At 34.9% G+C, this 56588-nt stretch overlaps 7 protein-coding genes across 8 annotated transcripts; 2 read left to right on the top strand and 5 right to left on the bottom strand.

The window, feature by feature from the left end:
* Positions 1–613: 613 nt before the first annotated feature.
* Positions 614–3413, bottom strand: LOC132179302 (uncharacterized). Its single transcript, XM_059592007.1, has 3 exons — positions 3269–3413; positions 2726–2771; positions 614–2605 (listed from the first exon to the last, which is right to left on the bottom strand). Exon 3 carries the CDS (start codon positions 2010–2012, stop codon positions 1233–1235), a length of 780 nt encoding a protein of 259 aa, XP_059447990.1. The 5' UTR covers positions 2013–2605; positions 2726–2771; positions 3269–3413; the 3' UTR covers positions 614–1232.
* Positions 3414–9191: 5778 nt separating this feature from the next.
* LOC132179254 (pyruvate dehydrogenase E1 component subunit beta-1, mitochondrial) lies at positions 9192–14018 on the top strand. Of its 2 annotated transcripts, none has more exons than XM_059591936.1 (16): positions 9192–9308; positions 9528–9575; positions 9723–9797; positions 10332–10412; positions 10500–10526; positions 10639–10701; positions 10972–11058; positions 11526–11651; positions 11796–11929; positions 12022–12094; positions 12203–12268; positions 12941–12979; positions 13058–13182; positions 13270–13384; positions 13559–13664; positions 13805–14018. In XM_059591936.1, exons 2-15 carry the CDS (start codon positions 9552–9554, stop codon positions 13625–13627), a joined length of 1104 nt encoding a protein of 367 aa, XP_059447919.1. In that variant the 5' UTR covers positions 9192–9308; positions 9528–9551; the 3' UTR covers positions 13628–13664; positions 13805–14018. The 2 variants fall into 2 exon arrangements, with proteins under 2 accessions (XP_059447919.1, XP_059447918.1); XM_059591935.1 differs by having other exon boundaries at positions 9528–9599.
* A 2935-nt stretch (positions 14019–16953) lies between these two features.
* On the top strand, positions 16954–24755 carry LOC132177571 (uncharacterized protein At2g33490). Its single transcript, XM_059589945.1, has 11 exons — positions 16954–17253; positions 17669–17741; positions 18556–18630; positions 19447–19508; positions 19590–19658; positions 21399–21427; positions 21530–21737; positions 21827–22087; positions 22491–22544; positions 22839–23832; positions 24493–24755. The coding sequence occupies exons 1-11, from the start codon at positions 17140–17142 to the stop codon at positions 24501–24503; spliced, it is 1950 nt and encodes a 649-aa protein (XP_059445928.1). The 5' UTR covers positions 16954–17139; the 3' UTR covers positions 24504–24755.
* A 1098-nt stretch (positions 24756–25853) lies between these two features.
* Positions 25854–28578, bottom strand: LOC132178720 (leucine-rich repeat protein 1-like). Its single transcript, XM_059591237.1, has 7 exons — positions 28295–28578; positions 28046–28178; positions 27343–27414; positions 26740–26883; positions 26535–26606; positions 26368–26439; positions 25854–26247 (listed from the first exon to the last, which is right to left on the bottom strand). The coding sequence occupies exons 1-7, from the start codon at positions 28377–28379 to the stop codon at positions 26169–26171; spliced, it is 657 nt and encodes a 218-aa protein (XP_059447220.1). The 5' UTR covers positions 28380–28578; the 3' UTR covers positions 25854–26168.
* Positions 28579–33900: 5322 nt separating this feature from the next.
* LOC132178981 (leucine-rich repeat protein 1-like) lies at positions 33901–35368 on the bottom strand. Its single transcript, XM_059591580.1, has 7 exons — positions 35288–35368; positions 35004–35136; positions 34829–34900; positions 34593–34736; positions 34415–34495; positions 34153–34205; positions 33901–34013 (listed from the first exon to the last, which is right to left on the bottom strand). Exons 1-7 carry the CDS (start codon positions 35358–35360, stop codon positions 33997–33999), a joined length of 573 nt encoding a protein of 190 aa, XP_059447563.1. The 5' UTR covers positions 35361–35368; the 3' UTR covers positions 33901–33996.
* An 8941-nt stretch (positions 35369–44309) lies between these two features.
* On the bottom strand, positions 44310–45255 carry LOC132178982 (leucine-rich repeat protein 1-like). The gene is made up of 5 exons (XM_059591581.1): positions 45183–45255; positions 44883–45015; positions 44726–44797; positions 44494–44637; positions 44310–44391 (listed from the first exon to the last, which is right to left on the bottom strand). The coding sequence occupies exons 1-5, from the start codon at positions 45253–45255 to the stop codon at positions 44310–44312; spliced, it is 504 nt and encodes a 167-aa protein (XP_059447564.1).
* Positions 45256–49524: 4269 nt separating this feature from the next.
* On the bottom strand, positions 49525–52989 carry LOC132178979 (zinc finger protein CONSTANS-LIKE 15-like). The gene is given in 5 exon segments (XM_059591579.1): positions 49525–49752; positions 49841–50070; positions 51395–51595; positions 52025–52198; positions 52200–52989. Coding segments are annotated over 5 exon segments (1380 nt in total). The 5' UTR covers positions 52872–52989; the 3' UTR covers positions 49525–49649.
* Between the last annotated feature and the right edge of the window lie 3599 nt (positions 52990–56588).

Genomic DNA, 56588 nt, shown 5'->3' with positions numbered 1-56588 from the left:
TTTTAAAAATTGCGTTTTTAAAAATTACGTTTTTAAAATCGCTACTTTTTAAAATCACACAGGCGTTTGGTAAAACATACTAAAAAATACTTTTTTTTATCAATTGAGTATTTGAATAACATTAGCATATAATTGCGGTTTCATGACCAAATTACCAATAAGGATAAACAAGACAAAGAGGATGAAGAAAAAAAGAAAAGAGAAAAGAAGGGTTTTAATATATTTTAGGTGGATATTCTTGGTATTTTTTTCATTCCCGTTCTAAAAAAGGTAACTATTGCATCAAATATCTTTTTAATAGAAATCGTAATTTTGTTTTAAATTCGCACTTTTTCAAATAAGCACCCTCTAATCAGCTTATGGAAATCGCAGATTTTTTTGCCATTTTAAAATTTGCGTTTTTAAAATCGCAATTCCAAACACCCTAAAGTTGCGATTTGGTTTAAAATCGCAGATTATTTTTTTGAAAACGCACTCCCAAACGCACCCTAAAAGAAAATTATTTCGTTCAGTATTTGACATACTCCACATAGAATTGGCGCATGTAAAGAAATCTTCCGCCGTCAGAGGTTATACATGATGACTGAACCATGAAAATTTGCAGCTATAAACGGATATAATCGCACCTTTATGAATATAATTTAGATTAAAATTTATTAGAAAGAAAATAACACAACTTCCAAGAACCTAAAAATTAATCATGCACCACAAGTTTCAGGTAATCTTCACTGCATATCTTAGATTCCAACATAGCCATTACGCCGAAGGCCCCATCTCCCTCCAAGAAAATTTTGAAACTTGCTTCTGATTCTCCCCGAATACCCCACCACACAATGTCCGGCATCGCATATCCATTCCTTTCATACTTTTCACGCATTGCCTCGTGTTCCATTGCCGCATGTTCCTTTTCCCAACTGTAATAGTCATTACACCGTCCCCAAAAATCATACACAAAAATCCTTTCGATCATATTCTCCTTACTCAATTTCAAGTTTTTTGCAGCTTCCAACATTTTATCAAACAGCTGTACGCTCTTCGGGCATTCACACATAGGTAGAGATCTCAAAAAATTTATCTTCGATCCAAGATCATCTCCTTCAATGTTCACAAACTCAGGATTGATGCTATATGTCAAGACCTTTCTCTTCCATGGGCTTGCACAGAGTTCAGATGTCATCAATGCAAATGCGAGACAGAATCTTGCTTTACAATCATATGTAGAACGAAAGACGTTAACATCTACGACTAAAATGCAATTTAAAAATTTTCCCTTTTCGGAGAAGGTATTTATCATTTTTTTTCCATTGGAGCTCAACTTCATCGACACTAACATAACCAAAAAGGTTTAATATCTCATAAGGGAACAATTCTTTGGTAATGGTTTTTGACATTTTACGGCACTCCACATTTTGGAGGTACTGCAAAAACCCTTCACGATCATGTTTATAGAACAATCTCTTGTAAGTTTCCATGGCAGTAGGTGTGATTCGATCATATTGAAGCTTATCCCATTTATTGGCACGCATGTAAATTTCCGGTAACTCTAAAGCTCTGCGAAGTGGGACTAGATATTCTCTCCGTAAACGATCTCGAACTCTGTAAACATAGTGAGACTCATCGACCCCTCTATATTCTGGACACGAATCATACCGAAAGAGCCTTCTGGCAACACTCTCACAAATTAATGTTGAACGATCATAAGAAGAATCAAGAGAAGGGCACCACTTCGATGCCAAACTGATTTTTGTTATCTGCCCAGAAATCAAATACTCAAGATCGGCCTTAAGTAGCTCAGCAACGAGACTAGAAATCTGATCATGTAAGAAACGGTATTTTGAATCATAGTTGTACCTCTCAATGGCCTTCCTTGCCATCATAATTCTTTTCCTATTTCTCAAATGCATCACCTTCCTTTTCAGCATTACTTTATAACTCATTCTCTTCTCCATCCATCTCGTTTGTAGCTTTCTCCTCCTTTTCTGCATTAATTTTGATTTCATTCTCTTCTCCATCAAAGCATTGTGTTATTTTCTTCTAGACTTCGTTGTCTTCACCATCATTCTCTGTTGTCTTCGTCTCCTAACTCTCTTTCTCTCCCTAATTTGGATGTACCGAACTTTTGGGCCATTAACAATACGGTAGAGAATTTCCAACAAGTCTTTCAAACACCCAAATTCGGCAAATGCCTTGACATTGTATGCTAACGTTTTGGAGTGGTACCGGTGGAGCCATAGAGCTGCGCTATAGAGATGCTCCCGGGTTTGTTTTCTATAATGACTGGATCTCCTCAATGCACAAATGAGTCTGAGGGAGGGTGGTTTGTGGACAGTGATGCCAAGACATCTCCAAATGCCATTGCAGACACACTGGCGAGACGCTTCTATCTTCAAGGATGCAAGCCAACCGTCTGTGGACATCTTCTGTGATCGTGAGATCCCATGCAGGGATTTTATCTCGGATAGGGTCGTCAGTGTCATCTGGATATGAATTCAGAGTAAATGCAGAACGAAGGACTTCTGGAGGCCCAAGTAGCCGAAATGGAGTTGGAGAAGTAACACACCGCCTGATTGATGGCTCACTAGAAATATATCTTATACCAGTCCACCTACCATTACCAATGGTAGCTTCAGTCCTTTTAATGGACATGCGAAAGAGTTGAAAAGCACAGTGACGCATATTACTAGGTGATGTAAGTTTAAATGACAAAATTGGATATAAAACGTACCCTCTATGTCCAAATGGAAAGATTTCGAGAGAAAGATATGATTCACCTGCGCCAAAAGATACCACCAGAGATATCAGGGGTTATATAACTTATAACCAAACCAAAAGCTGACCGCAACAACGTCTATGTTCATAATCACTAGAATAGCCACACAAACAACACAACTACAAAGAGAATCTCTCAGACAGAATAATGAATCAAATCCCTTTCCGGCTAGCAAGCCTAGCATAACATGTGGGGATTCAAGTCAATTCGCTAAACAATAGAGGGACAAAGACAACCCTGCTTGCACAGCTTACGTAATTGGTTGAGGATCGACACATATTGCAACTACAAAATCAAATACCATCAAAGCAATTAATACCATATAACTGTTGACCAATTTCAAATTTTTTTACTCCCCTATGAAATTTTTATTTATTTTTTACTTTTGCAATAAACTTGTAGGAGTAGCACATCTCGAAAACAACAGCAAACTGACCAATGAAAAAAAAAATTAACGACAACACGAGGAGTTGTATGAAGACAAGAAGTTTGACATACCAATTAACACAAACGGACGCTGCAACCGTTGGAGTGAGGCTGTACAGTGGAAAGAAGAATAGGACAGTTCGGAGAGAAATCTCTGCGCGGCTGCTGAACAGAGGTTGAGGCTAGAAGGAGGAGGAGAGGCACGCGATTAGGCTAATAAAGCGATCCTTTTTTTTTTTTTTTTTTTTTAATATGTCAGACGCTTAAGCTTGTCTTGCTATCTGTCAGAGGCGTAGGTGCGGTAGTTAAAAAACTACAGGCTACAGCACGTCAGCACCTATGCTGTTATTTGGACTGGGCTTTAATGACCGTTAAAGTCCAGTCCAAATACTACTAAATGGTGGCCTGCGTTTGCTTCGAGAGAAACCCACTTTTCACTGGTTGGCGCTCATCCCTTCCTCGCCGCTTGAAGACGCAGACTTGAAGTTCGCAGGCACAAGCACAGGCAAAGGCAAAGACAAATTCATGTCTCTCTTATTTTGTGTGAGAAGGGTTTCCCTTTCCCAATCCTTCAACTCTCTGAAACGTCATCGTCACCTCTCCACCGAATCTTGCACCGGCCGAGTCCTGTTTTTTGCCAGGAGAATGGAGAATGGTGTATCGAAGGAGGAGCACCACTTTTACTCGGCGAAAATACAAAAGGGTGACACCGACACCTTATTAGGTCCTGCCATTAAGCTCCCCCCAATCCCTTTCAAAAGTTTGACCCATATGGACCTTTCCCAAGTCCGCAACCTCTGCCATCGCGGGGACTCTCAATTTTACATCTTTAGTGCCGACACCGGAGAGGTCTCCACTCTCCCTGAGGTTCCTACTCCCGAATTTCCCTGTGATCGTTATAGATTAGAGGATAGCCTCAAACACTACTTTGGGTTAGATCCTTTGTCCAACGATGTTTCAATACAAAAGTATGGGAGTCATACCGTTGCTTTGGATCTCGATGCCATGGACTTACAATTCACACCATAAAAATCATTAGGATAAGTGCTGAAGTATAGGCATCATTCAAAATATCTGCTATTATAAGTAGAGATAGATTTTCAAACCATTGTTCAACGAGTTCCTTTAAAAGATCAAAATGCTGCAGGTCTTTAATAAACCTGATAAACAATGCAAAAGATATGATTTAGATAATACAAAATTGCCAACAACAACAACAATATCAATTATGGAAATATATGGATTAAATTGACTTACATCTTAAAAACATCGGTCATCAGCTTTCTATTCAGATTATAAAGTACACGTATTGCATCATCCTAAGTTTGTTAGACTTGCAAAGAATTGATAAAATTTTCATAAAGAATGTAAATTAGTAACTTATTATTATTTCATCGTAGATTTCATTTGGCCCGCGACAATGTATAACTATAAACTTAATTAGTCGCTTCCAAAATTCTCGAGCCAAAACTAATGAAAAAATAATTTTAAAAAGTTGGATTAGTAATTTTATAACTAATGAAAAGTATCGGGATACAACCTCTTCGAATAACCACACAAATGCTAGCAAAGTTTGTGCTTTCATCAAAGGCAACATCAAAACTTACCGTGTGACCATCTTTAATTGGAGAGGACGATGTTTCAACCCAAATGAGTACTCTACCTATTTCATTTATAAGATAACAAAAATATAGTGAAAATTACACTCTATCCTCTAAAGTTTCAGGGCATTATAAATTTAACTTTCAATGTTTCAAAAATTGCAATACACCTCATTAAAGTTTCAAAAATTTTCAATGTAGCCAATTCATTAACTATTTCCTTCCAATTTGACTAAAAATTGGTCATATGCGAGATACGTGTATTTTTTTAAAAAAAAAAATTCAAAATTGCCCTCATGTATTTTAACGAATTTCAAAAATGCCCCAAAGTCAAACCAAAATCCGAAAAATAATTAATGGTTTTTTTCAGCACCAATTATAATTTTTTTTTTTGTTTTTTGTTTTTTTTTTTGTTTCTGATTTTGGTTTCTACACCCATATTCTCAAGTTTCTACACCCATTTTTGATACTAAGTTTTGGGAGCCATACCACAGCAGTAAGTAGTAACTTACTATTTATTATATATATATATATATATATAAAAGATAACTTACTATTTATTTCATCGTAGATTTTCCCATTGTTTTTTTTAATTTTTTTTTTAAATGAAAATTTTTTGTTAAAACGAAAAGTTTTTTTTGTTAAACAGGATTAAAAAAATAAAATAAAAATAAAAACGAAAATTTTCAATATATATATATATATATAAAGAAACCGAATTTTTTTAATTTTTTCTTATATATATATATTTTTTTTTTAATTTGGTGGCTCCTTTGATTTGATTTTATTATTTTTTTTTTCAGTTTTAGATAGTTGGGGGGACATTAACAATGTTTTGATAGTTTGTGGAACATTGTCAATTATGTGGTAATTTGAGAGGGATATGTGAACTTTTCCCTTAAGAAAAATATAAAATTGCAAACATTACAATCAAAGAGAAGGATCCTAATTTATTAATATGGACCGCCTAATTTAAATTAGAGTTATTAATAGGGAAAATATATTATAAGTCCCTAAGTCAACGCGCCAAAATTAAAAACTCCCTAGTTTTTTTTTTTTTTTTCAAAAATTTACTCCCTGTGTCAATCGAAACTACAATAAACTTCCTATCATCAAAATTTTTTAACAGTCGTTAGGGCCACTCAAAACTCTTCGTTTTAACTAATTAAAATATTTATTTTTTATTAATTTAATTTAAAAAATTAAATCTAAAACAAAAAAAAAAATTGAAGGGTGGAGATTTGGTGGAGGAAAAACCACGTATCACTCCAACCTTTTCGGTTGTAGCACGAGCACGACATATATACATACCGCCTCCAACTTCACCTAACCATTGTTTTCCTTGTTTGGTACGTATATTATCATGCAGTAGTAGAAGCTGGCTTTGACTTTTGAATATCTTGTTCAAAATTTGAGAAAAATATAATCTTATTAACAAAAGCATATTCAATTGTGTAGCGTCTGCCTTTTACTAGTTGAGGTTTGCTACAATGCATTCCCCAATCCATCTCCTCCCTATCTTTTCTCTTTAACATCTTGATTTAAAAAAAAAAAAAAAAAAATTAAGAGAGAGGAGATGGTGGGGAGAATCCACAATTCGAACTAATGGCCTCTACTTCATTAGGCGTGATCCTAGTCAATTGAGCTCCCTCTTGACCCCCCCAAACTCCTATGGGGTGTCCGCATAAACTAAATTAAAAAAACCTAGGGACTTATAATATATTGTTATAATAAACCCCTATGGAGTTTATTGTAGTTTCGATTGACTCATGAAATAATTTTTTTTTTTTTAAAAAAAACTAGTGAGTTTTTAATTTTGGCGCGTTGACTTAGGGACTTATAATATATTTTCCTTTATTAATATGGACAGCAAAATCAGAGTTATTAATATGGACAACCTCATTAGATTTAGTGATTTACAATCAAATATTAATTAGAGTTATTAATATGGACAACCTAATTATATATATATAAAATTGCTATTTTAAAAAATTGAAAACCCAAACAACCCTTAATTATGTTTTAAAATCAAAATACATGTGAACCAAAGGCATATATACAATAACATACTAGTGTCCTCAAGAGGTAGCTCAATTGATTGGGATCACACTTAATGAAGTAGAGGTCATTAGTTCGAATTGTGAATTCTCCTCCCTCCCCCCCCCCTCCTCTCTCTTAATTTTTTTTTTTTTTTTTTTTTTTAAATCAAGATGTTAAAGAAAAAATATAGGGAGGAGATGGATGGGGGAATGCATTGTAGCAAACCTCAACTAGTAAAAGGCAGACGCTACACAATTGAATATGCTTTTGTTAATAAGATTATATTTTTCTCAAATTTTGAACAAGATATTCAAAAGTCAAAGCCAGCTTCTACTACTGCATGATAATATACGTACCAAACAAGGAAAACAATGGTTAGGTGAAGTTGGAGGCAGTATGCATATATGTCGTGCTCGTGCTACAACCGAAAAAGTTGGAGTGATACGTGGTTTTTCCTCCACCAAATCTCTACTGGTGTGGTAGTTGGATACAAAGCAGCACGTTGCGTCGCTGCCCCGTGCTCGCCCACCATGTTTTTTATTCTCCGTCTCTCTTTAATTGAAAAAAAAAAAGAAAAAAGGATTAATTAGGGTTTAATATAAAAATATTTGTAATTTAAAGGCATGATTTAAACTAATTTGTAATATTCTATATATCATTTAAATTAATCCCAAAATTAAGAGTATTTTATCTTTTATTTGTGAAGCTCTTTACATTCTATCATTCTCTTTCACAATAGATAGAGGTGGCCATTTCCACCCTTGCTATAGGAATGATCGTCCAACCATATCCTGTATCTACCACATTTGCATAATATTATGTGTTTTCAAACCGATAGTAAATTAGTAACTTCAAAATATATGAGGATTTTTTCATTCAAAATAAGACTTCAGCTTGATTAAAGGGTAATTTGAAACATTTTGATAGTTTATAGATACGAGTTGCAGTGACGCATAATTTAAAAATGTAAGTGTAACTTAAAAGGGGAAAAAGAATGTAATTTGGTCATTCTTTAATTTTAGTTATAATTAGATGATAGGATAAATATTAATAAATCTCAAATTATAATACCAATCAAAATTGATAATCCTAAACACATATTGACATGGCACTAAAAATTACTATGGTATCAAAAACTCAATAGTGATTAATACAGAATTTAATAATAATTTTTATCAAAGAATATGCACTGAGAGTAGAAGGGTGTGTGATATTTTTCATCAAAATCTATAAGAACATTATAAATAACCTCGTGAAATAAAGGTCGATGATTTAGCGGTTAATCCTGAAGAATATTTTTTAATTAAATTTACTGGTTTATTTCGTCACTCGGGTGTTTGCTAGTTTGTTTTGTTTTGTAATTAATTTAAAAAAAGGTAGGTAAAGGTTGTTACTTCTCTTTTGCAAGTACATGATGATGAAACCCAATTGGCTTCTCCTTCTGAACGCTAGAAGTCTAGAACCATCACTTCAGACTTTCGTTTCCTCCGTTTGACCGCGAACCACAACCTCTCTGCCAATTATAACCCTAATGCTTCTACACAATGGCGGAGATGTCCCTATGCGCCATGCGGCGATGAAGTATTACTTTTCGCAATTTAGGGAAAAAACGAAAAAAAAATCCCCTATTGATAAATAAAAATAGCGACTCGGCAGACTGCATTCATGACTCAGCTCAACAAATATTTAATATATGACTCAATAATTTAGTTATTTATTTTTTATTTATCTATTTTTTCTATCTTCAAAAAAAAAAAAAATCCACTTTTTTTGTTATTCTTATTATTATTATTAAGAGTAAGTTGTTGAGCTATGGTGATGAAATTCTTAGAGTCTATTTGTTATTGTGTTTAAAAGGTTTAAAAAGTATTTTTAACACTCAAAAAATTTATTTAAAAAAAATACTAGTTTAATAAATAAATTTAAAAGTGATTTTAAAGGTCAAAAAACCTAAAAATAGCTAAAAATATTTTTGACAAAAACTTAAGAATAAAGCTTTTGTCCGAAAGTTTTTTTTTACTTAAAAGTTCTATTTCTCAAACGCAATCTCAAATAGACTCTTAGCCATTTTGATTAGCTGAATGTTAAGTATTTTTTTTTATTATATTTTGTTGAACTATATGTGGGTGCTCCTAAGTTTTCTTTACTTTTCTATCGAAACAAATATATATATATATATTTTTCTAAGCTACTTTTCTATTAAATATTTGACATGTAAAATTTAACAAAACCTCACCACAAGCTGACGGCTGGGCGTACGACTGACGCTGCCACAGCATAATATTCCCCACTCGCCGCAGTACTAATGGTTCCACTCCAAAAAATAATAGAAAAGAAATAAAATAGGAAGAGAAAAAAAAAAAAAATATAATATAGGACAGTGAAAATCGAAATCGGCTCATTTCACGTCCATTTTCTTTTTCTACATCTCCTTCGTCTCCGATTGGATACCACTACTATCCTATTCCGAGGTCCGTATTTCCCTAAATCTCCGTCATCTGATTTTATTCCCGAATCTTGAATCGCTCTTATACGATTTGCGACAAAGTTTAGGGTTTTTTTTTTTTTTAATTTTATTATTATTATTATTATTATTATTTATCGATCTCTTTAAGTCTTTCATCTATGTGTATCGATTTGATATGAATCGCTGATAATCTCATTGTATTTTCGATTTTTTGTTTGATTAGAGAGACTGAGTGGAAGAGAGAAAGATGTTGGGGACTTTGAGGCAAAAGGTCGGTGCTGGGTCTTCTCTTATGGTACATCCGACAAGATTATCTGTTGGTTTTGTATTTTGTAAATGTTAGGTTCACATTTTCGTTTTAATTTTAATGGTTTCTGATTAGGTTGATTAGCTTAGTTGTTAATTTCGGTTTGCGCAGATTTTGGGACAGTCCTTACAGAGGACTCGCTCTGCTGCGTCGGCGTTGAGGAGTTACTCATCAGCAGCAAAAGAGGTAATGGCAGTGGCTTTTTTATAAATTTCTGTGCTGCTCGTTGCATTTCAAATGGATTGGCGTTTTTTTTTTTTTTTTTTTCAAATGTTTTCTTCACGTGCTGAGCTTATATGTGAAGCGTAAATCTGTCTCAATTGTTCGATGCGTGCAAGTTATTTTCTTCACGGCGTTCAAGTTTGTCACTTTGTTTTTCTAAATATTTGAAAATCGACTATGAGGAAGCTGATTTTTTGTTGGGGTGAGGACATCGTAGAAAAAATTTATACTTTCTAAATAATTTTTGTAAGAATTCGATCTCACGAGTATGTATGTATGGAGATTTGGGCATCAGCTAAGGAACCCGAAAACCCCCTTTTTTTTTTCCTGCCTGAATTATAATTGTTTTCACCCCAGTGGTGAGGTGTGGAGGTTTAGTTGAAAGGGTTAGTCTTTTTCTATTGGATGTTATAATATGAGAAGTTGTCTCTTCTCCTTCATGTTGGTTCTTCTTCACAACACACTGAATTTTTCTTTTGAAATGATAATTATTGACAGATGATGGTGAGAGACGCTCTAAACTCTGCACTTGATGAGGAAATGTCTGCTGATCCTAAAGTATTTTTGATGGGTGAAGAGGTGAGGACAAGTAGAAAGAAATTAGTATTTCCTGGATTTTATCTTTTTCCTTTCTTTTTATGCTCCTGTTTTATCTCTCGAGTGCAGGTTGGGGAATATCAAGGTGCATACAAGGTTAGACTTCAATATTTGAAGATGAATTCGTAGCTTTGCATGTCCTGTGAAGACCAGATGTTGACTTTATATTTGTCTAATAATCAGCTCTTAAATCTCCAATTTTGTATAGATATCCAAAGGGCTTTTGGAAAAGTATGGTCCTGAGAGGGTTCTTGATACACCAATTACGGAGGTTATTTCTGTTTGACTTGTCCTCTATTTGTTGGTTCTTTGGTTGCTTCTATAGTTGGTCAAGTAGATTAGTGATGATACTGCAACCCTCCTTATATGCTAAGGTTATGTCATTATGTTATATTGATACTTCTTGCTGTTCCTAGCTTTCCCCCCTCCCCACCCCTTGCCTCCTATTTTTTCTCCAAAAGGGATATATACATGTATAATTCATTTTTGTATTACTTGGTAGCAGTTGTCCAATACCATTTTCTCTGAAAATATTTTGCAGGCTGGGTTTACTGGGATTGGAGTTGGTGCTGCTTACTATGGTCTTCGGCCTATTGTGGAGTTTATGACATTTAACTTCTCTATGCAGGTTAGAGATCCCCTCTCTTGTATTCAACTTTCTGAAACCTATATTAAGATTATTTTCAGACGTTTTATGGTGTTGACTCAACCACTCAAGTACCCTATAACACCCAAATATGACATAATTCGAACATCTAGTAGAGTTCAACATATTAAAATTAACTTCTTGTTTTTCCAAGAAGATGATATCAAGATACCGTGGTTTCTGTACTCTGTCTCTCTCTCTCTCTCTAATAACTAACATACATAGAAGTCTTGCTCTGAAGGATAATGGGTATTGCCTCCTGATAATTTTGAACTCGACTTTTGGTTCATTTACTTATAGTACATTTTTCTAATTAGTTTATAGCTATCTTGATGGTGTTCAGTTTTAAATTTTTCTTTGTATTACTTGTATGTTGTTTTGGTTTGGCTTTCTAATTTATTTCAAATCATTCATTTCCTCTTGGAATCTCATTCTATCTATCGCGGCAGGCAATTGACCACATCATTAATTCTGCTGCAAAATCAAACTATATGTCTTCTGGCCAGATATCTGTGCCTATAGTTTTTAGAGGGCCTAATGGTGCTGCTGCTGGAGTTGGTGCTCAGCACTCTCAAGTATGTTTTCGCCGGCTTTATTTGTGTACCGCTTGTCCTAATGTCCTTTATGACACTGCATGCTTGGGGTTCATTTTACAGTAAAGGGAGCCAAACATGTGTCGATGTTCAATATAATTGATTTTTTATTTTGGTTTAATGCAGTGTTATGCTGCATGGTATGCCGCCTGCCCTGGGTTGAAAGTGTTGTGCCCATACTCATCTGAAGATGCCCGTGGACTGCTAAAGGCTGCAATAAGGGATCCTGATCCTGTTGTTTTCCTTGAAAATGAGCTGTTGTGAGTATCTCAGTGCATTGTGATTGTGATGTATTAGGATTATGAATATCATGCTAAACATTGTTGCTACTGATGTAAATATTGTGCTTCAGATATGGCGAGTCATTCCCTGTTTCAGCTGAAGTTCTTGATTCCAGTTTTTGCCTTCCAATAGGAAAAGCTAAGGTGACGTTAAGAATTATCTCAAAGATGATTGTTCCTGTTACTGTTATTCTGCCGTGTTCTCATTATAATGTCATTCTTGTTCACTTTGTTATTGTCTACTGTTCACAGATTGAGAGAGAAGGAAAGGATGTGACTATTACAGCTTTTTCAAAAATGGTGGGATATGCTCTCAAGGTTTGTCTCCCATACCCCCTTCAGATGTTTATTTCTATGTTGTTTTCTGTCTTCTAAGAAATAAATTGACCTGGCTGGTTCTTGACGAGTGATAATATGTAATATGCAAGATGAGAAAATAAAAAGAAGATTGCGAAGTATGTAATATGTATTGAAGCATGTGTATTAATGTCCAAAGGATTAGCATTAGGTGTAATAGTTGTGACTGTTGCAACTGCAATAATTAGAAACTATATGCTTGAGTGCTCTGGCATCGTTCAGGTATATTATTTTCTTTCAGATATATTATTTGCTTTGTCATGAGCCCCAATTACTATCGAAGATATGGCATGGTTCAGATCCTCAGATGGAGTTGATTCACATGGTTGTAAAGCAATAATTCTTGTACTGTGATTCATATTGCTGATAAAGGGCTTGGTGCTCTTATCAGTGTGACATTGCATTGTGTGTTTCCTCTGCTTCACTCTTTCAGGGATTGTTCCTTGAATATGCGGTTTGTCAGCTTCTTTGTCCCAGGCTAATCATATTTACGAGAATTTAAGACTATTCTCAATTATAATGCTAACATCACTTCATCTAAGCTTTTATCTATATACTCCATGGGTTCTAGTCAAGATCTGTGTGTGTGTGTCCCCCTCCATCTAGGAATAATTGTACTGCTTTTGTGTTCAGGCGGCTGAGATTCTTGCAAAGGAAGGTATCAGTGCTGAGGTAAAGAGTGAACTTAAAATTCTCACGACTTCCTACTTTTAGTTGTGGACACATTAATAACTAGCCCTCTCAATTTAGGTTATAAATTTGCGCTCAATTCGGCCACTAGACAGATCGACAATTAATGCTTCTGTCAGGAAAACCAACAGACTGATAACAGTTGAAGAAGGATTTCCTCAGCATGGCGTTGGAGCCGAAATCTGGTTCATCTCTTTCCACTATATATTTATCCCTTGCTTATCAGTTTTCTGAATCCATTGAACTTATGTTGTGCTTCTTCCTACAAACAGCACATCTGTTATTGAGGAGAGCTTTGGTTATCTTGATGCACCAGTTGAGAGAATTGCTGGGGCTGATGTTCCAATGCCTTATGCGGCCAATCTTGAGAGGATGGCTGTCCCACAGGTCAGTTATTACTATTGACCCGACAATCTGTAGTTAAATTGATAGGTTTGCACCTGTGGTAAGATATGGGAACTGATGTAATGATACTGTTCCTTGCTTGAAGGTGTGTAAATGTGAGTCCTATTTACTGTTTTGGTATAATTTCTTCTTAATTCTTGGTTCATGGTTGTACAGGTTGAAGACATTGTTCGTGCAGCCAAGAGAGCATGCTACAGATCTGTACCGTTGGCTGCAGCTGCTTAATTCTACCAATTTCGTCCAAAATCTTTTCCAAATCCAGGTTATAGTTAAATTGGCGGCTGCTTATGTTTTGGGTTTTGAAGTTCTCACCCATTAAAGATGAGTTTCATGATTTGTTGAATGACCTGACTTTCGGTTTAGATAATCTCTGATAAATGTGAATAACTGCTGAATTTTCAGGAAAGATAGAGATTGTACATTTTTTTTTCACTTCTCATAACATGGGGAAGAAGCTGCTTGTTAAAATAACCTGGAGAACAATGACTCAAGAGGTTGGAAATTTTGTGACTCTTTGTTGTCATTTTTTATTTGGCAGTTGATTTGGTACTTTTTGAATCCATATTTCAAAGGTACTTTATTTGGCTTTCCTATTCAGTGCATTACTTTCTTGTTAGGTCCCTTGTATTGTTTTGAGTTTGTCTCCTGGTGATATTTGTTTAATTTCGTAGCTCTCTGGCTACAATTGCCAGATATGTGATTTGTACAAGCTTAGGGATGCTAGAACTATATAGCGCATAAGATAATAAATGTCAAGCTTAGAAAAGAAAAAGGATAATAAATGACATAAAGGGTGAGAAGAAAATAAGAAAAAAGGGGTTGGGTTGAGAGTTAGACAAGATTATCACTAATTTTGGAGACATGTCAAGTTTCTAATGGTATGAATTAATTTGTTTTTTTGGTTTCTTTTTGCTTACTCTAAAGAGTGATTAGTACTTTTCAAATCTTAGAAAGTTATATTTCAAAAAATCAAGCTACAGGATAAAAACGCTTTTTTTTTTTTTTCCCCTTTATATTAAGTTATTAACTGCCACACAACGCAGCATTCGTTGTATATAGATGATTTTATTGTCTATAGAGATCTTCCGGGTCTTTTAGATGGTGTAGCCCAGCGGTGCATATTCTTTGGCATCCATTTCATGCAGGTATTGTCTTTAATCTAGTAAGGGTTAACAAAATTCAAAACCCTTACCGTTATATATGCTTAATAATGGTTCTTACTGTCCTCAAGGGGTATCTCAATTAGCCGAAGATCACGCCTCATGAAGCGGAGATTTTTTATTCGAATTGTGCTTCCTCTTCTTTTTTGTGGAAATGTAAAAATAAAAAATAAAATAAAATAATGGCTCTTACTGTATTGTTGTAAGTGCAACAATAGGATTTACTAATCGGAAGTGTAAATTACAACGGACTTTCGAAGAAAAAATTGCAAAATGACAGCATAATTGCAAGTGTTTTGTATCTTAACTAGTCCAAATTCACTAAGCAACATAACTATAGTATTCCTACTTGAGATTTCACCATAGAGCTAAGGCTTTCGTCCTATTATTCAATAACATGACATTTTCAGTTATTGTCATTGAATATAGACCGTCATGACATTTTCAAGCATTAAGTGGGTTTGTGCTAAGAAATAGGAGATTTATTCTTGACCGTCCTTGTTCAGTAACAAGAGACAAAATGCAAGTCAAAAAACTCTTCACATACGGGCAATGATCGATCACCTAATGACAATTTCTTTTTGCCGCCACAAGCGCATACAAAATCGTCTACAATGGGTAATTTCGCATGAAAAGTGCGAGAAGACAATACAACAAAGAAACAACCAAAAAGAGAGCAAAGGAACAACAAGACACAGGAGATAGAACCCTAAAGAGGGTTAAGGTCACATATAGAAACAATCACAAATGTGGGCAAACACAAAATGCAGAATGCTTCCACTTTGACTTGTAGAAGCAATATATTTAACTAGATGATAAGCAAGCCAATTAACATTGCGATGAATCATACAGAAGACGAAAACATGAAGTGAAGCGTAATATTGACTAATGCTAGAAAAGTTAGATAACATATATTATCCATATAAATGCATGGTAATTAAAAATTTGAAACATATACTTAGATTTAGGACGGTCCACTTCCCGCATGATGGATCACTCCAAACAAATTGAGTGAATCCTCTAGATGGCTGCCATTAGCTCTGTGATTAATAAAGTCATTTGGAAGTAAGGATAGTACTCGGAGACTAATAAGAAGCTTAGGCATCACAAAACACACTTTATTGATTAGAGAGAGTCTAATAGTCTTCTCACTTTGTTCTTTGTGAGGCATTTATTTTATTTTATTTTTTAAATTTTTTAATTTTTATCTGATATAGTGCTGACAGGAGCGAAGAAAACTTTTGAATTTTGACACTATCATTTAAGAAACACTCAAACAAACAAAGAAAACTAGCACCATATACACAACATGCATGACTTTGACATTGTTAGCCTACTTGACCTAACAAGTGGCTCGAGATCTATTTTGCATGTAGACTCCATCGAGAGTTTGTCCAATTGCATTGAGTAGATAACTACAAAAACTCTCTAATTTAAAAAATTTGGTCTTATTTCTGTTATTGTAATAATATACACCACATTTTTATCTCACTTTTATTTTGCTTTGTTGACGTGATACTGTCTATTAACCTTTAAACTATTGTTTTTAAAATAAAAATTGATCTATGAACTGATTCACAATGTCATATTAGCCAAATAAGATAAAAATGTAGTTGTATTATTTCTCTTTGTGGTATGACACGCGTGGCGGCTCAAGAGGTGATTTTGAATTGTTAACTTGGAGAGGGTGTGGTCACCTCAACTGAAAAGACAAAAAAAAAAAAGAAAAAAGAAAAAAGAAAAAAGAAAAAAGAAAAGAAAAGTAGTTCTTAATGGACAAGGCTAAAGCGTGTCCATGCAAATGCAAGGAAGGTGATCTTGACTCTTGAGGAATGGTCATCATATAAAAACATAATAAAATGGCTTATTTTCAACCAAATGGGTGTGCATAGAAAGATAGAAAGGTAAAATACCATTTGAAAAGAATTATCTTTGCCATTCGACAAAATACAATTACCTTTATTCCCTTAAATAAAAAAGTAATGAAAATATATATATATATATATATATCGCAGGCGCAGTCAGTTTGACGAGCAGGGCAACTGTTTTGGCGGGCAATTTAATTAAGTGGATGTAGACCAATTAAACTCACCAAAATAAACTGAACTCTTTTATATGTATAATTCAGCTTGAGATGCTGGCGTGGCAGACCTCGATTGGCCACTTGACTCTAATGGAATGGGCCTTCGTTCCTTCCGGTGGAAAAATAACACCATTTTATTTTATAAGCTCTACTAATTTTCCGCAAATAAATAACACCATTTTACCGGTCCACCTTTTTATGTTTATTTTTTTTTTCTGTTCAAAGTAGTGGTAACGAATTGGGAGTATTAGTCGTAATTATTGTAATTAATGTGCGGAGGTCGTCTCTCTGACCCTGACGTAACCATTAGAATGGTGGAGTTGAAGAGGAAATTGTTGTTCCATTTCCAGCTTCTTTCTTTTTCTTCTTTTTCTTCTTCGACGTCTTCTTTTTCTTCTTCTTCATTGCATTTGAATTTAGAGGAGAGCTCAAAGACAAAGACGCAGAGAGAGAGAGAGAGAGAGAGATTGTAGGAGTAGGAGGATACAGAATCGATGAAAACTTCGCTGAGAAAGTTACGAGGTCTCGGACTAAACAAGTCAGAGGCCAAGGAGCGGAGAGATATTCTGCCTTTGGCGCAATTGGACGAGCTCGCTCAGGCTGCGCAGGTACGGTTTCTTCTTCTTTCTTATGTTTTTTTGTTGCCGATAAAGTGAGAAGGAAGAGGAACGAAAATGAGGTCACGAATCTCGCAAGAGCGACCTATTTCGTGTGAATTCTCTAGCTTTCTTCTCCTTTTTCCTATGATTTCCCAGCAGCCAAACGTGTTGATCGGGCTTCCTCTTTGTACGGGGGCATTCGGTCCTGACCGGAAACTTATTTGGATTGATCATATTCATGACGAACCACAAATGCTAGGGTTTTTTTAAATTGCGGAAGGGAATTCTATTTTTTTTTATTATTTGGCTGAGATTGAAGAACGAAAATTGTTTACAGCTTGAAACTTGGTCGAGTTCACAGAATGTTTTGCTTAAATAATGTGTTATAAAGTTGTTTATAATCTATAGAGTTCTGTTCTTTCAGGGCATGCAAGAAATGAGAGACTGCTATGACAGCTTACTTTCTGCGGCTGCAGCGACCACAAACAGTGCTTATGGTACTTTGTTTAGTTCTTCATTTCATTGTCTGATATGCTATTTTTATTCTTTGTGTGTGTATCATCAGAGAAAAGTGCCAGAGTGCTTGTCTTAAGTGATGAATTGGCAATTGGGTCTGTATTTCGTACATGAATTTAGCTCCTATAATAGTTATGGGACGACAAGCAACTCTAGGCAGTGGTCTTGTTGGTTGCCACTAGAACATTGCATCATGATATGAACTCGCAATTGGGTCTGTAATTTATCCTTGGATTTGGCTCCTATAATAGTTATGTAACGCACAAGCAAGTCTAGGCAGTGGTCTTGTTGGTTGCCACTAGAAAATTGGATGGCATCCACTAGAATTTTGCTTAAAATTGATAATGTGACATCAATAAATTATTGTACGTTATACTTATCAAAAAAAATAAATTATTGTACGTTATGATGGTATATTAGAGAAGAGCTACCTTGGTTCTGGAGGTTTGGTCTCTTATCAGTGCCTGAAGCTGGGTTTCTTGTGATGTTGTATTGAAATGGCTTGGCACTAAAGTAATAGCATGTCTTGAAATGCCAGATTTATTTGAATTATATTTTTTCTTCTTTGCCGGAGGCAGTCAGATATTATGAACTAGCATCCGGTGAATAATATAGCTTGTATTACTTGTGTATGTCAAATGATGATGTGACTGTGTTCCATGTCACAGAGTTTTGAGTTTTGAATTTGAGCTTTGGCAGGATGAAATGTCTATCTACTCATTTTAAATTTTGAATTAGTTTGTGCTGTCTCGTTTTCAAGTAGTAGTATTCTTATGCAGTCCATTTGTTTTTCAGAGTTCTCAGAGTCATTGGGGGAAATAGGTGCTTGTCTTCTTGAGAAAACAGCATTGAATGACGATGAAGACAGTGGTAAAGTGAAGGAAAACTTCATTCTTTTGTCTTTTTTTTTTTTTTTTTTTGTTTGTTTATTGACATGAATAAATAGTAAGTGATTTACTGCTTCAGACTTACATTAAGCTTCACAGAGGATCAAATCTTGTCACCTTGAGTATTTTCAGCTTTGAAAAATAAGAAAAGGAACATGTCTCTTTTCTGTGTGTTGGTTTCAAGTAAGACTTACCCCAGCCCCATGCTGCCTTTAGGCAAGACTTAAATCTTGTTTTTGGATTTTGTTTACTCTTTAAATTTGTTAAAAAACATAAATACTTAAATATTCAAGTAGCAGCTATAACTTTTGGACCTACATAAGATAATTCAAAAGCTTAAATATTGAAGTAGCATCTATGACTTATTGGACCCGCATAAGAAATCATAGAGCTGGTCGTTATTTTTTTCTTTCCTTTCCTTTTTGAAAGCAAACAATGCCCCAACTAATGTATTTGATTTTTTTTTTTTTTTTCTCAAATCTAATTCTCCTAATAGGGGTGGTTGTGTTTACATTAAGATTTTTATTAAGTTGACTTTCTCTACTGTGTGGTTATTGCACTCAGCAAGTAAACTTGGCTTTGCGTAGTCTTGTAGGAACTAGGAATCCATATCTACTTCTAGTTCCTAGTTTCATATATTTTATGGTAATTTCATGCACAACATCATTTTTGATTCATACCAATTTACTCCAACTTTAATTTCTTAAATTTTTTCGTCAGGAATGCACATCATTATATTGTGGTTGTTTCATTGTGGTTAGAGGCAAAATAATCTTTAGTTGTTTTTGTGCGTGTGCAGGCAGAGTTCTGATAATGCTAGGAAAAGTACAGTTTGAACTGCAGAAACTTATTGATAGCTATGTGAGTCCTTGTGTATAAAATATTGAAGAAACCTCTCCTTGATTTTGCCTTGGTAATGAGTTATTGCTTTGCATATTTCAGCGCTCTCATATATCCCAGACAATCATAAACCCATCAGAAAGTCTTCTTAATGAACTTCAAACAGTTGAGGTTTGTTTGTATGAATTCTTTAATCTAACTAGCTTATGACAAGTTTCATATTGGTTCTTGTCCCATGCATAAATTTGGCATGATCTTGCTGTTTGCATCCTAGATATTGATTTACATTCTTTTTTTTGCTCTCTTCCCCCCTTTTGGGCATCTGTTTAGTTGTTGAGCCTCTATTTCCGAATATATGTAGAACACCCTGCTGTGACATTCATTTTCATTTATCGCATCTTATTCTTTTGGTATGAGAGGTATGAGAACAAGAATGGAGACTGATAAAAATACTGAAACTTGAAGTTAACTGGAGGATTTTGGGGAGAACCAAGGAGGGAAGGTGGCAGAGTCTGGAGCTTCCTTCTTAACAAGGAAGCGGCAACTCAGTGAGTGGCTCTATTAGCCTCTCCTCTAATATGAGAAAATAAAAAACCCAGGTACACAATGGCAGGACTGAATGTGTAAACAGTAGACCTAGGAATTAATTAGAGATTGCGCGAGCTTATGGCAGCTCGATCAGCTGATCAAATCAGGTTCTACTGTCATTTGAAATGCACCATGGAAAGGACCTTATCCTAGTTAGAGCTTAATGTTGGTAAAAAGAGGACCCGGTCAATGCTCTGTGCTGGTGGTGGTTGTCCATCCCTAAGTGTTACGGAGATTAACACATTGGAGAGTTTTTTTTAACTTTTAATTTTTCTTTCAGTGAAACCATAATATAGCATACTGGAACACTACTCAACCAAAAAGCTTAAGCCTAAAGGTTTGGTCCCAAGTCCCAACTATATTATATTAACCACTTACACTTCGAACATCTTTCCAATGTGAAACTCAATTTTTTATGCTTACACGTGTATACTCAATAATCTCCCCCTTACGTGTGAGGCCATCACCACATTGCTACACCCTCCCTCAAACATAGGGTTTTTTTTTTCTCTTATCAATCTTATGCACCATCTCCAGGATCACTTGAGGGTTATATGGATTTTCCTGTGCCATGCAATTTTCCTCCTATAGTAAGACCCTCATCCATGCTCGTACCTTGCACCATTGTTCCTACTCTAGGGATCCTTTATTTGTGCCTGCACCACTCCCACCATATCACACACCACCATCAACCTAATATCACTTGTTAGGGAGATTATCACATTGAGGAGTCTTTTTCAATGAAACCATAATATAGCATGTTGGAACACCACTTAACTTAAAAGCTTAAGCCTAAGGGTTTGGTCCTAACTATGCGATATTAACAACTTACTCTTGTGACATTTTTCCAATGTGAGACTCAATCTTCTTACACCCACACATGTATTCTCAACACTAAGTATACTAACCAACCTATGGACTCTTTCATGGAGAGACTCGCAAAAAGATTTTGAAAGGCCATGGATGCCCTTGAGAAAATTCAGATGCTTCCAACATTGTAAAGGCTTATGGGAAAATTGTCTTTCAGGCCTTATTTTTATATCTAAATATGCAGATTATAGTTAAATATAGAATTATTAGGACTATTGGATTTGAACTCTGTTTGTTGGCATTGATGTTCCCTATTATTATATTTTTGTGTTAGTGATTACTTTCCTTCCTGGAGCACGAGCGTCTGTGTACCAAATGCTTAGTTTTTCATGGGCAGAATTTTGACATTGCAGATACTGCTTCTGTATGCATATTCAATTGCATAGTTGTTTTTTAATTTATTGGCCATATAGAATAACAGTCAATGAGGTTTTTCCTTTCTTCTTGATGCAGGAGATGAAGCGACAATGTGATGAAAAAAGGTTAAAAAATTTACTCTCTCGCTCTCTCTCTCTCTCTCTCTCTATACTTACATCCATATATGTGTATGTGTGTGTATTCTTATTTTGGTATGTGATCTGCAGAGATGTATATGAGCATATGATGACAAGACAAAGAGAAAAAGGGCGATCAAGAAGTGGAAAAGGAAACAGTTTTTCTATGCAGCAGGTACAAACTGCTCGTGATGAATACGATGAGGAAGCAACCTTATTTGTTTTCCGGTTGAAATCTCTGAAGCAGGGACAATCCCGAAGTCTTCTTACACAGGCAGCTCGTCACCATGCTGCTCAGGTTTTCTCTCTCTTCTTCTACGTCATCTTCTTCATCAAACACCATCATTCTTCGTGTTGCATGATTGTCTCTTTTCTGCTTGAAAACAGTTGTGCTTCTTCAAGAAGGCAGTCAAGACTCTTGAGGCAGTAGAACCACATGTGAAATTGGTAACTGAACAGCAGCATATTGATTACCAGTTCAGTGGACTTAATGATGGGGATGAAGGCGATGATGATGATGATGATGACAACAGTGAAGAAGACGATTATGACGATGACTATGATGAGGATGATGATGGGGAATTGAGTTTTGACTATGGACAAAATGATACTGAGCACAGCATTTCTACATCCCAAAAATTAATGGAGGTGAAGATTTATTTTCTTCTGCTTCTGGCTACTAAGTACTAAAGTGCATCCGAAATAAGTGGATACATAACCACATGATGCACACGTACAATTATTTCACATAATACTAACTCATAATAGCTTCAATGTCATGCATATGATAGCATAGATGCTCATATCTCTCTCGTGATTCCAAGAATTTTGTGTTTAACACGCCAAGGGCAATGACACGCTTTTGTGAAATAGTTCTGCACAATTTGAAGATAAAGAAAGAATTTTGATTTGTGTTAATCAATGCCCTAACATAACAAATAAATTAGACAGTGACGGTTGTGTTTATTTTTAGATTTCTGAAATATTAAATTTTGCCATAAAGTTGTATCTCAGCTTGACTTGTTACTTAACTATATAGCATTTTATGCAGCTGGATCAGGTGGACATTACATTTCCCCAGGTTACAACTGTGGAAGTTGTCAAGGTGAAGAGCCTCTTCTGTTATTGATTCATTCGTTCATAGTGAGCAGGATATATGTTGCAATTTAGACAATGTTTTAAAAAGTTGAAACACAATTTTCTGCTAACAATCTGTATATGCTTGATCTGATAACAAAAGTAATTGCATAAATGCATGTGTATAATCCCATAAAGCACTCCAGATCCTGGACCTTTTATTATGTTTAATTTCCCTTCTAAAAGATTAGATCTTCAGGATGCAGAAAACATCAATGTTATAGCTTCTGAGGTGTATGCTCCCCTTTTATCATATTTGCAGGAAAATCTGGACAGGCTTCGCCAGAGTTCTGTTTCCTATAGAGCTAGGCCCGGCAGCCAATCAGCCCCACTTTTCGCTGAGAATAAATTTGATTCTGCTGAAAAAACAAGACAGATGCTGTTATCATCAACGCGGAAGTTGCACACGTATGTACTACCCACTCCAGTTGATACGAAGAGTTCAATTTCTACAGGATCATGTAATCCAATTCCTCATAAAACACAGACTACTCTAAACAAGCATACTCAGAATTTGTGGCACTCATCTCCACTGGAACAAAAGAAGTTAGAAAGAGTTTTGGTAGATGAGAAATCCTCTGGACCCACTGTTATAAGTGCTCAGTCTGTACTCAAGGAGAGCAACAATAATGCATCCACTTGGCTGCCCCCTCCTTCGGCTGATAGGGTTTTACTTTTGCAGCGCTATAGGCTTGCTGCTTCTGATCCTAAAAAACTCAAAAGACATGCTTTTTCTGGTCCATTGATAAGTCAGCCATGGTCTACCAAGTCTGTCTCAGTGGAAATCCCCCATTTGTGTTCTGGACCTCTTCTTCGAAATCCAATGTCTCAGGTTCCATCAACATCTCCAACTGCTTCCCCTACTTATATTTCCTCACCTAAAATAAGTGAGCTTCATGAGCTTCCTAGGCCCCCTGCAAGTTCAACCTCCAAGTCTTCAAGACCTATGGATTTCACTGGTCATTCAGCTCCCTTGGGGTCCAGGGATCAAGAGCTTTCTGCTAAAAGGAAATCGGTTGTGTCAAATGCAGCATCTCCACTGCCAACGCCTCCTCAAACCATTGCACGTAGTTTCTCTATACCCTCAAGTAGTCCTAGTGTGATGACTTCACATGCATCCAAGCCTCTGGAAGCTCTTCGTGGCACAGAGAAGGTTGAAGATGTTGCTTCGCCTCCTTTGACACCGATAACCCTTTCCAGCAACCAGCAGCCATCACCTGGTTCTGAGACAGTCACTCATGCCGTTCATATTAGAGGTAATGTAGAAACTGATGCTTCTCTTTTCCACAAAATATATTATGCCTAGATATAGACATTAGAGGCTGCTTTAATGATCTGATATGTTTCATGTCTGGAAATTCACTTTGTAGGACCCATATAGAACTAACTGATTTTACTGATACTTCGATTACTTATCAATATATATATATATATATATATATATATATAACTAAATGATGGCACACATACTTGATAGATCCATCCAGATCAGGATTTGATTAGATGACCAAACGGTCCAAACCACTATATATTGGCCTTTTGTTGGCTGGTAGCTGAATATCCCTCAAAAAATAGAAAGAGCCAAGTTACTTATATCCATATAAAGCTAACTCAAACAACTCAACATCTAGTACGTAAGTCCTATTTGTTTTTCAGAAGATGTTGAAAACACACATGCTTCAATTATTACTATATGTCAATTTGGGGTGGGGGTGGGGGGAGGAGGGGGGATTGGTTCCTTTTCTTGTGCACCAGATTTCCCCCCTATTATAAAAACTAATATTCCTAACTTAGTTAGCTAACAAACGTGTTTCTAATGTTGACAAATTATTAGTGTGGATGTCTACTACTTTTTCTGCCTGGTGTGAGTGTAAGACCTATTATTTGTTTCTAAGTGTTGATAAATTTGGACACAGGTGCGGATTGAGTCTATTCACATATTCAGTGATAATTTTGTTTCGATTTGGCAACCCTAAGTTGTGGGAGCGAGATTGTTTCTCACCAATTGGTATGGCGGTAGATCTGTAAATATGTTCATTATAATTTTTGTTTATTTCTGTTATCTGTTGCATTCACCAATTGTTTAGTTTGATGGGCACTTGGCATAGATTCATTGAATAAAATTCCAATGTGTTTCATCATTTTTGAGGAATGTGTTATCTAGTGCAAGCAAATAATAGTTGAGTCACTGTTTTCTTTCCTCCCTCTTACGGTCCATGTGAGCTCCTTATCTTGTACCTGAGTTTCCAGGTGAAATCTTTTCTGCTTGGTTTGTTTCAACAATAATCAATTAACGCATTTAACCCAACTTGAGTCTAGAATTTCATCCTTTATGAGTTAAAACTATGTTAGTGCTTTATCCGAGGAGTTGGAAGTTTTTAAAAACTTAATGGAAGGGCTTCTTTGGTTGTTGTATAAAATTTGAATTTGCCCCAGAAAGAAAGTTGGTGTCAACAACATAAAATAATGGAGATGGAATTCTTTTTGTCCTCAGAAATTGCCTCGTAGTGATAGGATTTGTGAAATAATCCGAATCAGTGGCCTGCTGTCTAGCTAAAATATTAGATCTGTCCCACAATGATAAATTCACCCGCCTGAAGAAAAAAAATCAACTGAGCTATTGGATGATATGCATCATCGAATCTCAGGGTGTATAATGGACCCCCTCAAAAAAACTCACAGAGTGCATGATTTAATAATACTTGATATGTATTAATTAATTTCCCTTTCCGTGGGCTATAGTGCTGTACAAATAATATTTAACATTATTAGTTACATTTATTACTCCTAATGAGCAATTTATTCAACTATAATTCCCTTGATAAACTAGTCACAGTAATCAAACTGTTTGTTAGTATTGGTTTGTGGTTTCAGCGTTCACATAATTTTGTTGAATCATTTATCTCTTAAGGTTCTGCAATTTCTGGCTCATATTGTCTGCCCTAATTCCAAATTATGAGAAACGTCTAAACATAACAACAGCCTTCGGAATGTGCAGTTGTATCCTTGTCTTGGAACAACTAGGGACAGAAGCCACAACCCTAATATAAACCCTTTTTGCCCAATGGATTTAAGAAAGTAATCAGTGGTATCAATGTCTTATAGGCAGACAGTTTTCCTTCAAACAAGATTACAAGAATTTTCACTTGGTTTACTAAATTGACTAAAATGCATCTGACATTAGGGTAAGAGGAAATTCCTCCAATCTAATTTACCAAGCAGGATTGTTATTCAAGTTCAATCTTATGTGATTAATGATAACATTACACAATGGGGAGGATCAAAATTTTCCCTGCTTTATTTCCATATTTATCTATATATATATATATGGTACAAAAACCATCCACAAACCAAACCACCCCGACAGCTCCAAGAAAGGAGCAAATTTACATCATCAAATTGGAAAAACGAGTGGTTGAAACTTGAATCTTAAATATGGAAATGAAAATCCCTATACTAAATATAAGGAGCTTTGTTGGTGTTTAGTAATTAACACTAAGTAATGATTATATTAGTGAACCACGAGGCTCTTTCATATGAAGAGACATTAAGACAAAAGGATTGGGCAACGCATTATTGCCCTATTGATACATCATTTGCAGCTTCCTCCAACATCATATCTAACAAATCCCATCAGTTCTGGTCCTTCAAGTCTTGGATTATTCTTGAAACTGCATCCAAACAATCAATCGTTTGTAAATGATCAATAATAAAATAAAATAAAAAAATAAAAAAAGGGACGCATTAACTTGATTAGAGCTTTTATTCTCTAAATGATCATCTATCAGTACCTTTCATCCGACAACTTAGAAAACGAGCCCGAGGTTGGAAATGTACCGCACAAATCGTTGTTTGACACGTCACTACACATTTCACATTCAGTACTTGTTTAATAAGGGCAATTAATAAACATTAATTAAACGAAGAGAGAAGGGTATTTTAGGGAATTAAAACTTACAAAATCTTGAGGTTTCCAAGTTTGGTAAGTTCCCTCGGTATTCTTCCAGTCAGGTTATTGGTGTTCAATCGCCTGCATGGATAGAGATTACGTAAACCACTAGCAAAACATGTTCATATTTAAGAGGAAAGTCTAAATTAAATTTATCAAAACATTTTTTTTTTCAAAAGAAAAGTAATTTGAAACCATGATTTTTGATGCCTACAGGAATTTAAGATTGGAGAGCTTAGAGAGTGAGGGAGGGATGGATCCGGTGAGGTTATTGTGATAAAGATCCAAGCTCAGAAGGCTCTTCAATCCTCCCAGTTCCTCCGGTATGGGACCCGCCAAGTTGTTTATGTACAGTTCCCTGCAATAACAGCAAACACATACATATTACATATACCAACCATGCCCAGTACCGCCCACGTTTTATTAAATGCAGCATCAATTTCATGCACAATCAAGTAATTAACTGCGCGTAGCCAATTTTAACACCAGATCCATTAATTAATATTGCCTATTTGGCTGGTAGGGCAGGTGATGTACTGATCAATGCTAGCTTTTCCACCGCTCCATCTCTACATATTTATATATATATCTGCTACATCTTACGTGCCTCTATTAAATTTGGTAATTTTTGTTTGTATCTACTATCTACCTTAATTTAATAATAACAAAACCTTATTAAAATACAAACTTTTTTTCTCCCCCTTTCTTCTGCATACTTGTTTATTTATTTATTTATTTTTTAAATCAAGTGAAACTTCACCAGACATATATAATATAAAAATGTGAAAAATTGGATAAACAATAGTAATCTACTTACAGATACTGAAGACGCTCGAGCTTCCCCAACTCGGGAACCAGACTGCCCGACAGCTTTGCATTTCCGAGGTCTCTGCAAATATCATTACCCACTTAAAATATTGATAAAGATTACATATAACAACATGATTTATACATCTGCTACCAAAACTAATATGATTTGAGTTACCCGATGAATATAATTTTATTTTGACCCCGGCCAGTTCGATCTTCAATATTACATAAGAGTTTCATTAATTCTTAATTCCTTTATATATATATAGAAAAAGAAATGTATATTTACATGATTTAAAAGAGTAAAGTAGTAAATGGGAGAGCTTGCCATCCGCCAATAAATCTCATACATGCATAATAGACAAACTCAGAGCTGAAGGTGTCCTTTGTCTTTAATTAACAACCGACAGGCAGAGTTTCAGAGTGACCTGATCGACTACCTCCAAGAGAAGGGGAGCGGTTCATCCATAAGAAGAATATTATTTTCCTAATCTCAATTCATATATATATATATATTCGAAAATAAAAATCTGTTTTAAAGGCAAAAAAAATTATTCGACAAATTTTAGACAAGTTTACAAACAAAGACCAACTTAAGCGACCGACAAAAGAAATAAACACAAGCTACAGACAAACATGAGAGAGAGAGAGAGAAATTAAAAATGAAAAAAGAAGAAGAAGAGAAAGTTAAAGGGAATAATATGGCTTACAGTCGGGTAACCCGATTATCAGTGTCGCATGTAACGTGGAACCAAGTGCAGGGATCCACCAAGGTCGGATCCCAGCTCTCAAGAACCCCATTTGGATCCTTCACAGCCCTCCTCAACGCGTAAAGAGCATCCCCTGTTGATTCAAATTCATGAAACCATTAAAGAATTAATATATATATATAGGAGCAGGCAAGAAAGTATTTTAAGTATATATATGTCAAATACAAATGGTTCTTTAAGCATTAATACCTTCTAAGTTCGCATTTGCAGGTGCTGAAAAGGTCGATAAAAGAAGAAAAGCAGCAAGAAGACGAAACATGGCCCAGATCTTCATGACCAAAAACCTTGAAATCTGTGGGTTAAAACTTAAAACTCAAAGAATGGATTTCAAAGTCAAGATGCTTGCTTATATGAATACTGTGAGAGAGGGCGAGAGATCGAGCTTTAATTTGCCTCTTTCTTCTAAGCAAGGACGCAAGGAATCTGAGCTTTGTTGGGAGAATTTATAGAGCCCATAAAAGGACTGCTACTTGTATTTTAGTGTATACCCAAACCAAAACAATTATTCCAATCTTTAAATATTTCTACTTTTTTTTTTCTTTTTCGGTCCACTATATATATATATATATATATATATATATATCAAACTTGTAATAATGTGGATAAAGTTAAATAATATATAAAGAAGTGGAGGGAAAAAGGGGAGGGCGATAAGTGAAATCACATGATCCAATTATTTATAAAAATTCGATTTTATATATATATATTGTTAAATCATTTAAAATAATACAAATAAAACAAAATTACAACATAAAATAGACCTCGATCAATTCTTAACTTGCATGTACTAAAGGGGCCGGGGGGGTATTAGGATGCCTAGACTAATTAACTACAATATTGCTATATATGCAACAAAAATATTTATTCCTTTACAACTCTTTGATGTGACACATCAGGATGAGGATGGGGTAGTAGCATATTAAAGACTTGTATGTTTTATAGATGCATTGATGACGAGGTTCGTTCAACATTAAGTCAAAAATGAATGAGAATAAATTTTCTTCTGCCCGGCCCTCTATCTCTTTCACATTTATTTGAGTTTACTGTTAAATATTATAATTTTATCTTATTATTATCTTATTAATTATGCTCAAGTGCGAGTGACACGATCGAGTGTCAATCAACCCTTATTAAATAGCTGATTAATAAAATATAATTTATTAATTATAATATTACTCTTTAATTTATGGCCGGCTAATTAGCTACATGCCTCCTTGTGTTACTACTAAGGAGGCCAATAGAGTAGGGGACTAATAAAGTGATGTTGGGTGGAGCAAGACTTGGAGTAGGCCGAAAGGACCACAGTAGTCTTCATCATGCCATATATTTATTTATTTTATTTGTTTAAATTACTGGAATGATGAAAGTTTTGTTAAAAAAATTCCGAAAAATTGACCCATTTTATGTTTCTAATATTTATCCGTTAGAAAATGGTTACAGAAAATTTTGTAAGGACATAAACCTGCAGCCTAGCTTTAATTTAGATGATATCTCGATTCAATTAAACTAATCATTTCTATATCACAAACATATCTTGAGAGTTTGGTACCATATATATGGTCCTTATTCGACCTTTATTTTAATTTGTAATGAAGTATCTAATCGTAAGCGGTGAGGATCGAAGAAAATGTTTGTTCAATTGCCTTCAAGTCCCCATGAATCCATGATGCTTTAATATATATATATTAATCTCCGAAACAACATAATAGAATTAATTAGAGAGTAGTGTAGGGGCCGGGGTGCGTGCATGGCAGCATTGAGAAATGAAAAGGGCAAATGGGTGGGAGAATCCAGACATATCCTTTGAATTCTTTTGGCCAAAGAATTTTTGAACCCTGTCGGAGCCAAACCAATAGAGACCAGAATAATTGAGACTTGGCATCTGTAAACTGACACTTGCCTACTTTTTCAGATTGCATTATGTTCATTTTTAAAAGTTAAAAATAAAACAAGCATAGAGGACAAAAACACCCTCCTACTCTCTTTTTTTTTTTTTTTTTAATAAAAAAAACCCCTTTTTGAAGAACAAGAATATTAGAGTATATAGATTATAGACAAACGCAGAAGTGCATGGGCATTAATTAGAGAATAACATGATGGAAAATTGTGGTGGTAGGGTAAACACATAGTTTATTATGTCCCATAAATTTTATTCCTGTGCTTCTTATTCATTTTAAAAAATTGTTTTTACACAGATTCGGTATTGAGAGGCCCAATTTTAAGGAGGAAAATTCGAGTAACAATAAGTCAACCGAATTGTAGAAAGGAAGTCCCTAGGGAATCACTCATTAAAAAAAAAAAATTATGAAGAAAGTTGCGGATGTATCTCAGTTTATAGACTCTATTGGAATAAAATTTTTCAATTCAATTTGAAAAAAACTGTCCAAAAACTATTCTATCGTTTATTGGTCATGTGGACTTAGTACCCGATCTATTAACCAACCGACCTGAAAACATCTGCATGACAACACACGAGATCCTCTCTTTTGCCACGTCAGTAACCATTTCCATTATCCCGGGCATGAGGCAATTTCATGATAAGGGTCGTCAGATGTAGAAATTATATATTTGCAACAAGGAAATCTCCAATGAAGTAGTAATTATGGAAGAATATGCATAAAGAGTGGCAAATATAAGGTAAAAAGTGATTATCCATAGTCTGATCATTTCTTTGCATGCCATCTTTGTTTTCTCTATGATTATTCTCCTTAATTCCTAAATGGTAAAGCAATATCAGAACTATCTCCCATCAGTCCACCATGACAAACTCCTTTAGTAAGTTCTTTACTCCTTATAGCAGGTACTTCTAATTATTAGCTCGACACACGGTCAAATGTTCTGCAATGAAATGATAATTCTTCAAACTAACGTGACACTCGACACAACCGGATGAAGTTTCAACCCAACAGAATCCAAATGATAGGCTTTTAAGTAAAACTCAAATAGAGGACAAGAAACATTTATGTGATAAGGCCGGATAAAGGTCCGGCTCAAGTAAACAAGTTTTGTACTTCAGTCTGTAAATTAATAGATTGTCATTATCTTATGGTGACATCATTTGTAAATTAACCAACTCTCTTTCAAATAGTACTTGATCATATTATAAATATACTCTCAAATCTCATGCAAAGATAAGAGAGTGAGAAAATTATTACATCCTGTGTTGTTTTAATTTTGCCAAGATCAAGGGAAACAAAACAAAGTTTAACACACAGCGATCCTTCAGGAAAACCTTAAGGGTTTCATTACTTGAATTCATGGTGGTCCGCTGAACACATTATATTGCCAAAACAGTGAAATCTTCATTAGCTTAGCTGGACTCCAATTAAAATACTTCACGTGTTGTTTCACTACAAAAAATTTGACCTTAAGCAAGAACGATTAGTTGTCGCAATTGCTCCGTCAAAAAAGGCTATTAGCGACGACTAATAATGTCAAAAGTTGTCACAGATTCTGTGAGCAAATTAACTGGACAACATGTATAATATGGACATATTGATGTAGTAGCTGCTAGCTAGAGCTAGGTAATGATGGATGGTGGCCATTAAACAGAAAGTAGATCGAAGGCGTAATTGATGGCATGTGAGAGACTCGTCTTTTAATGTACATTAATGGGTATGGCTTCTTGTGTTGGTCCATGTCTTAGTATATATTGACTTCATGGGTTGATGGCATTGCCCTCCCTTTTAGTTGATGTGCATGTGCATGTTTGGTTTTTGTAGTGGAAGTGGGACATGGAGAGCACCTTTGTAATCTTAAAGACATTCTACTATTATTATCATCACCATTCCTCTCCTTAAAAGATGTGACTTGACTAAGCCAAAACCCACTAGCACTCTCTACTACTGCTTCTCATTTCCGTTCTATTCATAATCATATATTTTGCACAAAAGGTGGAGGAAACACCAAAAGTGCCTTCTTCTACTGCTTGTTCAAACAGCAAAAAGCTTTCTATACGGACCATCGAGTGTATAATCACTACCTCACGAATTTCTCCAACCCATTAAAACATAAAGATTAAAGGCATTGGATGGTTGACCATTGACCTTAATTTCATGTTCAAAAACATGTTCTTCGACACCACTAAACCCCTTTTGCCCTTCACTTCACCTAGCTAGATTCATATATGCTTTGATATATTCTTACTGATTACACATCCTCGTCCACCCAAAGAAATAAATAGAAAAAGAGAAAATTCCAGAAGAATTGAAGAGAGAGGCTGAGAAAAGCCTAAGATCCCCCATGATCATATTGTAAAAAGGAAGAACAAGGGTCAAAAGGATCTTTTGGTTTCAATTATCAAACCGGACAATATGTTAACAATAAAGGCAAACAACTTCCCACGATCCTTTTCCCTCCTCCACAGTTAAATTCAATTTATTTTTAAAGCTTCAACCAAAGTTACTTTGCCTGGTTTGCTAGTTGTCTGGGGCCCTCCTACTGACTTTTAAAAGATCCATATGCACGGGAACCACCATCATGGGAATCGGATAAGGAATCCGGTATGTTTGTCAATTTGTTACGGTTTTTTTTTTTTTTTTTTTTTTTTTCAAAAAAAGAAAGAAAAATATTTTGACATAATGACACAAACTTTGTTTAAAATTCACCATTCAAAATCAGCTTGTAGGATGAGAGTGTCCAAAGCTTATATACAAATGATTAAGATTGTACTTAAGTCATGTGCAACACTTAAAATCCTAACATATATACAACGACACTTTGCAACCAATGTCAACCACTACGGCGGACCATTCTATCAACACTGATTTTTTCTTTTAGAGACTTCACCCATATATCAGTATTCAATGACTTAATACTATATCTATACACAGTACCAAGACATTTTAATCGACCCTATAGATTACCCCCCTCTATGATTTACTACTCGACATAGTAGCTATTTCTGATATCAAATGATACAGACATTAGGTACGTATAACTCATCATGAAAAATTAGTTTGCAAGGAGAGAGTGCCAAAGAACTTATATACAGATAGTTAAGATTGTACTTAAGCCATGCTAGATATTTGAGATCATAACATGTAACATATAAGTTAAATATTTTTTTTTTTAGTAACTTCATAAAAGACCCCTAAACTTCCACCCCGATTTGACAAACCCTCCAAAACTTTAAAATCTCTCAATTTGGTCCATTGAACTTTCAATTGCTCTCAATGTGAACCCCTCTATCAGATTTTAAACGTTACACAACGTTTATACCCTTGACTTTTGTATAAAATTTCAACTTTACCCTTAATTCCAAAACGTTTTTTTATTTAAAAAAAAAAAAAAAACGAAAATCATGGATATTTTGGTCTTTTTTTGTATTTCTAACGGTTAAAATTGACGGAGGAGTCCAAATTGATTGCAATTGAAAGTTCATGAGATTAAATTGAGAAATTTTGAAGTTTTGAGGAAGTTTATTAAATCAGATAGAAATTCAGAGATCTTCAATAAAGTTACCTTTTTTTTTTTTTTTGGTAAGTTGGTGTTTTGTGTTTTAACAATCATAGCATGTTTTGCTATGTTGTTGCCTGTTAAGTATGAATAAGGCTTTTCAAAGCTGTAACCAACATCCGATCCATAAGTTTTGGGCTTAGCCTGATTTGCCCCCATAAAAAGTTACTAGAAAAGGTTAGTCCATGCCAATTATATGAATTTCTAAAACTAAAAGGAAATTAGGGGGAGGAAATGTATTTTGGTAGGAAAAAAAATCCATATATATATATATATATATAGATATCATAGCCATATAAGAGCTACAAACCAGTACGTAGAGAGGTTTATTTATAGGCACCAACAATGGGCTTCAACAATTACAAATTTATTTCAACAATTACAAATTTTTTCCAAAGCTGTATGGTAGCTTGCAGGTGTTACGTTGGCCATGGTCATTTACTTCCGAGCTCTTGGAAAAAGAAAAAGAAAAAGAATAAGCTGGAGATTAGTAAATTAGCCATTAAAAAAAAAAAAAAAAATGAGTTGGAGCATGTTGTCAAACGTGGGAATATCTGTACAAATAGCTAATGGCAAAGTAGTATGTTTACCTGCTGTGTTTGTGTGGTGGACACTCCCTACTAGCTGGTTGTCTGATACATTACTGATAAATAATAGTATGACACTTGCAATTAGAAAAATATGAAGAATGATATATGGTAAATAATTGATAAAAATCTTCATCTAATAATTTATCCAAAAAAATAAATAAATAAAAATCTAAATTGTAAATTCTTTTTAGAAACTAAAAATAAATAAAAATGATATTAAACACAATATGGCTTGAACTCAAAAGAGAATGAGTAAACTCACTAAACAGTCAAACTCCCTGATTTAACAAGTTGAAGGACCTCTGCTGGTACTGCGCCAGTAAGCTTGTTACTGTTCAATCTCCTGCAAACAATACATACAAAATCACCCTTGAAGACTAAATAAATTCCTCATAATTTCTTTTATCAAACTTGAAAGAAAAATGGAGAGATATACTCACAAAAACTTTAAGGAAACCAAGCTTCCAAGAGATGGTGGGATGGTCCCAGAAAGTTGATTCTGGTACAGGTCCAAGCTAATCAGGGTCGTTATTTTACCAATTTCCGTTGGTATGACTCCAGTTAGGCTATTTCCATATACCTCCCTGCCAGAAAATTAAATTACCACGATTAATATATATATATTGATATTTTCCCTTTTCTGAGAGAAAGATTTCCCAGAAAACTATGATCTTACAAATATTGAAGATTAGACAAGTCTCCAAGCTGAGGGACAAGAATTCCCGAAAGTCCAATATGGCCAAGGTCCCTACAATTCATGAAATCTAGTTAATTCTTGATGAAGAAGAAGAAGAAGATGAAAAGGTGGTGTAGAGAAGAAGAAGAAGAAGAAGAAGAAGAAGAATGCTTACACCCTTGTGACGTGATCATTAAGGTCGCAAGTAATATGATACCAGGTGCATGGATTCACCAAAGTTGAATCCCAGCTCTGAAGGACATTGCTAGGGTCTACCAAGTTGGTTTTCCAGGCAGAAAGTGCATCCCCTGTTTTAGCAAAACAAAATTAACTCAGGTTGAGAGACATTGTTTTCCCATTTGCCAGAGCTGTCTTTTGTTTTCTGTTATCAAGTCAAAACACATTTTCATACAAAAATTAAAATACACATTAACAAACGTATGAACTCAATTTCCAAACCTTCAATGTTGCAATCTACAGATGCAATAGCAACAGCAAATACAAGAGAAACTAGTGAAATTGGGGAAACCATCGTGGACGAGTTAAGAATCCTTAGCAATTATATCTAAATAATCTCGATCAGTAGCTCTTCTATAAATACTACCTTAACGTATATAATTTAGCAATGTGGATACTATAAAAACACATAACTAAATATAAAGCGAAATAACTATAATAAGATATGAAAGATAGAAAAGAGAGAGAGACAAAGATTAAGGTGCTTCGGCTAATCACCTACATCCACACGTTAAAGCCATTATAAGCTACATCGTTCCGTGATTATTGAATGTACACGACTCTATTTATAGAGCTTTATATGTAATTTGAAATATTTCAAATACAAACACATTTCTTAAATTAGGTTAAGAAATATCATTTAAATCCCTTAATTTAGAGAATACAAAATCAACATTTATCACAAAGGATTTATATCCTTAATAGATACGATGTATTCAAGTCAACTTGCCAATTTTTTTGCTTGCATTAAAAAGTCGATCCCCAGCTCCAAATTCGGTCAAATAAAGCTCGAAAAAATGAATATCATATCATGTGAAATTTACATTTTGACTTGTCTTTGGTTTGAAAATAGAGGTCACCAAGAGATAGTTAAATCGGCTAGGAATCACGCCTCATAAAGTGAAGGTCACTAGTTCGAATCTCTCCTCCCCCTCTTGTGTGTACATGTAAAAAATAATAATAATAATAATAAATAAAAGAGGATGAAAGAGTTTTCTTTGGACTCACATCTCCCCTCCCCCTCTTGTGTGTACATGTAAAAAACTAATAATAATAATAATAAATAAAAGAGGAAGAAAGAGCTTTCTTTGGACTCACATCTTCTTTATGATTTCTGAGGGAGACCCATTCTAGTTCCAACCGTACGTATATCCGTATTGCAGAACCCATCATCATTTGATCTACTTATGCCAATTGATCATTAAACGAAAATTCTTTTAAACTTTTTAAATACCGTTCACTTCTCGATCGCTAAATACTGTTCTAACACTAGTTACGTACCCGAACAAATTTTCAAATATGCAACTTTTTAGAGCAAACTACAAAACTCTTCTCAAAACCAATACATTTCTAAAAAAAAATATAAAAACAATCATTTTTTTTTTCTTATTAAAAAAAAACGTAACCACTGTTGTGTGGTTGGCCCATCAATGGCCACACAATTTTGGCTTTAAGGATTAACAAAGCATGTGAGTTTTATATGCATTCTTTAAAAATGCATGCATGTAAAGACTAATATCAATTTAATAGACTAAATTCACATTTTTCTCATTGAAAGAAAACTTCATCCTTGAAAGCAGTCTCATATTGTGGTTCGCATGTATTTAGCTATACTACCTAACCTTAAAAAATGTTTACAGAATGTGCCAAATAAAAAAAAAAGATTTGTCTCGTTCATTTGGAGGATCAGATCAAAACAGCAAGCATGCATATATCTTGTAGTCTGTATGACAAAATCTAAGTTGTTTAATGCCTCTAAACCACCATATATACTAGGACAATGAAACCTAAGCATGCCATATTCCGCAGCCTTTTTAGACCTTATGCAATAATTTAAGAGAACCACATCATCACCCAGAACTCTTGTCGGTGATGTTGGTGTTGGTTTTGTGCTCATCCATTCTATGCCAATAATCCAAGGCTGCCGCCTATCACCCATATCCGAAACAAACGATGATTGTCCCACGTTTTAGTCCCAAGTTGCAGAAGCACGTGCATGTGTGAGAGAGAGAGAGAGAGCAGATAACTAATAATCATTAATTAAAAACAAAAAAAGACAGCAAAATTATACATTTACTGTGGGAAGAATATGAAATATATTTACACAGTGAGCGAAGGAGAAGATCATCTCAGCAGAGGCAATTAACCATCAGGAGCTTCGCTAGCTTTCACAAACCGACCCTTGACTCGCTTCCTAGTATCAGCTCTTGCTTTCCTTGACTAGTACCGTTTGTGCTTCTCATATCCATCAATGATATAGCTCAAATTAGAAAAATGGTTAGAAAATGGAAGTCAAAGATTGGAAAGAAAATAATACCCAGTCGAAAATGTACCTTCGGGTTTTCTTCTTCTCCTTATATCGTTGCATCGCATTGCCTCTGTTCTGTGCCCGCAGCTCCATCTCTGCCTTGGTAGGTGCTGCTGTTCCCACACAGTCACCTCCAATAAGGAAAGATTGTTCCACCAGCTGGAAATCTTTAGACCCACTGGAACCTCTTTCTTTACCAAATGCTGAACCTCTTGGTTGGTTGTTGCTCTCAGAAAGAAAGCCTCTCCCACAGCCATGGTTATCTAACCTGAAATCAAGAAGGAGAACAAAGAGAGACAACTCTGCTTTTGTCCAATGCAAACTGCAGTAGTAACGTAAACTAGTAAGATTGACAATGCTTTGAAAGACTCATACCATCAGGAAGTTACCTAGCACTAGCAGGTCCATCATTGAAAACATCATGGCCAAGTCAAAGTCATACTATTAGAAAGTTAACTAGCACTAGAAGGTCCATCATTGACTATTTATCCCTATATTCAAAAGTAATGAGAGTTTTTTTTTTTTTTTTCTAATTCAAAAGTAATGAGAGTTAAATGTACTAAATTAATTAAAAAAAAAAAAAACTATGACACGCGTGCACCAAAGAAAATATGACATACCATGAAAGATGGCTCTTCTCTGTTACTTGGCCACCTAAACGATGCCGTGGTGTTTGGAGGAATGAGTGAAAACGAAGAAAAACTAAAACAGAGAGAGAGAGCTTCTACGTACGGAACCGAAGAGGAAGTGAGAAAAATGTTAAAGAATCAGAGAGGGAGAGAGAGAGAAACACATAAAGATGCAAATGCATTTGATGGAACCAGGGAAAAAGATAGAAACAAGTGAATAAAGACGCAAATATCATTACCCACTTAAACTATTTGATGCAGATATAGTTTAGAACGGCTTATCTTATATTATCCTATTTTACATTTCAGTCTTTTGTTTAAACTAGGTTTCTTCGTTAGTTTGTTATTCTATCTTATCTTTCAGTCTTTCATTTTGAATTAGATTCTTTGTTAGTCTTTTATTTGGTTTAGTCTTCTTTCATAGACTTCTAAACCAACTTTATTTCATTGTTATTTTAGGGCTAAGGGTCTTGGGCTATAAATATATGTTTATATCCTTTAATAATTCAGTTTATGATTATTATTGAGTTTGTTTAATAAGAATTACTCAGAGTTGAGTTTCTTTGTATTTTTCCTTAAACCATATATAGAATCTATAGTTTTTAAGAAGATTTTTTTGATTCTTGTGATAGTCTCACAATCTTAGAAATATTTATCCCTTCTACTTGCTGTTTTTCTTGTTCACCACAATCCTATGCTGCATTAGTTGGTATCAGAGCTCCAGTTTTCTTTCCATGGCACCACCAAACACAAGAAGAAGGGGCAACCGCTTTGCAAATCAGGAGGACGTGTATGAACATGAGGAAGCAGTCGGTGAAACACGCACGGAGGAGCAGTGGCAACGCCTGGTTGATGAGGTAGAGATGCTGCGGAAAAAAATTAAAGACGAATCAAGCAGCGATTCGTTGGAAACACCTGATGGAGGAGGTGGAAATACTACGAAAAGAGATAGAGATCTTCACAACCCGAATTGACAACCGGGGTAGCCCTAAAGTTCGTCACCGTGGAACGAATCCACGCTTTGTGGATGAGGATAATGTGGTTGTCGGTCATAGGGCACATTCTGAAAAATGGAGAGCACGAATTAAGATGGAGATGCCGCGACAAGCCAACTTGACCATTATTCCCGAGCCTCAAATCCATCAACCAAATCCATATTCTGTGGAAGAGGAAAAGTAATATGTGGATGAAGAGTTTCAGGAATCTGAGTTCATTGATGAATTCAGACATGAAGATGTTGAAGATCCTTTGCAAGGGTTTGGGGATTGGGATTCACCACCAACCTATGATGAGGAGCCCGAAGAAGATGACTCATGGGAAGAGGAAAGGCCCACGTAGGAGCACGAAAAAGATGGGTTTTTTCCCATGTTTGACGGGCTCTATCCAGAAGAAGATGGCCAATTGGAAGAGGAAAGGCCCACGGATGTCATTGCCGATTATGAAGAAGTTGAAGAAGACCTTCCAAGTGCATTACCTAATTTTAGTGATGAAGAATTAGGTTATGCTGATTTCCTTGGTATTGAAGATATTTTAAATTCTCCTAACGAAGATTATAGTGAGTTTTATACGGATGAGAAAAATTATATGTTCACAAGGGAAACAATGGTTGACCAATTGTTAAGTATCTTCAAGGCACATGGAAGGGAGAATGAACGAACGAAGAGCAAACCTGCAGTATTACCAAATGATGTATGGGGTTTTCATGACAATGATCAAAGTATTTCGATGATGAGAAGCGTCACATTTATTTTGGGGTGTTGCCTTGTTGTGATCTTGAGGAACGGAGAATGGAACGAGTTAACAGTACATCCGAAGGACCGTGGAAAGAACCGGTCGAATTCGAGGACGAATTCTCTCCAACATGGGGAGAATGATGCAGATATAGTTTAGAACGGCTTATCTTATCTTATCCTATTTTACATTTCAGTCTTTTGTTTAAACTAGGTTTATTCGTTAGTTTGTTATTCTATCTTATCTTTCAGTCTTTCATTTTGAATTAGGTTCTTTGTTAGTCTTCTATTTGGTTTAGTCTTTTTTCATAAACTTCTAAACCAACTTTATTTTATTGTTATTTTAGGGTTAGGAGTCTTGGGCTATAAATATATGCTTATAGCCTTTAATAATTCAGTTTATGATTATTATTGAGTTTGTTTAATAAAAATTACTCAGAGTTGAGTTTCTTTGTGTTTTTCCTTAAACCATAGATAAAATTTATAGTTTTTAAGAAGATTTCTTTGATTCTTGTGATAGTATCACAATCTTAGAAATATTTATCCCTTCTACTTGCTGTTTTTCTTATTCACCACAATTCTACGCTGCATCACTATTGATAAAGATTACATATAACAACATGATTTAAACATCTGCTACCAAAACAAATATGATTTGAGTTACCCGATGAGTATAATTTTATTTTAACTCCAGTTCTTCAATATTACATGAGAGTTTCATTTCTTATTTCCTTACTATATATTGGCACAAAAGCCATCATATTCCTCATTATTGGAGTATAAAATTCAAGAAAAAGAAATGTATGAATGTATATTTACATGAAATGTATATTCCTCATTATGAAATTCAAGATAAAGACCCGAAGAGTAATTTATTTAGTTTTTTTTTTTTGGATCTCACAGTATGTGTGATTTAAAAGGATGATTTTACTTATGAAAACAAATTTAGCAATATAAGAAAAAATGACTACAAATATCTGAATTACATATGCTTTCTTCCCCTTGCGTTTCTAAGCAGCCAAACAGAGTATAAAATATTATAAATTAAATTTTGTTCATGTATTTTTCTTTGCTATTTTTTTTTTAATCTTTTTTCAATTCTAGGAATATATTATGTATATATATATAGATGTCCTGATATGTAATTTGCCTTCTTTTTCTACATGAGTTTGACTTTTCCCTATAATTCCTGGTCTGAAGCAAATATGCCACAGAGATTTGAAGCTGGAGAATACCTTGCTGGATGGGAAGCCCTGCTCCACATCTCAAAATTTGTGATTTTGGTTTTTCAAAACTTTAATGACAGATTAAGCTTACTGTGGGAAAATTTTCTCGAATGTATATCTGAATTTTTATCCTTTGATTAGCTTTATTTGTTTAGCTTTATTTGTGTAGTCCTCTTTGTTGCATTCAAGACCCAAATCAACTGTTGGAACTCCAGCACGAGGTTCTTTCTCGAAGAGAGTATGATGGGAAGGTTGTTGAATAATAAACTTAATTTTAATATTTAGTTGAGTCTTTTCATTTCATATTTTCATATGTTACTAAGTATCTTTTATTTCATATTCTCATATGTTACTAAGTGAGTTGAAGATGTTGTGTCTTTTAGTTTTTCAAGAGTTATTTTACATAGGAGTTGTATGAGAGTTATATGAAATGTAAATAAATAAAGTTATTGTGAAGAAGTTAGAAGGGTCATTTGTATCTTATAAATATCCATGTAAGCAAGTTATTTTATCAAATTAAAAATATTCCTCTTTTTATTTTGTGTCCACTCTTTGTGAATGTTATTTCTAATTTTCAACCATGATAATTTAGATTAGTTATGTTGTGAATGTTATTTCTAATTTTCAACCATGATAATTTAGATTAGTTATGTTGTTAAACCTTTGCACGGTGACATGTGAGAGACTCGCCTTTTAATGTACATTAATGGGTGTAATTGTTGAGCGGCGGGGGGCCCATGCATGTCTCAATATTGACTTAATGGGTTGATGGCATTGGCCTCCCTTTTAGTTGATGTGCATGTGCATGTTTGGTTTTTGTAATGGAAGTGGGACATGGAGAGCACCTTTGTAATCTTAAAGACATTCTACTATACTATTATCATCACCATTCCTCTCCTTAAAAGAAGTGACTTGACTAAGCCAAAACCCACTAACAGTACTCGCTACTAATGCTTCTCATTTCCTTTCAATTCATAATCATATATTTTGCACAAAAAGGTGGAAGAAACACCAAAAGTGCCTTCTTCTACTGCTTGTTCAAAGAGCAAAAAGCTTTCTATACGGACCATCGAGTGTATAATCACTGCCTCACGAATTTCTCCAAACCATTAAAACATAAAGGCATTGGATGGTTGACCATTGACCTAATTAATCTCATGTTCAAAAACATGTATGTTCTTCGACACCTCTAAACTTCTTTTGCCATCCACTTCACCTAGCTACATTCATATATGCTTTGATATATTCTTACTGATCACACATCCTTGTCCACCCAAAGAAATAAATAGAAAAAGAGAGAAAATTCCTGAAGAATTGAAGAGAGAGGCTGAGAAAAGGCCTAAGATCCCTCATGATCATATTGTAAAAAGGAAGAACAAGGGTCAAAAGGATCTTTTGGTTTCAATAATCAAACCGGACAATATGTTAACAATAAAGGCAAGCAACTTCCCGGCCACGATCCTTTTCCCTCCTCCACAGTCAAATTCAATTTATTTTTAAAGCTTCAACCAAAGTTACTTTGCCTGGTTTGCTAGTTGTCTGGGGCCCTCCTACTGAATTTTAAAAGATCCATAAGCACGGGAACCACCATCATGGGAATCGGATAAGGAAACGGGAATGTTCGTCAATTTGTTTGATTTCTTCTTCTTTTTTTTCTTTTTTCTTTTTTAAAAAAGAAAGTATTTTGATATAATGACACAAGTTTTGTTTAAAATTCACCATTAAAAATCAGCTTGTAGGATAAAAGTGTCCAAAGCTTATATACAAATGGTTAAGATTGTACTTAATTAAGCCATGCATGTGCAACACTTAAAATCCTAACATAGATACCACGACACTCCGCAACCAACGTCAACAACTACGGCGGACCATTCTTTTAACACTGACCGGATGACAATCTTTGCTCTTTTATAGACTTCACTCATATATCAGTATTCAATGACTTAATACTATGTCTATACACAGTACCAAGACATTTTAATCGACCCAATAAGTCGCCCCCTCTATGATTTATTACTCGACGTAGTAGCTGTTTCTGATACCAAATGATACAAACATTAGGTATAACTCATCATGAAAAATCAGTTTGTAATGGGAGAGTGCCCAAAAACTTATATACAGATAGTTAAGATTGTACTTAAGCCATGTTAGACATTTGAGGTCATAACATGTAACATATAAGTTACATGTTTTTTTTTTTGGTAACTTAACTAAAGACTCCTGAACTTTCACCCGATTTGACAAACCTCTCAAAACTTTAAAATCTATCAATTTGGTCCCTTAAACTTTTAATTGATCTCAATGTGGACCCCTCCATCAAATTTTAAACATTACATGACGTTTATACATTCCAACTTTAGCCTTAATTCCAAATAGGTTTTTTAATTTTTTTTTTAAAAAAAAAAGTCGAAAATAAGGGATATTTTGGTCTTTTTGGTATTTCTAACGGCTAAAATTGTTGAAGGAGTCCAAATTGATTGCAATTGAAAGTTCAGGAGACTAAATTGAGAGATTTTGAAGTTTAGGGGGTGTCAAATTGAATGAAAGTTCAAGGGTCTTCAGTGAAGTTACTTTTTTTTTTTGTAAGTTGGTGTTTTGTGTTTTAACAATCATAGCACGTTTTGCTATGTTGTGGCCTGTTAAGTATGAATAAGGCTTTTCAGAGTTGTACGTAACCAACATTCGATCCATAAGTTTTGGGCTTAGCCTGATTTACCCCCATAAAAAGTTACTAGAAAAGGTCAATCCATGCCAATTATATGAATTTCTAAAACTAAAAGGAAATTAGGGGGAGGAAATGTATTTTGGTAGGAAAAAAACCCATATATATCATAGCCATATAAGAGCTACAAACCAGTATGTAGACTGTAGAGAGGTTTATTTATAGGCACCAACAATGGGCTTCAACAATTACAAATTTTTTCCAAAGCTGTTTGGTAGCTTGCAGGTGTTATGTTGGCCATGGTCATTTACTTCCGAGCTCTTGGAAAAAGAAAAAGAAAAAGTATAAGCTGGAGATTAGTAAATTAGCAATTAAAAAAAAAAAAAGTGTTGGAGCATGTTGTCATAGGTGGGAATATCTGTAGAAATAGCTAATGGCAAAGTAGTATGTTTACCTGCTGTGTTTGTGCGGTGGACACTCCCTACCAACTGGTTGTCTGATACATTACTGACAAATAATTGCAATTAGAAAAATATGAAGGATGAATGGTAATTGATAAAAATCTTCATCTAATAATTTATCCAAAAAAAAAAAAATCTAAATTGCAAATTCTTTCTAGAAACTAAAAATAAATAAAAATTATATTAGACACAATATGGCTTGAACTCAAAAGAGAATAAGTAAACTCACTAAACAAGCAAATTCCCCGATTTAACAAGTTGAAGGACCTCTGCTGGTACTGCGCCACTAAGCTTGTTACTGTTTAATCTCCTACAGACAATACATACAAAATCACCCTTGAAGACTAAATAAATTCTCTCATAATTTCTTTCATCAAACTTGAAAGAAAATTGGAGAGAGATAGATACATACAAATAGTTTAAGGAAACCAAGTTTCCAAGAGATGATGGGATGGTCCCAGAAAGTTGATTCTCGTACAGGTCCAAGGCAATCAGGGTCGTTAGTTTACCAATTTCCGTTGGTATGTCTCCACTTATGTTATTTCCATATACCTCCCTGCCAGCAATTAAATTACCACGATTAATATATATTTTGATATTTCCCTTTTCTGAGAGAAAGATTTCCCAGAAAACTATGATCTTACAAATATTGAAGATTAGACAAGTCTCCAAGCTGAGGGACAAGAATTCCCGAAAGTTCATCTTTGCCGAGGTCCCTACAATTCATGAAATCTAGTTAATTCTTGATGAAGAAGAAGAAGAAGATGACAAGGTGGTGTAGAGAAGAAGAAGAATGCTTACACCCTTGTGACGCGATCATCATCGTTGCAAGTAATGTGAAACCAGGTGCATGGATTTACCAAAGTTGGATCCCAGTTCTTAAGGTAACCGTTAGGGTCTACCAAGTTGGTTTTCCAGGCAGAAAGAGCATCCACTGTTTTAACAAAACAAAATCAACTCAGGTTGAGAGACATTATTAAACAACATTATGGTTTTCCCATTTGCCACATGCAACTGTCTTTTTGTTTTCTGTTATAAAGTCAAAACAAATTTTCAAACAAAAAAAAAAAATTATCAAACGTATGAAATCAATTTCCAAACCTTCAATGTTGCAATCTACCGATGCAATAGCAACAGCAAATACAAGAGAAACTAGTGAAATTGGGGAAACCATTGTGGACGAGTTAAGAATCCTTGGCAATTATATATATCTAAATAATCTCGATCAGTAGCTTTTCTATAAATACTGCCTTAACGTATGTAATTTGGTAATGTGGATACTACGAAAACACACAATATACTAAATATAAACAGGTATGAAATTAGATGGAAACAGAGATTAATTAAGATGGTTCTATTAATGGCCTACATCTATACGTTAAAGCTATTATAGTCTACATCTTTCCTACGACTTTATTTATAGAGCTTTATGTACATATGATTTGAAATATTTCAAGTATAAACATATTCCTTAAATTGGGTTAACAAATATCATCTAAATCCCTTAATTTAGGGAATACAAAATCAACATTTATCACAAAGGATTTATATCCTTAACAAATACGATAGAGTCAAGACAAACATGCCAATTTTCTTGCCTGCATTAAAAAGCCCATCCCCTACTCCGAATTCCGTCAAATAAAGCTCGAAAAAATGAATATCATATTATGTGAAATTTACATTTTGACTTATTTTTTATTTTAAAACAGAGGATGAAAGAGCTTTCTTTGGACTCGCATTTTCTTTATGATTTCTAAGGGAGACCCATTCTAGTTCCAACCGTATATCCATATCGTAGGACCCATTCATCATTTGATCTACTTAGTTATTGCAAATTCTTTTAATCTATTCTATTAAATTAATGTTTGTCCTTAAACTATATAAGGCTAGTTTGGTAAAATTTTTAAATATCGTTCACTTCTCGATCGCTAAACACTGTTCTAAAACTCGTTAACCAAACAAATTTTCAAATATGCAACTTTTTAGAGCAAGCTACAAAACTCTTCTGAAAACCAATACATTTCTTAAAAAAAATATATAAAAACAAACATTTTTTTATTCTTATTAAAAAAACGTAACCACGCCACACAATTTAAGCTTTAAGGATTAACAAAGCATGTGAGTTTTATATGCATTCTTTAAAAATGCATGCATATAAAAAAAAAAAAAAAAAAAAAAAAAAACTTTAAAGACTAATATCAATTTAATAGACTAAATTCACATTTTTCTCATTGAAAGAAAACTTCATCCTTGAAAGCAGTCTCATATTGTGGTTCGCATGTATATAATTATACTACATAACCTTAAAAAATGTTTACAAAATGTGCCAAATAAACAAAAGATTTGTCTCGTTCATTTGGAGGATTAGATCAAAACAGCAAGCAAGCATATACACTACAAAAAATATGGTGTTTTTTGACGTGTCAAATAGTAACACACTTTTTGTCACATCAATAATTATTGACGTGACTACAGTGATACATCAATAAAAACTTTATTGACGTGGTGCATTTCCGCATGTCAATAATTATTGACGTGCCATTTTGACACGTCAATAATTATTGACATGTCATTATTTCACACGTCAAAAATTAATTAATTAATAATATTAATTATTTGTACCTATATTAAGTAACAAAATTTAATTAATTGGTTAACAAAATTAGATAAAAAAAATTAATTGGTACCTATATTAAGTAACAAAATTTACTTGGTATATGTATAATTGGTATATGTCGTCTTATTTTAAGAGATATATTCAAACCCATTAAAATTTTATAAAACTAGTTAATGCTCTTGTCTCTTATATGCAATGCTTTCACTATATATGGTTATTAATTAATATTAGGTAACAAAATATATATGGCTATTAATTAATAATAAAAATTATGCAATGCTTTCACTATATATGGTTATTATATATATGTGCTTTATATTCTTTAATTTATGGCTATTAATTAATAGTAGGTAACAAAATATATATGGTTATTAATTAAAGTGATATAGTATTAATACATATCACGTTTTCAATATTGTAGGAATATTAATACATATATGTATTATCTTAGTTTTAAGTATATAGTATTTTTTTTAAAATAAGTGATCATATAATTTTTTTTTCTTATTATTTTTAATATATTTTCTTGACGTGTCACATTTTAACACGTCAATAATTATTGATGTAGCATTTTAACACGTCAATAATTAATTAATTAATAATATTAATTATTTGTTTTAAAAAAATATTAGATAACAAAATTTAATTGGTATATGTATAACATATATATATGTACAATTGGTATATGGTTATTAATTAGTATTAGGTAACAAAATATATATAGCTATTAATTAATAATAAAAATTATGCAATGCTTTCACTATATATGGTTATTATATAGTGAAAGCATATTCACTGTATGGATATTCATACAGCCCTTCGTTGTCTCACCGATTGGAAAATAGAATATGTGAGTCGTATAACCAATGGGGTGGCACATAGGTTGGCTAAGGAAGCAACCAAAGATATCATAGATAAGAATTGGTTGTAGGAAATTCCCAATTGTATCTGTGATATAATTTTGATGGAGAATTCTTTTTCATTTGTTATTTGATTCTAAGGAATATAAAGATCTTTTCTTAAAAAAAAAAAAAAAAAGGTTATTATATATATGTGCTTTATATTCTTTAATTTATGGTTATTAATTAATAGTAGGTAACAAAATATATATGGTTATTAATTAATAATAAAAATTATGCACTGTTTATTATATATATGTGTGTGTGTGCGCGCGCTTAATTTGTATTCTTTAATTTATTTGGAAATAATTAATATTAGGTAACAAAATATATATGGTTATTAATTAATAATAAAAATTATGCAATGTTTTCATTATATGATGACTTTCTTGACTTCTTGACATGCCACATGTGACACGTCAATAATTTATTGATGTGGCAACCGTAGACACATCAATAAACCTCATCGAGAAGGCGTGAGCTCAACTGGACCACTTTATCTTTTTTCTTTTTTCCTTTTCCCTCCTCTTTTTCTTTCTCCTCCCGCATGCGCCTACAACCTTCCTTTTCAAATAAGTTTGTTGGGGTTTGTTTTGTCTTTTTTCTTTTCTTTTCCTCTTCTATATGAGATCGCTTCCTTATTTTCTTCCCTTTCTCCTTCTCCTTTCAACTAATTTCTTCTCCCAAATTCCTTCTTTCTACTTGTCTTTCGGTTCTCACTTATATATATATATATATATATTTTTTTTTTTTCTTCTCTTCTTCTCTCACCACCTCCCTTGTTTCAGCTTAAACAAAAGAAAGAAAAGAAGAGAAAGAACAGAGAAGAGGAGAAGGTGAAGAAGAAAAGAGAAATGGAGAGAAAAGGGAAGTGGTGTGAAGATTTGGGGATTTTACATAAATGCTTGAATTTTTTTGGTTATTCTAAATCTATTAGTCTCTTATATAGAAGTTGTTTTTTTTTTTTTTTTTGGTTAAATTTGCTAACCCAATTTAAGATTTATTCTACAACATTATTTGGAGATTTGAAGTATTTTAGAAAATTTTTTAGAGAACAGAGTACTTGTGTAGTGAATTCATGATGAGATTTTGAGAATTTTCATTCAATAGTTAGATATATATGGGTGTTCAACATTTGTAGGGATTCATATGGATTTTAAGTTGCAACTGAATTTTTGATGATAAATTAAACATGAAGTAAATGTAATTGACAAAAAACTTCCTGAATTTTTTTATTTTTTATTTTTAATTATGATTTTTTTTTAATTATTATTATTTTTTTAATTTTTTTAAAAAACTTTAGTGATCAAAAAAATTATTGACATGTCAATTTTTTTTTTTAACGTACCACTTTTTGACACATCAATAAGTTATTGACGTGGTGAAACTATCACGTCAACAAAAAAAAAAAAAAAAATTCACATGCCAATTTATGACAAGTCAATAATTTTTGACTTCTCAAAATTAGCACGTCAAAAAATTGAAATTTTTGACACCCACCTTATTAACCTTTGACACACATCAATATTGACACATCAAAAAATGTTTATGCTTGGCACTTCAAAAACTATTGGTCAACAAAAACCTGTTTTTTTTTTTTGTAGTGATATCTTGTAGTCTGTATGACAAAATCTAAGTTGTTTAATGCCTCTAAACCACCATACTAACTACTAAGACAATGAAACCTACGCATGCCATATTCCGCAGCCTTTTTAGACCTTATGCAATAATTTATGAGAACCACAACATCACCCAGGACTCTTGTCTGTGATGTTGGTGTTGGTTTTGTGCTCATCCATTCTATGCCAATAATCCACGGCTGCCGCCTATCACCCATACCGGAAACAAACGATGATTGTCCCACGTTTTAGGCCCAAGTTGCAGAAGCACATGTGTGTGTGTGAGAGAGAGAGAGAGAGAGAGAGAGAGCAGATAACTAATAATCGTTAATTAAAAACAAAAAAAGACTGCAAAATTATACATTTACTGTGGGAAGAATATGAAATATATGTACACAGTGAGCGAAGGAGAAGATCATCTCAGCAGAGGCAATTAACCATCAGGAGCTTCACTAGCTTTCACAAACCGACCCTTGACTCGCTTCCTAGTATCAGCTCTTGCTTTCCTTGACTCGTACCGTATGTGCTTCTCATATCTATCAATGATATAGCTCAAACGTTTAGAAAAATGGTTAGAAAATGGAAGTCAAAGATTGGAAAGAAAATACCCAGTCGAAAATGTACCTTCGGGTTTTCTTTTTCTCCTTATACCGTTGCATCGCATTGCCTCTGTTCTGTGCCAGCAGCTCCATCTCTGCCTTGGTGGGTGCTGCTGTTCCCACACAGTCACCTCCAATAAGAAAAGATTGTTCCACAAGCTTGAAATCTTTAGAACCTCTTGCTGAACCTCTTGGTAGGTTGTTGCTCTCAGATGTTGCTGGCCCCAGGCTGGTTGTTGGATTATTCGAGATATTCTGTGTATCCAAATCACATTCATCAATACTATTGAAGGGGCCCTTGTGTACCAGGATGGCGTGAAACATTGCACAAAGAAAGAAGTAAACGATGCTGTCTATATCAGCAGAGATAGTCCCAATTCGGTTTACTTAAGCCTTACCAAACAATCTACCAGGTCGTGTTCTTCTCAAAAACCTTCAGGTTTGCTAATTATCTGAACATGTCTGCAATAAACCATCTACATAGACTACCTAAAAGATACCCTTTTGTTTCCAATTACTCATTCTATTATAAACAATAGAGAGAAGATATAATGACGCCTATTTTAGTGTTTTTTAACATTTGAGACCTAGCTAAGTTTTCAATCTAATGAATTTTAGACCTGTGCTTTCAGCATTTGTACTTCGATTTCTCCGATAATGGTTTCCGCCAAATATATAACAGAGATTAAGTGAAAATATAAGTATACAACACCTCGGAATCAAAAAAACAAATAAATAAATAAATAAGGTGGCCATATGCTAGCTAGCCATCGCTTGGCTCATCCAAGCCACAACCGTGCATGGCTGGTTGATAGAACCCAACCATGGCACATGGTGACTGCAACTAGGCCAGCTCATGCCTGGGACGGACCCAACCATGGTTGGGTGTTATCACTGGCTGGGTGGGTGCTGTCGCCCACAGTGGATAGGTCGACCCCACCCATGACCGTATTTCGTGGCAGCTATTCCCGCCACTTTCTCTATTTTTTTTTTTTTAATTTGAGGGGCATAATTATATTAATAACTGCCAGCAGAATAAGAAAAGGACTCTCTTACAAATAGCCCATGCGCTTCTCTTAACCTAAAACTCTGAAGAGGAAGAACACAAAGGATGGGTGGATATCATTGCACATTTAAATTCTTAACAAAACTCTTCTGCAATCCAGATCTGGGTCTATCTAGACGTGACACAAATTGAAAGCCATCCACAAATTATAAGAAGCCCTCTATGTCATTAGGTTATAATTTACTATAACTCATGGTTTTCCTTATGAGACGAAAATTAAGTAACATTTAGAAGAAATTTCTGGAATGGGCAGCCATAAGCCCCCTTTTATTTTCATCCACATTACAAATCACAAGAAACCAGCATTTCCTAAGAATTTAGCATCTTCCAACCGCAGCTATTGAATGCTAAAAGGTTGTCAAGAAAGATTGAGCAAACAAGCACTTAAGAGACAAGAAAGATTTCATATATGGCCGGGGACAATATCGAGTTCCAGTCACAATGCAGTGTGCAGGAAAAGAGATCGATTAAAGAAAACACAATTAAAATATTAAAGAACTCAGATGTACTTACATTGAACGCCATATCATCATTTGCAATAGGGCAATTCATCTGGAACATATCTCCCAACATTTTTGTATTATTCAAAGTTGTTTCTTTCAAAAATTCACCAAAATTTTTTATCATAAATCCTGTATCATTTGCACCATAGGCAACTTCCAGTGTACCCGTTTCTTCATGACCCCTCGCCCGTCCAAGATTAAAATCCCATATCTACAAGGGAACCATCATCAAGTCAGTGTAATATATCTATATAGAGATTATAGAAATTTTCAGTAGAGGGGACGGCACCCTCCGACCGAGTGTTATCAACCTATAAAAGTTAACTAACAAGTAACTGAGAAGAAGCAAATAAAAAGTTCTACTAAGAATCTGAATACCCTGCCAAAGTATTTGAATTTAAAAAGTAACAAATTAATTAGCAATATTAAAGTGAGAGACTAATTGGTTCGCAATGAAAGCCTCATAAACTTTAAAAGAAGAAATTTCCTTGATTTAAAAGAAGGAACTTTCTTACATATATAGTTAGCTGCCACACCATAGTGATGTTTGTGCCTAAAACTAGTATTTTCACAGGAGGAGGAGGAAGAGAAAGCAGTCAATTCAAACAAAATCAGCATCTAATACATATACATCTAATACCTGGGTGCTCTGACTACCAGGATTACTATCCCACAACGCATCCCCATCCACAATGCGATCGCTCTCCTTCAAATTCATCGTAAGCAAAGCCGGGAGCGGCGCTTCTTGCTGTGGTGGTTGCTGCTGCTGTTGTTGTTGCTGCTGAACAACGGCAGGGCTGGCACCCACAACCCCCATCAATCCCACCATCACCATCACCATCACCATCACCGCCACTACTCCCCAAACCCAGCCCCTCCCACCCACCACCGCTCATCCTTAAAAGCTCCACCAGCTGCCTACACATCACCTGCCCCCTTTTCCCACCGCTCCGACCGCCCTGTCTCTTCGCCACCGTCTCGCTCGGCACAATCAGGTCCTGCAGACACACAACCCCCGCGCTCGGCTTATCGTACCCCCACGACGACGGGTCGTTCATCACACCCCCACCACTCGTCCAGCTCTGAATCAACGGCATAGATGGATTCGGATTAACTTTCTTGTCCTCGAGATCGACGCCCAAGAGGGAAGCGAGCTCGAGCACCGAGGGGCACCCAGAGAACCCTTCGATCGTGCTGCGATTGTGTGAGGTGGACACGGAGCAGCTACCGTGGGCGTCCCAGTCGCACTCGTGGCACAGCACCAGGTTGTCCGTGGCGCACCGGACCGACACCGGCTCCGACCCGCAGTTGTCACAGATCTGCGAGCGCACGTGCTTCCTGGACAGAAGGTTTGCCGAGTGCACGTGCTGGTCGCAGAACAGGCACAGCTTCGCCGAGTCCGCCTTACAATACAGCACCGCACTCTGCTCACTACAGAAATCGCACGCCACCACGCCATCTCCGGATCTCGATCCAGGACTCCCCATTTCGTAGACCAACAAAACCCTAATTTTGGAGACCCTTGAAGGTTGCTTCAAGCTAAGCTAAGCTACAAACAACAACTAAGCTAAGCTAAGCTAAGCTAGAGGGACAATTTTCAGCTTTTGGGGGAATGATATATTGGGAAAGATGGAGCCCATTTCGGAAAATATCTTTTTGACCTTTTCGCTGACCTGGCATGATAGCTCAGCGCATCTTCGTCTATCTAGACACTGTACTGTAAAAAAAGCCATCATTTCGATGTATTTTATATTTAATCTAAATTCTCTTATCATTAAACCCGGTGAAATGTGAATGGTGACGGACTCGACGTGCATCAGCATGTTCTTTGCACTCCCCTCCTCTCTCTCTCTCTCTCTCTTTCATTTTTCTCATTTTAGCATTTTCTCACCATCATCATAATTCATTTCATTTCATATCCTTAAGGCAGGCTAAGTGATTTTTGGAGAAGACCCAAATCTGCCTGTGACGAAGTGTTTTCACATGGGCACCGGCCTACGGCCTGCAGGGGTAAACGATATACGGAAGGAAGCAATCAGTATCTATAAACTATACGGAAACAGAGCATGACAATTATTGGATGAAAGAAAAATGGGTGACAAAAGATATTTCAGCAGCGAAGAGATTTCAAAGATAGTGATTGTGATTATGATTTTGAGAGGAGGGTAATCATAAGAGGAGGGACCCATCAGAAAATGTAAATCACGTGGAGGGCATTGAGAGATGAGCTCGATCAACCTTTTTCGGTTATAATGAGAGGCCCGGAGATTTGCGGCTCTCTAGGTCTCTCGTCGTCATCCATGACGTCTTCTCCTCCCCTGTTTTTAGCTACCCAGCATCCTGCAATACATATTTAATCTTTGTGTGATAAGTGTTATCATTCATAATTAAATAATATAACTGAACTAGTATTTAAATATGTTCTCTTTGGGATTTAGGGGGGAAAAAGTGTTTACGTAAATCTTCTGAGTCATCGTAAATTTAACTTTAGGTTTAAAATTAGGTAAATGCTACTTCAATTTTATTCTCACTCTTTTATTCTTTAAAGTAACAACGCAATGTCATAACAATTCAAAAAAATAAAATAAAAAAACACAATGTCGTACACTAGGAGATAAATCAGGTTTATTGGTCCATTATTGTTTATAATTTTTAAAAAGTACAATTTTAAAATAACAATAGTAAAAATATGTAATCTAATTTTTAAAAATACAGTTGATAAAATCACAATTTAAAATGCCACAATCATGCCTCCCCCCCTCTCTCTCTCTTTGAGACGCAAACTCTCCCACAGTTCTTCATCTTGTCAGCAACCGGCATTGTCCAAGGCTTAACCCTTGATCCGGTGCTCCATTGGGTATACCAAAAGGGTGCAAATATTTAGAGAGAGAAAGAGAAAGTGAGAGTATGGAAATTCCATAATAGGGAAGAAGAGTCGAGAGCAAAAAAAAGATGAGGTAGATAAAAGTGATTCAGAATAAGAAGACATGAGGGGAGAGACAATTGAGAATGTTCATTTTTTATTATTATTATTATAGAAAGCATCGGTTAACCACGATGCTACCCAATGGAACTTATTGGGCATCTGTTGTGGGTGTATTTTATATATATATATATATATAACATTTTCCTTATTGACTTGAGATATTAGGTATATGTTGTTAGTGCTATAAGAGTAATTGCAACTGTCATTGATGAGCCATTGAGAGTGGTGGCTCAAGGGTGGTTGCAATTTCCTCCAAATAAAATACAACTGTTGTGGTTACACCTGCCCACTCGGTATGATAGTTGGGAGTGGCGCCAACCAAGAGAGGGTCTTTATTTAGTTTGAAATTAATAGAATGAAAGTAAAATGAGAGTATGACTAGCAACCAAGCATTACTCTTTTAATTAAGATACTCTTTATACTTATATACTAATGTCAAGTTTTTCTCAAATAGATTTTTTGTGATTTTTTTTTTTTTTTTTTTTGGGTTCTAAGCAATACATAAAAAAAAGGAAGGAGGGGGCTACAAACAAGCTATTTTCTTTTTGCTTCCAAAATTTTTGGTCTTGTATCTAATTATTTTTCATGATTTCAATTTACTTCTTGGGCTTCTAAAACTAACAAATTCATATATATATATATATATATATATATATATATATATATATATAATAAACCTCCTATGACGTCCATCTTCAAAATAGGTCTTTTGCAGCAAATAATAGCACAAAGACACATCACCTAAAGCACAAAAAATGCACACAAATAATCTACAACTTAATGCATTGGATTTTGAACTCAAAAGCAAGAAAAAGTTGAACTGAAGAGGTAGAAAGAAAGAGACCCCGTGGGTCTTTGCTGGAACGCTCCAGACCCACGGCCAACTTAATTATTTTTCGTGATTTCAAATTTTTTTAATGGGTTAACCTTCTCTCTAGATTTTTAGTTTTAGTTTTGAGACATTAGAAATAAGTTTTAAAGCATTAGAAATGAGTTTTGAAGCATTAAAATTGGATTTTGAGGCTAGGTTTCACAAAAAATAGTGCCCGAGATGGTGACCCATGGCCGGGTCTGGTGAGACCTAGCTGTTGGGTCTGATTGAGACCCTGCGGGGTTAGGCCAAACCCACGGTGGGACTGGCCACGACCCACGCTGGGTCTGGCGTGGGTCTGGCCAGACCCAACGTGGGTCGTGGCCTGTCCCATCGTGGGTTTGGTGACCCACGGCGCACGGGATGCCGACCGGCCGATGGTTTGGGTTTGCTGTGCCGGTTTGGTTTTGGTTTTAAATTTGTTGTTTTGATTTTATTTTGCTAAAATGAACTTGCTGCTGTGTAAACACATTCGTTGAGGCTGCAAAACACTCCTCTTATGCACTGACTACATAGTATAGGCTCTTATATATATGTTTGGACTCCTAAACAAAAAAAATTAGTTCCGCTCCTAGTTATAGCCATCCGGTGAGGATGGTCCAGTCACCATCACCTTTTCCATTCCTCCTAGTTTTTATTTTTATTATTATTTTTGAAATATAATAATTATTTTTTTTTTGTTCAAACGTGTGATATTTACAGTCATATGATGTGGAAAATTTGATTATGGGTGTTAATTTATTTTACACTGAGAATTTTTTGTTTTTTTTTGGTAGTAATTGTAATTTTAAGAACCGGCGGAACGTACGTGTGGTAGAGGGGAATTACACTAGTCACATATTTGACTACAGAAATTACCGTCGCGAGAGAGGTTTTCTAGAAGCTTGATGAGCAATCCTTTACGTCAAAAATTTAGTAAAAATTGCACGTGCATAACGTGCGGCACATGAGAAAATACAGAAGCTTATCTGCTGTATGGGTAGAAGCTGTCCTCCAATTTTTCAAACGAAGCATTTTATCTTGGTCAGACTAACACGTTTTCACGTGAAAGAATCAGAAGAATGCAGACCTTACCTCCATGTGCCATGGCCGTGGACAACTACTAGCATAATAATTTTTTTTTTTTTAATAAAATATTGAATTAAATAATCATTTCCATTTATATTACACATGATATCTAAAGTCTTCTATTTCTAGATCAATCGTAGGGAGGGCATTAGCTATGTTTGCCAAGAGAAGAGTCTGGCACTGTAGCTGGAACGACACTGTTTCAGCTATAGTGCCATTTGACATAAACAGTGCTAAAATTTGACTTTGTATTTTTTTTTTAAAAAAAAGCAAAATATT

Source organism: Corylus avellana, chromosome ca4 (assembly GCF_901000735.1).
Source record: "Corylus avellana chromosome ca4, CavTom2PMs-1.0".
Taxonomy (NCBI): Eukaryota; Viridiplantae; Streptophyta; class Magnoliopsida; order Fagales; family Betulaceae; genus Corylus; species Corylus avellana.
This window is presented reverse-complemented; position numbering and strand designations above follow the sequence as displayed.

Coding starts and splice junctions, on each gene's coding strand:
- LOC132178720 (XM_059591237.1), bottom strand. CDS start 28,379: ATGAAGATCTGGGCCATGTTTCGTCTTCTTGCTGCTTTTCTTCTTTTA. Junction 26,607..26,739: donor CTCTCCAATCTTAAATTCCT/GTAGGCATCAAA, acceptor CTATCCATGCAG/GCGATTGAACACCAATAACC. Junction 26,440..26,534: donor CTTGGAAACCTCAAGATTTT/GTAAGTTTTAAT, acceptor TGAAATGTGTAG/TGACGTGTCAAACAACGATT.
- LOC132178982 (XM_059591581.1), bottom strand. CDS start 45,255: ATGGTTTCCCCAATTTCACTAGTTTCTCTTGTATTTGCTGTTGCTATT. Junction 44,798..44,882: donor GATGATCGCGTCACAAGGGT/GTAAGCATTCTT, acceptor CATGAATTGTAG/GGACCTCGGCAAAGATGAAC. Junction 44,638..44,725: donor TTGTCTAATCTTCAATATTT/GTAAGATCATAG, acceptor AATTGCTGGCAG/GGAGGTATATGGAAATAACA.
- LOC132178981 (XM_059591580.1), bottom strand. CDS start 35,360: ATGGTTTCCCCAATTTCACTAGTTTCTCTTGTATTTGCTGTTGCTATT. Junction 34,737..34,828: donor TTGTCTAATCTTCAATATTT/GTAAGATCATAG, acceptor ATTTTCTGGCAG/GGAGGTATATGGAAATAGCC. Junction 34,206..34,414: donor TCAGGGAGTTTGACTGTTTA/GTGAGTTTACTC, acceptor ATTATTTATCAG/TAATGTATCAGACAACCAGC.
- LOC132179254 (XM_059591935.1), top strand. CDS start 9,552: ATGTTGGGGACTTTGAGGCAAAAGGTCGGTGCTGGGTCTTCTCTTATG. Junction 9,600..9,722: donor GTGCTGGGTCTTCTCTTATG/GTACATCCGACA, acceptor CGGTTTGCGCAG/ATTTTGGGACAGTCCTTACA. Junction 12,269..12,940: donor TGGTGGGATATGCTCTCAAG/GTTTGTCTCCCA, acceptor TTTTGTGTTCAG/GCGGCTGAGATTCTTGCAAA.
- LOC132177571 (XM_059589945.1), top strand. CDS start 17,140: ATGAAAACTTCGCTGAGAAAGTTACGAGGTCTCGGACTAAACAAGTCA. Junction 17,742..18,555: donor GACCACAAACAGTGCTTATG/GTACTTTGTTTA, acceptor TTTGTTTTTCAG/AGTTCTCAGAGTCATTGGGG. Junction 22,545..22,838: donor CAACTGTGGAAGTTGTCAAG/GTGAAGAGCCTC, acceptor TCATATTTGCAG/GAAAATCTGGACAGGCTTCG.
- LOC132179302 (XM_059592007.1), bottom strand. CDS start 2,012: ATGGAGAAGAGAATGAAATCAAAATTAATGCAGAAAAGGAGGAGAAAG.